The 72,089-nt window shown below is 40.4% G+C and overlaps 1 protein-coding gene across 1 annotated transcript; it reads right to left on the bottom strand.

The window, feature by feature from the left end:
- Positions 1–29,185: 29,185 nt before the first annotated feature.
- Positions 29,186–47,680, bottom strand: LOC111772995 (alcohol dehydrogenase 1-like). Its single transcript, XM_023638592.2, has 9 exons — positions 47,571–47,680; positions 46,453–46,554; positions 39,397–39,535; positions 38,253–38,340; positions 37,916–38,135; positions 37,484–37,744; positions 36,657–36,792; positions 33,502–33,640; positions 29,186–29,945 (listed from the first exon to the last, which is right to left on the bottom strand). Exons 1-9 carry the CDS (start codon positions 47,610–47,612, stop codon positions 29,921–29,923), a joined length of 1,152 nt encoding a protein of 383 aa, XP_023494360.2. The 5' UTR covers positions 47,613–47,680; the 3' UTR covers positions 29,186–29,920.
- Positions 47,681–72,089: the final 24,409 nt, after the last annotated feature.

The following is a 72,089-nucleotide window of genomic DNA, read 5'->3' as shown; positions in this document are numbered from 1 at the left end:
TTTAATTTCTTCACTTGTTATAGGTCTATTTAGACTGTCTATTCCTTCTTGAGTTAGTTTTTGTAGTTTTTGTCTTTCTAGAAATTTATCCATTTCACCTAAGATATCTAACTTGTTGGCATACAATTGCTCATAGCAATTTTTTTTTAATCCTTTTTATTTCTATGAGGATGGCAGTAAAGTCTGTAGTGATTTGAGTCTTATGTCTTGGTCAGTCTAGCTAAAAGTTTGTTAATTTTGTTGATCATTTCAAAAGAACCAGCTTTTGGGGTTTCATCAATTTTCTCCACTATTTTTCTATTTATTTCATTAATTTTAGTTCTAATCTTCACCATTCCTCTCCTTTTGCTTGATTTTGGTGTAGTTTGCTCTTTGGTTTCCAGTGTCTTAAGGTGGAAAGTTTGGTTATTGACTTAAGATTTTTCTTCTTTTTAAACACAGGCCTTTATAGCAATAAATTTTCTTCTAAGCATGGTTTTAGCTACAGCTCATAAGTTTTGATGTGTTGTCTCTTCATTTTCATTCTTCTCTTCTTAGAGTATTTTCTAATCTCCTTTTTCATTTGTCCTTTGACCCATTGATTATTTAGGAGTATGTTCTTTAAAATCTCCATATTTGTCAGTTTCTCAAATTTCTTTCTGTTTTTGATTTTTAATTTCATTCCATTATGTGGTCAGAGATCATACTTTCTATTACTATCCTTTTAAATTTATAGAGGTTTGTTTTATGGCCTAGCATATGGTTTATTGTGGAGAATGTTTCACGTACACTTGAGAAGAATGTATATTTTGCTGTTATTGGGTGGAGTGTTCTTTAGATGCGTGCTAGGTCTGGTTGCTTTATAGACTTGTTCAAGTCTATTTCCTTGCTGACCTTCTGTCTACTTCAATCAAATATTGAAAGTCAGGTATTGAGGTCTCCAACTGTTATTGTTGAATTGTCTACTTGTCCCTTAATTTCTATCCTTTTTTTTTCATGGGCTTTGATGCTCTGTTGTTAGATTCACATGAGTTTTATAATTGTAATATGTTCTTGATGAATCTAGCTTTTAATCATTATTAAATCTTCCACTTTATATCTAGTAACACTTTAAATAGTCTATTTTGTTTAATATTAGTATAGTCTCTCCAGCTATCTTGTGGTCACTGTTTGCATGTTATCTTTTACAAGCCTCTTCTTTCAATGTATTTATGTCTCTGAACACCGTCATGCACCACATGATGACATTTTAGTCAATGATGGACCACATATATGACTGTGGTGCCATAAGATTAGTACCATATAACCTAGGTGTGTAGTAGGTTATACCGCCTAGGTCTGTGTAAGTACACTCTACGATGAACTACAATGGTGAACTTGCCTAATGATGCATTTCTCAGAACGCATCCCCATCATTAAGTGACACACGATTGTATGTAAATGTAGACAGCACATACTTGGATCTTGTTTGTTTATCCAGTGTGACAATTCTCAGAACGCATCCCCATCATTAAGTGACACACGATTGTATGTAAATGTAGACAGCACATACTTGGATCTTGTTTGTTTATCCAGTGTGACAATCCCTGTCTCTTGATTTGGTTGTTTAATCCATTCATATTTACTGTTATTATTGATATAGTTGGGCATACATTTGCCATTTTACTTTTAATTTTCTGTATGTTTCATGTCTTTTTTCTTTCTATTTCTCTTTACTGCTTTCTTTTTTACTAAATCAATGAGTCTAATGTGGAATTTAAATTTCTTTAATGATTTTTCTCACTATATTTTTTGAGTTATTTCCTTAGTGGTTGCTCTAGGCCTTGTATACACATTAACTTATCAGAATCAGCTTCAGATTACTGCTAAGGTAATGCCAGGGAGGTATAGAAACGTTGGTACATTTTAGCTGTATCCCCTTCATCCTTTTTGTCATATTCTTTTTATATATATTGTGTGTATAAATGTTAGAAAACTAATAATACATTGTTATAAATATTATTTTATATAATTTTATGTTTTTTAAAGAAGCTGAGAGGAGTAAGGTGAGCAAGTATATGTTTATAGCTTTTGATATATTAAACTTTTGATTTATTATTTTTGGTTCTCTTTATCTATTCCTGTGATTGAGTTACAAGCTGAAATCTTTTCCTTAGCCCAATACACCTTTGTTCCCGCCCATCTCCTTGGTGCTGTTATTGGCAAAGATACTACATTCTATATATATCACAGACCCAACAACACATTATACACATATTATGTTATGCAATTGCTTTTTAAGTCAGCTAAGAGGAGATAAATAAGCCTTTATAATTTCATAACTACCTAAACACTGCTCTTTTCCCCCCTCCCTGTGGATTCAATTCCTGTCTGGAGTCACTTGCTTTCAGCCTAAAGAACCTCCTTTTGCTTTATCTGTTTACTTTTTAGGTTAGATGGCCTGTTTCCCCCCCCCACCCAGCTCTATTGAGATATAGTTGACATATAATATTGTGTAAGATTAAGATGTACAATGCGATGATTTGATACACATACATATTGTGAAATGTTAACACATCCTTCCACTCACATAATTGTCATTTTTAGTTATTGTTTTTTTTAAATTTTTAAAAAATTTTTTATTTTGTTTAATTTTTTTTTTCGGATGTACATCATATTTCAAATTCTGGATACATTACCTCATGTTCACCACCAGAACACGAATTATAGTGCATCCCCTCACACGTGACCCTCATCACCCCTTTTGCCCTCCCCCTCCCCCCTTCCCCAATGGTAACCACCAGTCCAATCTCCAATGCTATGTTTGTTTTTTTTTTTTGTCATTTTTATCTTCTACTTATGAGTGAGATAGTATGGTATTTGATTTTCTCCCTCTGACTTATTTCACTCAGCATAATACCCTCAAGGTCCATCCATGTTGTCACAAATGGCTGGATTTCATAATTTCTTATGGCTGAGTAGTAGTCCATAGTGTATAAATACCACACCTTCTTTATCCATTTGTCCCATGATGGGCACCTAGTTTGCTTCCAAGTCGTGGCTATTGTGTATAATGCCGCAATGAACATAACGGTGCAAGTATCTTTATGCCTTTGTGTTTTCAAGTTCTTTGGATAAATACCCAGCAGTGGAATAGCTGGATCATATGGTAGATCTATCTTTAATTTTCTGAGGATACTCCAAACTGCTTTCCATAGTGGCTGCACCAATTTGCACTGCCACCAGCAGTGAACAAGTGTTCCCTTCTCTCCACACCCTCTCCAACATTTGTTGTTTCCTGTCTTGTTAATTATAGCCATTCTGACCAGAGTGAGGTGATACCTCATTGCAGTTTTGATTTGCATTTCCCTGATAGCTAATGATGTTGAGCATCTTTTCATATGCCTGTTGGCCATCTGTATTTCTTCTTTGGAGAAATCTCTGTTCAGATCTTTTGCCCATTTTCTAATTGGGTTGTTGGTTTTTTTGTTGTTGAGCTGTATGAGTTCTTTGTATATTTTGGATATTAACCCCTTATCTGATATGTGGGTTGCAAATATCTTCTCCCAATTGTTAGGTTGTCTTTTCATTTTGTTGATCGTTTCCTTTGCTGTGCAGAAACTTTTTAGTTTGATGTAGTCCCATTTGTTCATTTTTTCTTTTGTTTCCCTTGCCCGGTCAGACATGGGACTTGAAAATATGCTGCTCAGACCAATGTCATAGAGCGTACTGCCTATGTTTTCTTCTAGAAGTCTCATGGTTTCGGGTCTTACATTCAAGTCTTTAATCCATTTTGAGTTGATTCTTGTGCATGGTGTAAGGGAATGGTCTACTTTCATTCTTTTGCATGTGGCTGTCCAGTTTTCCCAACACCATTTATTGAAGAGACTCTCCCTTCTCCATCGTATGCTCTTGGCTCCCTTGTCGAATATTAGCTGTCCATAAACGTGTGGGTTTACTTCTGGGCTCTCAATTTTGTTCCATGGATCTGTGTGTCTGTTTTTGTGCCAGTACCATGCTGTTTTGGTTGCTATGGCTTTGTAGTATAATTTGAAATCAGGGAGTGTGATACTTCCAGCTTTGTTCTTTTTTCTCAGGAATCCTTTGGCTATTCGGGGTCTTTTGTTGTTCCATATAAATTTTAGGATTCTTTGTTCTATTTCTGTAAAAAATGTTGTTGGAACTTTGATAGGGATTGCGTTGAATCTATAGATTGCTTTAGGAAGTATGGACATTTTATCAGTGTTAACTCTTCCAATCCAAGAGCACTGGAATATCTTTCCATTTCTTTGTGTCTTCTTCGATTTCTTGCAACAATGTTTTATAGTTTTCGGTGTACAGGTCTTTCACCTCTTTCGTTAAGTTTATTCCTAGGTATTTTATTCTTTTTGTTGCAATTGTAAATGGGATGGTATTCTTAATTTCTCTTTCTGCTACTTCGCTGTTAGTGTATAGAAACGCAACGGATTTTTGTACATTGATTTTGTATCCCACAACTTGACTGTATTCCTTTAATATTTCTAAAAGTTTTTTAGTGGACTCTTTAGGGTTTTCTAGATATAAAATCATGTCATCTGCAAAGAGTGACAGTTTCACTTCTTCTTTTCCAATGTGGATCCCTTTTATTTCTTTTTCTTGCCTGATTGCTCTGGCTAGGACTTCCAATACTATGTTAAATAAGAGTGGTGACAGTGGGCATCCTTGTCTGGTTCCTGTTCTTAGAGGGATAGCTTTCAGTTTTTCTCCATTGAGAATGATATTTGCTGTGGGTTTGTCATATATGGCCTTTATTATGTGGAGGTATTTTCCTTCTATACCCAATTTATTTAGAGTTTTTATCATAAATGGATGCTGTATCTTGTCAAATGCTTTCTCTGCATCTATTGAGATGATAATGAGATTTTTATTCTTCATTTTGTTAATGTGGTGTATCACGTTGATAGATTTGCGGATATTGAACCATCCCTGCATCCCCGGAATGAAACCCACTTGATCATGATGTGTGATCTTTTTAATGTATTGTTGTATTCGATTTGCTAGTATTTTGTTGAGGATTTTTGCATCAATGTTCATCAGTGATATTGGCCTGTAATTTTCTTTTTTTGTGTTGTCCTTGTCTGGTTTTGGTATCAGGATAATGTTTGCTTTGTAGAAGGAGTTAGGAAGCCTCCCCTCCTCTTCACTTTAGTGGAAGAGTTTGAGAAGGATAAGTATTAAGTCTGCTTTGAATGTTTGGTAGAATTCACCAGGGAAGCCATCTGGTCCTGGACTTTTACTTTTGGGGAGGATTTTAATTGCTGTTTTGATCTCCTTACTGGTGATCGGTCTATTCAAATTTTCTACATCTTCTTGGTCCAGTTTTGGAAGGTTGTATGTTTCTAAGAATTTATCCATTTCTTCTAGATTATCCAATTTGTTGGTGTATAGTTTTTCATAATATTCTCTTATTATCTTTTGTATTTCTGAGGTGTCCGTTGTAATCTCTCCTCTTTCGTTTCTGATTTTATTTATTTGAGCCTTCTCTCTTTTTTTCTTGGTGAATGTAGCTAAGGGTTTGTCAATTTTGTTTATCTTTTTGAAGAACCAGCTCTTGGTTTCATTAATTTTTTCTATTTTTTTTTTAGTCTTTATTTCGTTTATTTCTGCTCTGATTTTTATTATTTCCTTCCTTCTGCTGATTTTGGGCTTTGTTTGTTGTTCTTTTTCCAGTACCTTTAGGTGCACTTTTAGATTGTCTATTTGGGATTTTTCTTCTTTGTCGGGGTAGGCCTGAATTGCTATAAACTTCCCTCGTAGAACCGCTTTTGCTGTATCCCACAGATTTTGGCATGTCATGTTTTCATTTTCATTTCTCTCCAGGAATTTTTTTATTTCTTCTTTGATTTCTTCATTGACCCAATCATTGTTCAGTAGCATTTTGTTCAATCTCCACATTTTTGTGGCTTTTCTGGTTTTCTTTCTGTAGTTGATTTCCAGTTTCATACCTTTGTTGTCAGAAAAGATGCATGGTATTATTTCAATCTTCTTAAATTTATTGAGACTTGTTTTGTGGCCTAATATGTGATCAATCCTGGAGAATGTTCCATGGGCATTTGAAAAGAATGTGTATTCTGTGGTTTTTGGATGGAATGTTCTGTATATATCTATGAAGTCCATCTGGCCCAATGTGTCCTTTAAGGCCAGTGTTTCCTTATTGATCTTCTGTTTGGATGATCTATCCATTGGTGTAAGTGGAGTGTTAAAGTTCCCTACTATTATTGTGTTACTGTCTATTTCTCCTCTTATGTCTGTTAATAATTGTTTTATGTATTTAGGTGCTACTACTTTGGGTGCGTAGGTATTTACAAGTGTTATATTTTCTTGTTGGATTGTTCCCTTTATCATTATGTAGTGCCCGTCTTTGTCTCTTATTACTGATTTAAAGTCTATTTTGTCTGATATAAGTATTGCTACCCCTGCTTTCTTTTCTTTGCCATTTGCATGGAATATCGTTTTCCATCCTTTCACTTTCAGTTTGTGAGTGTCTGTAGGTCTGAAGTGTGTCTCTTGTATGCAGCATATACATGGATCTTGTTTTTTTATCCAGTTGGCCACCCTATGGCATTTGATTGGAGCATTTAATCCATTGACATTTAAAGTAGCTATTGATAAATATGTATTTATTGCCATTTTGTCACTTTTTCTTTTTTTTGGGTGTTTTAGTAGCTCTTCTCAGTTCCTTTCTTTTTCTCTTGCTCTCTTCACTTGTGGTTTGATGGCTATCTTTGGTAATATGTTTGATTTACTTTGTCTTACTTTTTTTCCTGCTTGTTATAGGTTTCTGGTTTGTGGTTACCATGAGGATCCTATTTAATACACTATGTATATAACAGTCTATATTGAGTAGATAGACTCTTTAGCTTGACCTCTTTCTAAAAGCTCTACTTTTTCACTCCCCTCCTCCCACGTTATATGTTTTTCACATCATATATAGTCTTTTGTTTAGTGTGTGTATATCCATTACCCTCTTATCATTGAAATAGATAATTTTAGTACATTTGTCTTTTAACCTTCATATTACCTTCATAGGTAGTTGATCTGCTGCCTTTACTATACTTTTACCTTGCAAGTGATTTTATTGCCTGTTTTTTCTTGTTGTTGTTTTGGGTTTTTTTGATAATTTTTTTGTTTTATCTCTATTTGTGGTCATTACTTTCCCACTTAAATAAGTCCCTTCAGCATTTCTTGTAGAACTGGTTTCTTAGTGGTAAACTCCTTTAATTTTTGCTTGCCTGGCAAGCTCTTTATCTTTCCTTCCATTCTGAACGACAGCCTTGATGGATAGAGTATTCTTGGTTGTAGGTTTTTTCCTTTTAGCACTTCAAATATGTCGTGCCATTCTCTTCTCGCCTGTAGGGTCTTGGCTGAGAAGTCTGCTGACAACCTGATGGGCTTCCCTTTATATGTCACTTGTGGCCTTTCTCTTGCTGCTTTTAGGATTCTCTCTTTGTCTTTAAATTTAGACATTTTGATTATAATATGTCTTCCTGTGGGCCTCTTTGGGCCTCTCTTGTTTGGAGCTCTCTGTGCTTCCTGAACTTGGATGTCTGTTTCCTTCCTCAGGTGAGGAAAATTTTCCTCTATTATTTTGACAAATAAATTTTCTGCCTTTTTGTCTCTCTCTTCTCCTTCTGGGACCCCTATAATCTGAATGTTAGCATGCTTGATATTGTCCCAGAGTTCCCTTACACTGTTCTCATTCTGTCTAATTCTTTTTTCCCTTTTCTGTTCTGCTTAGGTGATTTCCTCTAATCTTTCATCTAGCTCGCTGATCCGTTCTTCTGCTTCCTCTACTCTGCTATTGAGTCCCTCTAGTGAATTTCTCATTTCAAGTATTGTATTCTTCATTTCTGATTGGTTCTTTTTTATATCTTCCAGTTCTTTGCTGATGTGCTTACTGTGTTCATCCATTCTTCTCTGCATATCTGTGAGCATCCTCATTATATTTTGTTTGAATTCCTTGTCAAGGAGGTAGCTAGTTTCTGTTTCACTTAGTTCTTTTTCTGGTGTTTTGTAGTGTTCCCTTGCTTGGAAAGTATTCCTTTGCCTCCTCATTATGTCTCTTTCTCTGTGCTATTTTCTTTGTACTAGGTGAGTCAGCTATGTCTCCTGACCTTGGAGAAGTGGCCTTATGTATGAGATGCCTTATGAGGCCCAACAGTGTGCTTCCCTCTCATCACCAGACCATAAGAACCAGGATTGTCCCCTTTGTGGGCTACTTGTGTTCTTCTGCTGTGGCAGGGTTGCTCCCACTGCAGGTACCCAGGGAGTCTGATCTTTCCTTCCCTGGCCAGCTGTTTGTAAATCTGGTTTGGAGGGGCCTCAGCACTGTTGGCCACAAAGTCTATTAGCACACTCTAATTGCAAGTGTCCTCTTAATTGAGTTGGTACCCAGTGTAGCTGGTTGCTAGGCTCAGGGGCGTACAGTTGTGATAGGCTTGAGGCCAACAAGGCTGATGTCAGTTCTCTTAGGAGTGCAGCTGAGTGGGGCTAGCCCTTGGCATGGAGGCACTCAGTTGTTTCAGGCTTTGGAAGGTGGGGCTGATCCTTTTTATGGCTATTTGCAAAGCACAAGTCTTCTGCCCCTGATAAGCCTCACCCCCCTCTGGACCACATACACTGTCAACACAGTCCTGGTCCGTGCACACTTCTCAACCCCCTGGAGTGTACCCCACCACCACACTGCAGAGGCTCCCACCTCTGCCCCAATGCCCCCCACAGTTCACCTGGTCCTCACACAAGCCCTGCCCCACAGAGGCAGACACCCTTGCCTGCCTGTAGATGATCAAGACACTCAGTCAATGCAGGCTGAAAAGTAGCCTGAGGGTTTGCTGTTAGGTGGGGCCAGTCCCTAGGGTGGGTTGCCTGCCCTGGCTGAACTGGATTAAATCTGTGCTCTAGTGGGTGTGGCAGAACCCTCAATGGCCCCCACCAGTGTCCGTATCAGCACGCCTGGACCAGCTCAGAACAATGGCTCCCACCAATGTCTCAGTCTCAGGAGAGGATCCTCCTCTCACCAAGATGCCCCCAGAGCTCACCAGGTGAGTCTTGATTCACCAAAGGACAGTCAGCCTTCTCTCTGGTGATTTTAGGTTGCTGCAATGAGTGAGTTTGTGCGTGGGCCCTTTAAGACCTGGATCTTTTCGACTTTCAGCCGATAGCTTTTCTGGGGTGTCCTTGCTGCAGTTAATAGCCAGCAAAGCCAGATAGTAAGACCCCCATCTCAGTTGGGCCGAGCCCGAAGGATGGTTATAGCAGTATTACACCCGCTCTGGACCTCACTCCTCCAGGGAAGGCTGCGTACCTTAGGTTGGCTCCCGCCTGGCCAGCTGAGAACCTCCGCCTCTCCCAAAGGTGGCTTTTTTCCTCTCTGGCCGAAGTTGCTGCCTCTTCTGCTTTTGGCAGGACTGTCCTTTGTCATGGGGGTTCTTTTTATCCAGTTTTCAGTTTTCAATCCAGGGTGATTCTTTCCAAAATTGTTGTAACCTGGTTGTGTTCGTGGGAGGTGGTGAGTTCAACGTCTGCTCACAGCGTCATCTTGACGAGAACTCTTTTGCTATTGTTTTGATGAGAACATTTCAGATCTACTCTCATAGCAACTTTGATGTATACAATACAGTATTGTTAACTTTAGCGACCGTTTTGTGCGTTAGATCCCAGGAACTAATTTATCTGATAATTGAAAGTTTGTCCCCTTTGACCAACATCTCCCCATTTCCCTTCCCCCTAAGCCCTGGGAGCCATCATATTTATCCTCTGTTTCTATGAATCTGATGTTTTTAGATTCAACATATAAGTGAGATCATACAGTGTTTGCCATTTTCTTTTTGACATTTCATTTAGCATATGCCCTCAAGGTCCATCCATGTTGTAGCAAATGGCAGGATTTCCTTCATTTTTATGGTTGAATAATATTCCATGGCGTGTGCATGCCCGTGTGTGTGCACACACACAAGCACACACCCCATTTTCTTTATTCATCCACGGATGGACAGTTATGTTGTTTCCATGTCTTGGCTATTGTGACTAGTGCTCCAATGAACATAAGAGTGCAGAGATCTCTTTGAGATAGTGGTTTGATTTCTTTTGGATGTATACCCAGAAGTGGGATTCTTGTATCGTAAGGTAGTTCTGTTTTCAATTTTTTTAGGAATCTCCATACTGTTTTCCATAGTGGCTGCACCAATCTACAGTTCCACCAAGAGTACACCAGGGCTCTCTTTGCTCCATGTCCTCACCAGCATTTATTAGCACTTGTCTTTTGATAATAGCCATCCTAAGAGATGTGAGGTGACATCTCTCTTGGATTTTGTTTTGCATTTTGCTGATGATTAGTGATGTTGAGCACCTTTTCAAGTACTTTCTGGTCATTTGTTCGTCTTCTTTGGAAAAATGTCCATCCAGGTCCTTTGGCTCATGTTTAATCAGATTATTTGGGTTTTTTTGCTATTGAGTTATATGAGTTTCTTATATATTCTGGATATTAACCTCTTATCAGACACATGGTTTACAAATATTTTCTCTCATTCTGTAGGTTGCCTTTTCATTTTTTAGACTGTTTCTTTTGCCACATGGACACTTTTTAGTTTGATGTAGTCCCACTTGTTGATTTTTGCTTTGTTGTGTGTGCTTTTGGTGTTAGATCACAAAATTCATTGCTAAGACTGATGTCAAGGAGATTTTCCCCACGTTTTTTTCTAGGGGTTTTATGGTTTCAGGTCTTACATCCAAATTCTTAACCCATTTTGAGTTAATTTTAATGAGTGATGCAAGATACAGGTTCAGTTTCATTCTTTTGCTTGAAATTGCGTGTGAATATCAGTTTTTTCATCATCATTTATTGAAGAGACTATCCTTTCCCCATTGAGTATTCTTGGCACCCTTGTCAAATATTTGTTGGCCGTAGACATTTGGGTTTACTTTTGGACTCTTGATTCTGTTACATTGGTCTATGTATGTTTTTATGCCCATACCATAAAGTAAAAGCATCCTCGTCTTGCTCCTGACCTTAGAGGGAAAACTTTCAACCTTTCACCATTGCGTATGATGGGTTTGTCATATATGGCCTGTATTATTTTGAGCTATGTTCCTTCTATACCTAATTTGTTCAGAGTTTTGATCATTAATGGATGTTGAATTTTGTCAAATGCTTTTACTGCATCTATTGAGATGACTCTACAATTTTTATCATTTATTCTATTAATTTAGTATATCACATTTATTGACTTGCATATGTTGAACCATCCTTGCATCCCAGGGATAATTCCCCCTTCATCATTGTGTATGATCCTTTTAACGACTGTTGAATTCAGTTTACTAGTATTTTACTGAGAATTTTTGCATCTATATTGGTCAGGGATATTGGCCTGTAGTGTTCTTTTCTTGTAGTATTCTTGTTCAGCTTTGGTAACAGGATAATGCTGGCCTCGTAAAATAAGCTTGGGAGTATCCCTTTCTCCTTAAACTTTTGGAAGAGTTGGAGAAGAAATGGTGTTAATTCTTCTCAAATGTTTGGTAGAATTCACCATTGAAGCTATCTGGTGCTGGGCTTTTCCTTATTGGGATATTTTTAATTACTGATTGAATCTCCTTACTTATTATAGGTATTTCCAGATTTTCTATGATTCTGGATAGGTTGTGTGTTTCTAGGAATTTATCTTTTTCTCCTAGGTTGTAGAATTTGTTGGTATATAATTGTTCATAGTAGTCTCTTGTGATGCTTTGCATTTGCGTGATATCAGTTATAATGTTTCTTGTTTCATTGACAGTTTTATTGGAATGCTCTCTCTTTCATTCTTGGTAAGTGTAGCTAAAGGTTTGTCAATTTTGTTTATCTTTTCAACAAACTAACTCTTCGTTTCATTCATCTTTTCTGTTGTTTTTCTATTCTCTATTTCACTGATTTCTGCTCTGATCTTTCTTATCTCCTTCTTTCTGTTGACTTTGGGCTTAGTTTGTTCTTTTTCTAGTTCTTTGAGGTGTGAAGTTAGGTTGTTTATTTGGGAGCTCTCTCTTTTTTAATGTAGGCATTTATTGCTATAAACTTCCCTCTTAACACGGCTTTTGCTGCATCCCGTAAGTTTTGGTATGTTGTATTTCCACTTTCCTTGTTTTCAAGATAGCTTTTTAATTTCCCTTTGGATCCATTTCTGACTCATTGGTTGTTCAGGACTGTGTTGTTTAATTTTCACATATTTGTTAATTTCCACTTTCCCTCCTATTACTGATTTCTAGTTTCCTACCACATTGGTTAAAAAGATACTTGGTATGATTTCAGTATTTTCAAATTTGCTAAGACTTGTTTTGTGACCTAAAATACGATCTTTCTGGGAAAATGTGTTGTGTGCACTTGTAAAGGATAGAATTCTGCTGTTTTTGGAAGGAATGTTCTGTATCTGACTGTTGAGTCCATTTGGTGTAAAGTATAATCCAAGTCTAGTGTTTCCTCAGTGGTTTTCTGTTTGGATGGTCTCTCTATGGTTGAAAGTGAGGTATTTAAGGCCTCTATTATTATTGCATTGTTGTCTATTTCTCCCTTCAGAACTGTTGGTATTTGCTTAATACCCAGGTGCTATGATGTTGGATGGATATTTTCACAATTCTTTTATCCTCTTGATGAATTGACCCCTGTTTCATCATAATGACCTTCTTTGCCTCCTGTTCCAATTTTTGATTTAAATCTATTTTGTCCGATATATATTTTTTTACCCCTACATTTTTATTGGTTTCTATTTGCGTGAAATATCTTTTTCCATCCCTGAACTTTGAGCCTGTGTGTCCTTAAAGCTGAAGTATCTCTTCTAGGCAGCATTTAGTTGAGTCCTCTTTTTTTTTTTTTAATCCATAAAGCCACCCTATGCCTTTTGATTGGGTAATTTAATCCATTTACATTTAGAGTAATTATTGATAAGTAAGGACTTACTACTGCCATCTTGTTAATTGTTTTCTGGCTGTATTGTAGTTCCTTCTTTCCTTTCTTCCTCTCTTGCTGTCGTTTTCTTTTTGGGGGGAACTGATGACTTTCCATAGCAGTATACTTTGATTTCCTTCTCTTTATTTTGCATGTATCTATGATAGGTTTTTGTTTTGTAGTTATTTGAAATATCTCATAGATGTTGCAGTCTATTTTAAGATGATAACAACAACTTCTATTGCAAACAAAAATTCCCCTTATACTCTTCTTCCAACAGTTTTTTCATAACATGGTTTGCCTATTTTATATTGCATATCCATTAAATATTATTATTGCTTTAGCTATTTTTAATGCTTTTGTCCTCTTACCTTAATGCTAGAGTATACTATGCTTTCACGTTACTAATTAGCATCCTTTCATTTCAAGTTTAAGAACTTCTTTCAGAATTTCTTGTAAGGCAAGTCTAGTGGTGCAGAACTTCCTTAGCTTTTGTTTGTTTAGGAAAGTCTTTTACTTTCCTTTATTTCTGAAAGACGACTTTGCTGGGTAAAGTACTCTTCATTGGCAGTCTTTTGCTTTCAGCACATTACTTTTAAAATTTTACCTATTTATTTAAACATTGGCTTACAGCATTATATAAATTTCAGGTGTGCATCATTCTATTTCAGTTTCTCTGTAGACTACGTCATGTTCACCACCCAAAGACTATTTACCATCCGTCACAGTACATGCTTGCCCTGTCTCCCCATTCCCTCTCCTCCCTTCTCCCTTCCCCTCTGAAAACCCAATTTAATTTCTGTATCTGTGTGTTCATTTATTTGTTGTTGTTGTTGATTTTATCTTCCACCTATAAATGAGTTCATACTGTATTTGACTTTTTCTGTCTGACTTTTTTCACTTAGCGTAATACTCTCAAGTTCCATCCATGTTGTCACAAATGGCAAGATTTCATCGTTTTTTTATAGCTGAGTAGTATTTCATTTTGCACATATGCTACATCTTCCTCATCCATTCATCCCTTGATGGGAACCTATGTTGTTTCCAAGTTTTGGGTATTGTGAATTGTGCTGCAATGAACATAGGGGTGCATGTATCTTTACACATTCATGTTTTTGTATTCCTTGGATAAATACCCAGAAGTGGAATATCCGGATCATATGGTAGTTCTCTTCTTAAATTTTTTTGAGCATCTCCATACTGTGTTCCATAGTGGCTGCACCTGTTTGCATTCCCATCAGCCATGTATGAGAGTTCCCTTTCCTCCACATCCCCTCCAACACTTGTTATCTCTTGTTTTGTGAACAATAGTTTTCTGATGTGTGTGAGGTGATAACTCATTGTAGTTTTGATTAGCATTTCCCTAGTAATTAGTGATGTTGAACATGTTTTCATGTGCCTGTTGGCCATCTGTATATCTTCTTTGGAAAAATGTCTGTTCAGATCTTTTGTCCCTGTTTTAATTGGGTTGTTGTTTCTTTGTTGTTGAGATCTACAAGTTTTTGATATATTTTGGATAATAACCCTTATCAGATATGTGGTTTGAAAATAGCTTTTCCCAATTATTAGGTTGTCTTTTCATTTTGTTGATGGTTTCCTTTGATGTGCAGAAGATTTTTAGGTTGATATAGTCACATTTGTTTAGTTTTTCTTTTGTTTTCCTAACATCCTGCTGAGTCTGATGTCAAAGAGCATATTATCTATGTTTTCTTGTAGAAGTTTTATGGTTTCAGGTCTTACATTCAGGTCTTTAATCCATTTCAAGTTAACTTCTGTGTATGGTGTGAGATAATGGTCTACTCTCATTCTTTTTCCTGTGGCTGTTCAGTTTTCCCAACACCATTTACTGAAGAGAGTTTCCATTCTCTATTGCATGTTCTTGGCTCCTTTGTTGAAGATTAGCTGTCCATAGATGTGTGGTTCTATTTCTGGGCTTTCAGTTCTGTTCTATTGATCTGTGTGTCTGTTTTTGAGCCAGAACGATGCTGCTTTGATTACTATAGCTTTGTAGTATGTTTGAAATCAGGCAGTGAGGTATCTCCAGCTTTGTTCTTTTTGCTCAGGATTCCTTTGGCTATTCAGGGTCTTTTGTTGTTCCATATAAAATTTAGGATTCGTTGCTCTATTTCTGTGAAAAATGTTGTTGGAAGTTTGACAGTGGTTGCATTGAATCAGTACATACCTTTAGGTAGCACCAACATTTTAACTTTATCTATTCTTCCAATCCAAGAGCAAGGAGTATCTTTTTATTTGTTTGTGTCTTCTTCAGTTTCTTTCAACATTGTTTGATAGATTTCATGGTACAAGTCTTTCACCTCTTTGGTTAAATTTATTCCTAGCTATTTTATTCCTTTTTTTTTTTTGCAACTGTAAATGGAATTGTATTCTTAATTTCTCTTTCTGCTACTTAGTCATTAGTGTATAGAAATACAACAGATTTTTGCATGTTGTTTTTGTATCCTGCAACTTTATTGTATTTGTTTGTTATTTCTACTAGGTTTTTGGTAGATTTTTAAGGATTCTGTTTATATAAAATCATGTCATCTGCAAATAATGACAATTTTACTTCTTCCTTTCCAATTTGGATCCCTTGTATATCTTTTTCTTGCTTGATTGCTCTGGTTAGGACTTCCAATACTATGTTAAGTAAGAGTGGCAAAAGTGGGCATCCTTGTCTGGTTCCTGTTCTTAGAGGGATAGCTTTCAGTTTTTCACCATTGAATATGCTATTAGCTGCAGGTTTGTCATATATAGCCTTTATTATGTTGAGATACTTTCCTTCTATATCCATTTGATTCAGAGTTTTTATCATAAATGGAAGCTGTATCTTGTCAAATGCTTTCTCTGCATCTATTGAGATGATCATGTGATTTTTGTTCTTCATGTTTTTAATGTGGTGTATCACGTTGATTGATTTGCAGATGTTGAACCATCTCTGTATCCCTGGAATAAATCCCACTTGATCATGCTGTATGATATTTTTAATGTACTGTATTTGATTTGCCAGTATTTTGGTGATGATTTTTGCATCTACACTCATCAGTCGTATTGGCCTATAATTTTCTTTTTCTGTGTTTTTCTTGACTGGTTTTGGTATCAGTTTAATGTTGGCTTTGTAGAATGAGTTAGGAAGTTTCCATTCCTCTTCAATGTTTTGGAAGAGTTTGAGAAGGATAGGTATGAAGTCTTATTTGAATGTTTGGTAGAATTCACTGGGCAAGCCATCTGCCCTGTTCTTTTGGTTTTTGGGGGGAGTTGTTTACTGTTTTGTTCTCCTTACTGGTGATTGGTCTATTCAAATTCTCTGTTTCTTCTTGATTCAGTTTTTGAAAGCTGTATGATCCTAAGAATTTATCCACTTCTCTAAAGTATCCAATGTTTTGGCAGATAGATTTTGTAGTCTTCTTTACAGTCTTTACAGTCCTTTTCATTTCTGAGGTATCTGTTGTAATGTCTCCTCTTTCATTTCGATTTTATTTATCTGAGAATCCTCTCTTTTTTTCTTGGTGAGTTTAGCTAAAGGTTTCTCAATTTTATTTTTCTTTTCAAAGAACCGGATCTTAGTTTCACTGATTTTTTCTATTGTTTTTTAAATCTCTATTTCATGTATTTTCTCTCTGATTTGTTGTTGTTGTTGAGGGAGGCTAACCCTGAACTAACATCAGTGCCAATCTTCCTCCACTTTATATGTGGGTTTCCACAACAGCATGGCTGCCAAGTGGTGTACGTCCATGCGCAGGATCCAAACCCGTGAACCCAAGCCGCTGAAGTGGAGTGTGCTGAACTTTAACAACTATGCCAACGGGCTGGTCTCCCTGCTCTGATTTCTATTATTGCCTTCCTTCTACTAATTTTGGGCTTTGTTTATTCTTATTTTTCTAGTTCCTTTAGTTGTAATGTTAGATGGTTTATTCGAGATTTTTCTTCTTTGTTGAGGTAGGCCAGAGTTGTTGTAAACTTCCTTCTTAGTACAGCTTTTGCTGTATCTTGTTAGCTTTGGCTTGTCGTAGGTTCATTTACGTTTGTCTCTAGGTAACTTTTCATTTCTCCTTTGATTTCTTCATGACCCAATTGTTGTTCAGTAGCATTTTGTTTAATCTCCACATGTTTGTGACTTTTTCAGTTTTCTTCTTGTAGTTGATTTCTATTTCCATATTGTTGTTGTCAGAAAAGCTTCTTGATATTATTTTGATCTTCTTAAGTTTATTGAGACTTCTTTGTGGCCTATTATGTGATCTATCCTGGAGAATGTTCCCTGTGCATTTGAAAAGCATGTGTATTCCGTGGTTTTTGGATGGAACGTTCTGTATATATCTCCTAAGTCAATCTGGTCGATCTGATCTGTTTTGTCATTTAATGCCAATGTTTCCTTATGGCTCTTCTGTTTGGATGATTTATCTGTTGATGTAAGTCCCTTACTATTTTTGTGTTACTGTCTATTTTTCCTTTTATGTCTGTTAATAATTTGTTTATATATTTAGGTGCTCTTATGTTGGGTGCATAGATATTTACAAGTGCTATAACCTCTTGTTGGATTGTTCCCTTTATCATTATGTAGTGTCCTTCTTTGTCTCTTGTTAGAGTGTTTGTTTTAAAGTCTATTTTTTCTGATGTAAGTATTGTTACCCCTGCTTTCATTTCACTGCCATTTGCATGGAGTATCTTCTTCCATTGCTTCGCTTTCAGTTTGTGAGTGTCTTTAGGTCTGCAGTATGTCTCTTGTGTGCAGCATTTATAGGAGTCCTGTTTTTTTAATCCATTCAGCCACTGTATGCCTTGTGATTGGAGCATTTAGTCCATTGCTATTAAGAGTAGCTATTGGTAAGTATGTACTTATTGATATTTTGTTCCTTTTGTCTGGGTGTTTTAGTAGTTCTTCTCTGTTCCTTTTTTCTCTTGTTGTCTTCCCTTGTGATTTGCTTACTTTCTTTAGTATCATGTTTGGATTCCTTTCTCTTAATTTTTTGTGTATTTATTATAGGTTTCTGGTTTGTGATTACCATAAAGTTTACATGTAATAACCTATGTAAATAGCAATCTATATTAAGTTGATGATCTCTTAAGTTTGAGCTCTTACTAAAAGTCCTACTCTTTTACTCCTCTCCTCCCACATTTTATATTTTAAATATCATATTTAAACACTTTTTTGTGTATTTGATCCCTTAACCTCTTATCATGGAAATAGATAATTTTAGTGCTTTTGTGTTTTGATCTTCATTTTAGGTTCATAGGTGGTTGATCAGCTACCTCTCTTGTATATTTGCCTTTACCAGTGATTCTTTTCTTTGATAATTTTCTTATTCTCATTTGTGGTCTCTTCTTTTCCACTTAAATAACTCCCTTTAATATTTCTTGTAACCCTGGTTTATTCGTGCTAAACTCCATTAGTTTTTGCTTGTCTGGAAAACTCTTTATCTCTCCTTCTATTCTGATTGATAACCTTGCTGGGTAGAGTATTCTTGGCTTGGCTGCAGCTTCTTCCCTTTCAAGACTCTAAATACATTGTGCCACTCCTTTCTAGCCTGTAAGCTTTCTGCTGAGAAGTCAGCTGATAGCCTTATGGGGTTTGCTTTGTATGTAACTTGTTGCCTTTCTCTTGCAGCTTTTAGGATTCTCTCTTTATCTTTAATTCTTGACATTTTAAGAATAATGTGACTTGGTGTGGGCCCTTCTGGATTTTTCTTGTTTGGTGCTCTCTTTGCTTCCTGTACCTTGATGTCTGTTTCCTTCCTTAGGTTAGGAAGGTTCTTCAAAGAGGTTCTCTGCCCCTTTATCTCTCTCTTCTCCTCTGGGACACCTATAACATGGATCTTGGTGTGGTTGATGTTAACATGTCCCAGAGGTCCTTTAGACTGTCCTCATTCTTTTAAATTCTTTTTCTTTTATCTGTTCAGCTTGGATGATTTCCTCTACTCTATCATCCAGCTCATTGATCCGTTCTTCTGTGTTATCTACTTTGCTATTGAGTCCCTCTAGTGAATTGTTCATTTACATTATTGTATCTTTCTGTTCAGATTGTTTTCTTTTTATATTTTCCAATTCTTTGTTGAAGTTCTCACTGTGTTCATCTAATCTCCCAAGATCAGTAAGCATCCTTATGAGTATTAGTTTATGCTCTTTATCACTTAGATTGTTCATTTCTCTTTCATTTAGTTTTTTTTAATGAGAATTAGTCATATTTCCTTATTTGGAACATGTTCCTTTGTCTCCACATTTTGCCTATTTCTCTGTGCTTATATCTATGTTTCAGGAAGATCAGCTACATCTCCCAGTTTTGGAGATGTGGCCTTATGTAAGAGATAGCTTATGAGGGCCAGCAATGTGCTTCCCTCTTGTCACCAGTTCCAAATGATCCAGAAGTGTCCCTTGTGTGGGTTACATGTGCCCTTCTATTGTGATGGGATTGCTTTTGCTGCAGGTGCATGAATAGGCTAGGCTGGCTCCCTTGCTGGCTAGTTGTAAGGCTCAGCTGAGTGCAGCTGCTACTGTCACTTTAGTTACCTTATGAGGCAGGATGAATCCCAACACAGCTGGCTGCAAAGTCTAACAGCACACACTTGCTTCTCTTTTTCTGTTAAGTGAGTCAGGCTTGCACTCTGACTTGTCGCTAGGCTCAGGGCCTGACAATAGCTGTAGCCTCTGAAGCTGTGGTAGCCTCTGGCCTGTGAAGCTGTTTCAGTGATCTCAGGAGTGCGGCTTGGTGGATCTTGCCCCCAGCATGGCAGCACACAGTGGTTTCAGGTGTTGGAAGGTGGGACAGATCCCTTATGTGACTGTTTGAGAAAGCCAGCGGTACAAGTCAGCTGCAGCTGACAAGCCCCACTACCCATGGGCTCACACACCCCATCAACGTGGTCCTACCCTGTGTGTATGCCCTGCTCCACTGAGGAGGCCCCATTCAGCCTGCTGCAGAGGTCCCACACACTTGACAATGCAGGCCTGTCCCTTGGGCATACCCTGCCCCACAGAGGTGGGCCCACTCTCCGTGCTGTAGAGGCCTCACATAGCCCATCTACAGGGGCCCACAAATTCCCCATGGGCTTGTGGGTGGGCAGAGCCAGTCCATAGGGCAGGTTTCCTGCCCCAGCTGAGCTGGATTAAACTGGTGCTCTGGTGGGTGAGCAAACTCCCAGACTAACAGGCCCAGGGTAGTAATCCAATGGCATCTGCCAGCATATGTGTCAGCACGCCTCTACTAGGTCACAATAACGGCTGCTGCCAGTGTCTTATTTCCTGCGGGGTTGGTTTCAGCCACCTGTTGCCTCTCTGAGATGCACTCAAAACTTATCAAGTGAGTCTCTTTCACCAAATGACTCTGCATATTTCTTTCTGGTGATTTTCTGTTTCCTTCTAGAATTCTGAGTGAATTTGTGCATGGGCCCTTTAAGGACAGGCTTTTTTTTCTCTTGTGTTTGACAGCTTTTCTGAGGGTATTCCCTGTTGGTTTTAATAGCCAGAAATACCAGACATTATGGCACTTGTGTCAGTTGTGCTGAATTCAGAGGCTGTTTGTTGTGGCATAGCTCTCCACTCAGATACCCTGCTCCCCCAGGGAAAGCTTCATACCTTAACATGGCTCCTGGCCGTGAAACACCATGGCTGGAATGTGGTTTTATCTTTAGCAGAAGGGTGTTTCTGCCTCTTCCAGCTCAGTAGTGTTGTCTTTTGTTGTGGGAGTTCTTTTTATCCAGTTTCCGGTGCTCTCTCAGTGTTAATTTCTCCACAGGTAGTTGTAAATTTACTGTGTCCATGGCAGGGGGAGAGTTCAGAGCCCTCCTATGCCACCATAGCAGGCCATCTTCCCAGCAATCTCCAGCACTTTGAATGTGTCATCCCCCAGTGTCCTGGCCTGTGAGGTTCCTCTTGAGAAATCCAATAATAGACTTAGTTGAGTTCCCTTGTATGAGAGCATTTTCTTCTCTTTCTGCTTTTAAAACTCTCACTTGGTCTTTGACTTTAGACAGCTTGATCATAATGTGCCTTGGAGAAGCTCATTTGGGTTGAAATTGGGGTGTGACTTATTAGCTTCCTGAACTGGGGTGTCCAGATCTCTACTCAGGCTTGAGAGTTCCTAGACAGTATTTCAACTGTAAGCTTTCCGCCCCTTCTTCCTCTCTTCTCTTTCTGGGACATCAATGGCGCATAAATTGTTTCCCTTATTGGTGTCTCATAAGTCCCATAGGTTTTCTTCATGCCTTTTCTTTTTTTCCTGGATAATTTCAAGTGACCTGTCTTTAAGTTATTTCACTGATTCTTTCTTCTGCTTGGTCCAGTCTGCTGTTGAACGTCTCTGTGGAATTCTTCATTTCAGTCATTATATTCTTCTGCTCCAAAATTTGTTTGTTTTTAAAAGTTTCTCTTTCTTTGTTGAACTTCTCACTTTGCTCTTGTATTTTTTTCCTGATTTTGTTAAATTATTTATCTATGTTATTTTCTGACTCCGTCAGCATCTTTGGGAAAATCATTTTGAGGTTTTTGTCAGATAATTCATGTATACTCAATTTTGGGCGATCAGTTACTGGAAGTTCATTGTGTTTCCTTGGGGGTGTTGTATTTCCCTAATTCTTTGTGATTCCTGTAGCCTTACATAAGTGTCTGTGCATTTGAAGAAGCAGTCCCCTCTTTCTGACTTTATGGAATGACTTCAGTAAGAAAAGACTCACCTGTGGGTGGGGCACATTGGAGCATGCTGTGACTCCAGATCTCGTGGTGCAGGGAAGTAAGTGCAGGAGCATATTGTGGCTCTGGGTCCAGGGGTGGTGTGATGTCTCATTGGCTCAGGCTGCTGGAGTACACAATGTTGCCAATGTCTTGGGCCTGGCAAGTGCCGTGGGGGCTGTGATATAGCTGAAAGAGCTATTGGGGTCTTTAGCAGCACCTGTAGGTCCCGTGGCTAGGGACCAGGGCAGGCAATGCTGGTGTTCAGTAGTGTTCTTGTAGACACACTCAGCTGTGGGGGCCACCTTCAGGTGCCTGTGTCATGGGAGGGGCTGTTGCAGAAACGCATAATGTAGTGGTGTGGGCCAGTGCCAGCAGCAAGGGCTGGGACCAACCATGGTTGCACTTATAGCTGTGGGGGACTTCGCTGTTGGCATGTACTCCTCCGGTGCAGGGTTTCACCATAGGCATGTGTGCAGTAGGGGAGGCTGGTGACAGGTGTCAGGCTGGTGTGGTGCAGTTGTACAGGTAGATGGGCCAGCTGTAGGTGAGATCAGTGGTGCAGGCCAGTGACAGAAGTCAAAGTCAGATCCAGGCAGACAAGCAGCTGTAGGGGCCCTGGCTGTTGTGGTGTGCACGCCTGTGCTGTAGGGTCTTGCAATGGGCCCATGGCAGTGGAGGCAGGTGACAGAACTTGATCCAGCAGAGTGCAGGTGCATAGCTGGAGGGCCTAGCTGCAGGGAATCCCAGCAGTACAGGCCCGTGACTGGACATAGGTCCAAATCAAGACCAGAAGCAGCTGTCGAGGCCTTGGCTGTTGGCTTGCATGCACTTGGCTGCAGGGTTGTGCCATAGTATTCACATGGCAGTGGAGGCCTGTGATGGGAGGCAGGTTGGTAGCATGCAGGTGCATGGCTGGAGAGGCTAGCCCTCAGCACATGCACAGCAGTGGGGGCTAGCCATGGGAGTCTAGGCTAGTGTCTTACACTTGCACCGTCACAGAGGCTGGGGCTGGCTGCCAGTGTGGATGCCAGGCTCTGGTAGGGGAGGAAGCAGGACAAGAGTCAGGTGGCTGGGTTCTGCTAATATGAAAATCTGTGGGGCAGAAACTTGTGAAATCTGCAGGTGATCCGTAATGGCTGTGCTGGCTGGGGTTTCTCAGTGGTAAAAGCTGCTGGGATTCTCTGCAGAGCAGGTTACAGGGGACTGTGGGTCGCTCCTGCCACATAGCTGATACTGGTGGTCTCCATACAGCTCAGCTGTGCTGGTCTCTGGGTGGGATCAAACCAAAGCAGGTCCTTTATGCGGTGCCCTGAAAGGCCGTGGATGCTGGTCACTCATCCCACTCTCTGTTTCTCAGAGAGGGGAACTATTTCTGGCTGGGGAGCTTCCTTTTCGTGTTGAGCAGTGCTGGCTTGGGGGATGGAATGATGCAGGCAAAATAAAGCTGCCTTCTTTCACTTTTCGTACGGGTATCCTCATGTTTTCAGTTCCATCATGTCGCTGAAGTTTCTTAAATGGACTTCTGAGTTCTCCCAGAGTGATTTCTGTTTTTGTGGATAGCTGTCTAATTGTTGATCTTAATGGTGGGATAGAGGCGAGGGTCGCCTACTCCGCCACTTTGGTGATATCACCACAACTTCATTTTAGTGTTTCTTGTAAGGCCAGTCTGCTGGCAAGAAATTTTCTGGATATAGGATCCTTGGTTGACAGTTTATTTTTTTAGCTGCTTTACCATATTATGCTATGCCTTTTGGCCTCTACTGTTTCTGATGAGAAGGCAGCTGTTAGCTGCATGGGGCTTTCCTTGTAAGCAAAAAGCCATTTTTCTCTTGCTGCTCTTGAGATTTTCCTCTTCTCTTTGGCTCTCACCATTTTTACTATGATATGTCTATTTGTAGATCTTTGTGTTTATCCTCCTTGCAGTTTCTTTGGCTTCCTGGATGGGCTGATTAATATTCTTCATTAGTCATGTGCCACATAACAACATTTCAGTCAATCATGGACCACACATACGCTGATGGTCTCATACGCTTAGAAGGGTGCTGAAAAATTTCTATCACCTGTGATGTTGCAGCCATCATAAGTTGTAGTGCAATGTGTTCCTCATGTGTTTCTGGTGATGCTGATGTAAATAAACCTACTGTGCTGCCAGATGTAGAAAAGTATAGCACATACAATTATGTACAGTAGAGAATACTTGGTGGTGATAAACGAGTATGTTACTGCTTTATATCTTTACTATATTATACTTTTTATGATTATTTTAGAGTGTACACTTTCTACTTATCAGAAAACGTTTACTGTAAAACAGTATGCCCTATTGTGCTGGCAGCAGTCTCATACATTTCATGTTTTTTTTTTGAAAAAATTGAGGTAATGTTGGTTTATAATGTTATATAACTTTCCAGGTGTGCATTATTATATTTCGACTTCTGTGTAGACTACATTGTGTTCACTACCAAAAGTCTAGTTGGCATCTGTCACCATAAAAATGTCTTCCTTTACCCTTTTTTCTCTCCCTCCAGCCCCTTCCCCTCTGGTAACCACCAATCTATTCTCTATACCTACGTATTTGTTCCTTTTTCTTCCACATGAGTGAGAGCATATGGTATTTGACTTTCTCCATCTGATTTATTTTGCTTAGCATAGTACCTTCAAGCTCCATCCATGTTGTTGCAAATGGAAAGATTTCCTCTTTTTTATGACTGAGTAGTATTCCATTGTGTATATATATACCACCTCTTCTTCATCCATTCTTCTGTTGATGGGCACTTGGGTTGGTTCCAAGTCTTCGTTATTGTCAGTAATGCTCCAGTGAACATTAAAGTGTAGATATCTTTTCAAATTAGTGTTTTCATGTACTCGGATAAATACCCAGAAGTGGAAAAGCTGGATCACATGGTAGTTCTCTTTTTAATATTTTGAAGGATCTCTATACTGTTTTCCATAGTGGCTGCACCAATTTACATTCCCACCAGAAGTGTATGAGGGTTCTCTTTTCTCCACATACTCTATGACACTGGTTGTTTCTTGTCTGTTTAAAAATAGCCCTTCTGACAGGTGGGAGGTGATATCTTATTGTGTGTTTTTTTTTTTTTAAAGATTTTATTTTTCCTTTTTATCCCCAGAGCCCCTCGGTACATAGTTGTATATTCTTCGTTGTGGGTCCTTCTAGTTGTGGCATGTGGGACGCTGCCTCAGCGTAGTTCAATGAGCAGTGCCATGTCCGCGCCCAGGATTCGAACCAACGAAACACTGGGCCGCCTGCAGCGGAGCGCGCGAACTTAACGACTCAGCCACGGGGCCAGCCCCTCATTGTGGTTTTCATTTGCATTTCCCTAATAATTAGTGATGTTGAACATCTTTCCATGTGCCATCTCGTGTTTACCGTGTCTCTTGATGGCATCATTTTCTCTTGTGCTTGATTTAATCTCGAAGACACTGATGCCATTCTGGAAGGATTACAACATCTACGACTCCATCAATTAGCTTGCTTGGGCTTAGGGTGATGTCACCAAGAAGTGTACTAATAGTATCTGGAGGAAGACACTCAAGAGGTTTGTCCATGACTTCCAAGGATTTCCCAAGGATGAAGAGGTTGCAGAAATCTACAAAGCTATGGTTGAGATGGCAAACAACTTTAACCTGGATGTGAATGAGGATGATATTGAGGAACTCCTCGATGTGATTCCTGAGTAATTGACTAATGAGCAGTTATTAGAATTGGAACAGAATGCGTAGGTGAAGAAGAGGCAAGAGAAAAGGAAACTGGAGGGGAAGAAAAAGAAGAACCCTCTGGAAAATTCACACTAAAGAGTTTAGCAGAAGCTTTTGCAGACCTCAACAAGCTCCTTAAAACGTTTGAAAATGTGGATCCCAAAACCAAAAGCTTTCCATTAATAGAGAGGAATGTTCAAGGTGCATTATCTTCTTTCAAGCAAATCTAAGAGGAAAAAAGACAAATCAAGCAAACCGCCATGGACATGTTTCTGAAAAGCGTGATGCCTCCTCCAGAAGAGCCTCCAGGCAGGTCCTTCAGGAGGTGTTCCAGAAGAAGGCATTGTCACGTAGAGGATGACGGCTCCATGCGTGTTATTGCCTTTGAAGAACTTCCAGGGGGACAAGATGTGGTGGTGGAGGACAGTGGTATTGATGATCCTGACCTTGCATAGGCCTAGGCTAATGTGTCTTAGTTTTTAACAAAAACGTTTAAAAAGCAAAAATAAAAAAATTTCAAAAGTAGAAAAAAGCTTATAGAATTAGGATACAAAGAAAAACATTTTTGTATCGCTGTAGATTGATATGATGCTCTATGCCGTATGTTTGGTAATTTTTCAGCCTTTATTGCTTAAAATATTTTTTCCTGCTTCTTACCTTACCTCTCCTTTTGGCACTCTGTTACACATATGTTGTTCTATTTAATGGTGTCCCACGTTTCTCTGAGGCTCTGTCCGTTGTTCCTTATTCCCTTTTATTCTCTCTTGGTCAAGTTGCATAATGTATGGATCTGTCTTTATATTGGCTGATTCTTTCTTCTGCCAGTTCAAGTTCATTGTTGAGCCCCTCTCAAGAAACTTTTTTCCAGTTTTTGTACTTTTTAACCCCAGAACTTCCATTTGGTCCTCCTCCTCCTTCTTCTCTTTAAATAACTTCCATCTTTTCAATGATTTCTCTATTGATGAGACATCATCATCACGTCTTCCTTTAATTCTTTAGTCATGCTTTCCTTTAGTTCTCTGAAAACACGTATAATGGCATTTTAAAGGCTGGTAAATCTGACACCTGGTCATGCTCACAGGCAGTTTCTTTTGCTTGCTTTTTCTCTGGTATATGGATCAGAATGCGTGTTTCTTTCATTTCTTGTGAGTTTTCTCATTTGTAACTCGACATTTTAGATAATATATTGTAGCAATATATATTATTGAGAGACCACAAGGTAGGGTTGAAATGGCCAGCCGTGTTGGTCCAGTGGTTAAGATTTAGGACTCTCACCACCATGGCCCAGGTTCACTTCCTGTCAGGAAACCACACCACCCACCTGTTGGTTGTCATCCTGTGGTGGCTGTGTTGCTGTGATGCTGAAAGCTATGCCACCAGTATTTCAAATACTACCAGGGTGGACAGGTTTCTGTGGAGCTTCCAGACCCAGACAGACTAGGAAGAAGGACCTGGCCACCCACTTCCAAAAAAATTGGTGGTGAAAACCCTATGAATGAATAGCAGAGCATCGTCTAATACAGGCCCAGGAGATGAGAGGATGGTGCAAGAAGCCTGGGCAGGGTCCTGCTCTCTTGTCCCCAGGGTCACTAAGGAGTTGATGGCACTAGCCAAAACAAGGGTTGAAATTCCCGGATCTTTCCTTTGCCTTCTTTGACAGCACCTGGTGGGTGGGTGGGGGTCTGGGGCCTCTTTACAGTCTGAAGGTGGATACCTAAGCTCCCTGCTGAGACTTTGCCTCACGGGTGTGGCTGGGGCCACGGTTCTCCATGGCGTTTGGTGGGGTTAGAGCGGTTATTGTCTAAGAGATCTGTGTCCTGCCAGGCTGCCCCTCCCTAACTCTCTGGCTCGAGAGATGAGGCTTTGGTTGGGGCCTCTTCTCATCTGCGCCCGTGGGCGTTTCAAGGTTTCTGGCTTCTTCAGCTCCAAGTCTGGGATACGTGAGGCATAAGGAGGACCCAAGGAGCTCACACCCATATGCTGCCTCGGATCTCAGGTCTCTACCTTTCTGCCTTCTTCTCTCCAGCTTTCTGAGTCTTCTTAGGTTTGTTTTATGTATGACGTCCAGGATTTTTTATTGTACTTAATGCAAGGACTAATGAACATGTCTATTCCGTCTTCCCATGGTGGAAGTCCTCTATGAAACCATCTTTAAAAATTCAATGTGTCATCATCAATGAAAGATATTATTCTTTTGATGCTTGAATTGTCCTAAATTTGACCAGTGGGAGCAACATTCTGCTGGCTCCTAGTCGTCTTGCCATGGTCTTCTTGGTCTGTGAGCATTTCAGCCACAACAATTCTGCCAGGCTCCCTTTGTACCTGTATCTGTTTTACGGCCAAACACTTGATTTAAAACAAACTTGATATATTTACTTACTTATATTATCATTTAATATTATAATTATTAAATATTAAAGATCATATTATCCATGTTACTACTAACAATAAACCTGCTTATTAGAGTCTAACATTTATTTGCAGTTCTCTTTTGTACTAGGGAGTTTAATCCATTCACGTTATTTTGAATGCTGATGTTTTTAGAAGTCTTGATATATTTCCTTACTTTCTTTTCATTCTGCCTTTTCTACCCCTTTTCATTTTGTCCTTTCATGACTTGTTTTGAATTGATTGAACTTCTGATTCACAATCTCAAAATATATTTTTAGTCAGGTGACCTAGAATGTGACCTACTTAGAACCATTACAATAAAATTTCCTGGCTTGGGGTTTCCACCTACCAATCAGTTAGAATAAATTCCAATTGAATTCATCTGAGGGCACATATATTTTTGAGGCAGGAACCAGCCTAAGGAGACAGGGTCATCTGCAAGACCCTGGCCTCACAAGATAAGGCCCCTAACCCATCTGCAAGCTGGGGGAATCAGATGGAGGCCACCAAGATCCACATTCTGCAGCCTCGGGACTTTCCTGCCCAACACATGAGCCCGAGCACCCAGGAGTCCCCTGAAGGCGACCCTAGCCCCATGAGCATAGTAGAGGTCACACCCAGGGAGGGAGAGCTGGCCTGCTAATGATGCATGCGACGCAGGAGGTGGCATGTCGAACAACAGCGCAGACACAAGCACAATCCCACCTCTACATGCTGTGACAAGGCACTCCTGCCCAGCCTTTGCCTAATAAAAGCCCCACAATCCTGCTCCCTAAGGACCGGGTCACCTGCCCTGTTCCTTTCCACACAGGCCCCCTTGTGCCTCGCTTGTGCAGAAGCCAATAAACTTTTACTTGTCTACTCCCGTTTGTTGTGTCTCTTGATTTCTATCCTGGGGGACAAGAACCCAGGGCGCGGGAACATTTTCACAAAATATGATACGAGAATTTTCCCTTTCTAAGGCTATTAAAAAAAAATAGTCCCTGTTGTTTCCTTTTGCCATGGGTGGAATATTTACTAACCCCTCTGGTTTATTTGAGGACATAGCCCTTGGAAGATGTGGGGTGTGCATGAGTTTCCATTCCAGCTCCCCACATTGAGCCAGCGCCAAGGCTGCATGTTCCTTGCTTTGCCCTTATTACCCCACCTCACAGGTTCTTGGATCAGTAAAAGCCATGAGGTCAGATGCAACTTCACTGCTCATTGCTAATTTGCCTTCCTGCTCCCCTGGAGCACCGCCCCCCCCCCCCTTTTAGGTCAAACATGGATTTGAGGGGATGTTTGTTGCATATTATTTTACATTTCTTGGGATTTCCTACCAGGAATGTCTTTCATATAATCTAGCCAATGATATAGCCAAAGTGTAGAGCCAACAATCAATTCTTTATAATTTTTGTGACTCTGCTATCATTAAAGAATTTGAGTGGCAATTTTTTGCCTGAGTCCTGCCAGCTACCCTCTGTTTATCCCATGGTTCTGCTTGATGGAATTGACACAGCAAAACCGCAGCCATTTGGCACCAAATTTCATTCGTAATCAGTGGCCAGATTTAACTATTCAATCACAGGCTGGGGAAATGGAGTAGAGAAAGGGAATGACCAATGGCTCAGCTCCGTCCCCAAAACTGCAGGCCCACCACCTGAGAACAGCATATTGAGAAGAAATGGAAAGATTTGTTTTTGTTTGAGAAAGGCAGGTAAGATTGAGTGCCATGGAGTTTTACCACTTTTGAAGCATAGTTATCAACCCTTCCATCGTCCAGCTAGGAAAATATGGCCCAATGTATGTCAAGCTCACACTCAAAGAGTTAGTTACCTTTCTTCCCACTACTTGCCCATGAAGGCAGACTATGGGTAGAAGTTCTTTCCATAACAGGACAACTCAGCCACGTGTAGAACACTGGAGAAGGATTCCATACTGAAAATAGGCTTTCAAAAATTACAAGCTGTCCGTTGAGGCTTCTTCATAATATAACAACTATGAAGTGAAATCAGATCATTAGCATGGATAGAAAACCCTTTTCATCACTAATTCTTCATTGTTCTCTTCAAGCGTTTGGCTGAAATGTAAGCATCAGTTTCCAAGTAGTTTATTTTATTATACTTGTTCCATTTCTAAAATTCCAGAAGGGCCCTCTTTCCAATCTTGGGTTCGACATGTTGCAAATTAGTCATCAAAGTGTTGAAAAAGGCAGAAAAGAACGCTCCTATGCATGTTCATGCTCCATTTTTACTATCTGGGATCTCAAAACGAGAGGACGCAGCGGATGCTGAAACACAAGAAATCAAACATGGAAATGACTGACTTGCTTGCATAAATAGGGGTAGGACAAAATAATCACAGTGTGAGTATTTTAAAAGACAAATTGTCTACCCATGCCCATTTGTTATCTCTACATTTATCTCCCTGTTTCCCCCACAGACACCAGAGAACGTCTCCTGAATCAAGCTCGTGGGTAACTGGCAACCTGGGGTCTGATTTGGGTAAGGGAGGCAAACATAAGGGAATACAGCTTGTGAGCCCTGAGCAGCCATCTCATTTGGGTCCACAGTTAGAGTCCCCTCACTCCATGACTTCTAATCGCCCTTCCTCGGGCCATGAGCTGTGCTGGTGGGAAAGGGGGACTCCCCTAGCCTCTCTCTGTTTTCTCGTGGTGAGTGGCTGCCTGGGGACCATCCCAGTATTTGACTTCAAATGGCGTTTTCCTAGTTTTGTTCCTCATCTGCTGTGATGCTACACCTGCACTTTCAATAGCTGTGAAAGAGTTCTCTGTTAGGAAGAATAATAGGCATTGCACATTGTACATTGACAGCCTCCCCAGATGTGCGCAGTATTCTAATTCCTCTGCTCTGAACGCGTTTGTGTTAGGGCCCTTGGCTCATTAATTCTTGTTCTTATTTATTCATTCATTCAACAAAATTGTGTTACTTCGCAACTCCCATGTTTCAGGTATTGTGCTTGATGCTGGGGTAGTGATGGTGAATGTGATATTCAAAAAACCCACAGTCTAATGTTGCAAGCAAATCACTAATCAGATAGGTACATTACAGTGTTGGCCATGTCATAACGGGGGAAGCAGCAGGTGCAATGGGAGCAGAGAGGAAATATATGTCACCCCGATTTCAGGGAGCTCGGAGGCCTTGCTAAACTGTGATTTGGACCATGGCTGAGAGCTAAGGAACGTGGAGTGTGGAGGGGGTGGGCTTTGGGCACAGATGGGTTCCGGGACAAGGAAATAGGTGTGCGCAGGCTCAGAGACAAGGGAGCCTGTGCCATCCTTTGAGGGGCAGGGACTGGGGGAAGACTGGAGGAAGCTCAGTGTGGTTGACGGATTGTGTGCAAGGGTGCAATGACAAGACGTGAGAGGAGCATGGAAGATGTAGAGAAAGAGCAGTAAGAGTGCAGGAGAATTTGCTCAGCTGGACACTGGCGATGTGATCCTGGTGGTCACTGCACTGCATGGCCCTGGGTCTTGATTTTCTTCCTCATAAAGCGAAGGTGACAGGCAAATGACCTCAGAGGTCACAACTGCTCCTACCCTATAAAAGGTAAGTTCAACAGGTCCCTCTGCAGAAAGGTGTCTACAAATGGCCCCTGCTGGTGGGCGGGGAGGGTTAATAATCATCCAGCCCAGGGATCTTTGTGTAAAACCCAGAGGCTTGGTCTGCATTTTTTTCCTCAGGAAAGACTATCTCAGGTTCATTGCCCCCTGTTATGTTCTATTACCACATACACTGTAAATATTACAAAGGCTCAAGTTAATATATTTACCATTGGTGCCAAAGCCTAATGTTCCCAAATCATCGATAATTATTGAGCCAATTCCAATAAAATAAATATAAAGAGAAGTAACATTGCCTGATGGTCCAAGTCAGCAAGATTGCTTGAGGACTTTGTGTATAAGCTGGAGCAAACTGCCTTCTTTCAGGGTCAAGTTGTGAAATTGGTTTCAAGATAAGGAAGATGATGATTGTAAATTAAGATCTGGGGTTTATTTGCAGTCTCCACCTGTTAGTCATAGTTAACGTGAAGGGCAGAAATGGCAGCTTTTCTGATCTTTTGACGTGCTTGTGCACTCTGCAAAAGTGGCCATCCGATAAATAAATGCTAGCTCGCCATCCAGTTAGCACCCGTGCCTATCTCATCTCCTCAGGAAATTAGATCCACCTTTTGCATTTTCCCCCACAATTTTGGTGACCTTGGTCTTTAATTTTTTTGAGAATACTAAGTTAAAAATGCTTGACAATCTATGTGTTCTCCAGCTTTCAGTTTAGATTTTCTCACATACACCATTGTATGAAACACTGTGTGAACTTCATGCTGCAAATGGAGAACAATCCTGCAATTTTGCTAAACCCTCAGCATGCTTTTCCTTTTCCTATGAAGGTGAAGCTTCTAGTCCACTGTCAGTAATGTGGGGACTGTCTCTTGTTTTTCCAGGGCTAGTGGTCAACAGATTTCAATACTCTCTCGCTATAAATCTGCTTGGGTCACAGCGCTCTAGAACCCATAATCCTACTCTCCTCAGCTCCGAACTCCAAATACATAGAAGCACAGCTGTCATCACAGAGCTGCAAAGCAGCTTCAAGGTCAAACAACCCAACATGTGTGTTTTTCAGGTGGTTTGGAACTCGACTGATTTCACTCAGTCTACTCAGCGCACGTCAATAACTTCAACCAAGGTGCTGTTGATTCCTGTCAGTCCCTACTGGGTGGGACCTCATAGCAATGTCGCAGAGGGAGGCCCAGGAAAGGCAAGATAATATCCTAGGGAAACTCAGTGTTCTTTAGATTCAGCCTCCTCGCACTCTTACTTGTTTCCACAGAAACCATTCTGCGATCAGGACTTTACATTCACTGCCCTCTGGAAACACAATTGGGTCCTTGCAGACTGGATGGTTTGCTGCTCACTACAGGCAAGTTTTGTTCTGTCTTCTATGGGCTCTTGTACACTGTTCCCAATTCTACGGCGCCTGTTCCCCAGACATCAGGTCGCAGCTCTATCAGCTCCCAGGCCCAGCTCAGGGGTGGCCCCTCCGAGGCTTCCCCACCTCCCAGTGAGAAAGGAGCTCTCCAGGCCTTGCAGGCGGAGTCTGGGCTCTTCTGACCAGACATCATAGTCAGCCCTAAATTGGGGTTACCTATGTATGCAGTGCCTTACTCTCCAGTCCAGGACCACGAGTGACCTGAAGACAGTGTTTACATTCAATTCTGTTTCTGCAGTGAGACCAGCACAGTGTTGCCATTAGTCACTTAATGAATGTTTGGTGACTAGAAATACTTGTGAAATATCCAATGGTAAGCTGTTGATTGAAAATAAAAAGCAGCACAAATTGTATCTTGTAAATAAATAAATAATTTTCTGGTGGAAGTTAGCTCATTTCAAAGTTGTATTAGTCATCCCAGGTTGCTAATTAAGTTGTAATTTAATTTTTTGGTCATAAGCAAAAAACGAAAATTTTATTATAATGTATTTTTGTACTACTCTTTCTTTATTGGTCTTTCCTTTTTATTTTCACATTTGATCTTAATAGTGGTCTCTCAAGAGAGGAGACAGCATTATCCCCATTTTATAGATGAGGACAGTGACCTGGGCAAAGGTAGCCATTTTAGGTCACACACTGACTGAATAAAGGGCTGAGGGCTCCTCACAACTGACTTAAAGCTCTTTTGTTGTCTTTCTCTGAACTGTTTCCCACAACCACCCTCTTTTGACTTGGTCTGAAAACTCATTCTTCATAAGATTTTGGATGTAAGAGTCACACATCTCAGATATCTCACACAGATACATCTTACACACACACCCCACCCACACAAATACTCACCATTTTCCACCTTGGAGCAATTCAAATGCCTCATTGATCCTTTCAAAAGGCAACTTATGTGTTATGAGTGGGTCTATGTTGATTTTTTTTTGCAGGTAGTCAGTCACCAGTTTGGGAATGGAGTCTCTGGTTTTATACTCTGTAGGAGGAAAGGTCAACAATAATGAGAACTGAAAAAATCAAAACTAACGAAAGAATCAAAGGCACTATTTAGGTATAAAACTGGCAAAAGCATTCATGGGCGAGAGTAAACTATTTACCTCTTGACCCTTTTCCTGATCATCAGAGCAAGGGAACTGGTTCCATGGCAGAACCCAGATCCCGCTCAGGAGTGCTGAGATTACCTAGTATCGCGGAGGAGCCTCTGTAGGCTGCAGTGGACTGTGGAGTGGACCCAGCGCTGTCGTGATCACGGACCGACAGCTGCAGCTTTCCATTGCCTTCAGACACTGATGATTTCCTATAACCGCTTATCCTCCATCTGGCTTGATTTGAGTTACCACGTTCTCCCTCCACCTGAGGCTCTAGATAGATCTTCAGAAACCTAGCACTTCAAACTCAGAGATAGGTATCTCTACCTCTTTAGCAGTGTTTTGGAGAGTAAGTGCAGCACAATAGTTGCTGAAGATGCTGGTGGCAAGCTGCCTGGATCCCACTGACGATTTGATCACCGTGAGCAAGGCAGACACAGGCCTTATTTCCCCCATGTCTCTAACTCTGAGGGGACTGAGCTTTAGAGAGGTTAAGTATTTATCACTGATTGTATTTCTTGTGTCTTTCATTTTCTGTAGTTTATGATGCTTTGGTATCTCAGGCCTTGTGGACCTGGGGAGGGACTGGCCCTCCCAGGGCTAGCTAAGTTCTGGACATAGCAAACAGCTTGCTTCAGTGCGCCTTTGATATGCAAACCAACAAATCCCCATCACCCTCCTTTTCTCAGGCACCAACAGTCTGGGACACTATCTCCTGCCCTAAATCACCGCAGGTCAGTTCCCCAACAACTGGGGGCCAACCCTACAGCCCAGACCCTGCTGAAGCTCGCTTGGCTTGCCTAGCCTGCCTTGGCTGTTCCTTTTCAGGAAAACCACAGCAAAGTCTCTGGCCCATGTTTTCTCCTAGCTCTTTCTGCCCCCCGACTGACCCTGGGTCTTCCCCATTTGGTCCTGCATGGCGTGGCATGCCCCCTCCACCTGGGAACTATGATTAATAAACTCTCCTTTCAAGGCAGTTGTCTCTGGGTCTGTCATTTTACAAAATCTGATAAATCAAATCCTGAGTATATTTTAAAACACCGATGCACACCCAGAATGTGGCAAAGCTGAAGCTAGAACCCAGGTCTTTATATTCCCAGCAGACTTCTGTTTCTATAACGTGATGTTCTTTATAAATGCCATGTAAAATTGCATTTAAGGCTATTATGAAATCTTAAGATATGGTAAGAAAAGAAGTTTGAATTGCGTTTTAAAGAGATGGTACTCTTTATCAGAGCCCTGGCTACAAATATTTTAGGTTGCCTAATAGTACAATTCATAGTAAAAGACCTGGGTATTACGTCATTGGTATGCAGGATTTTGAGTAACATAAAATCTTTTCTGCAAGGAAGTGAATGAGAGGGAAAAACCATCACAGATTTTTCCATCCAGAATGAGAGTTTTGTTAAGGGTGATTTTCCTCAGTCTGTTTGCATATAGTGAGGGAGGAAGGAGACATGACAGACGCACGATGAAGAGTATTAGAAAATGTGAATAAATTCCTCCATCGAAGCCAAGGATGGCTGGCACTGAGCAGAAATATCAGTGTCAATTACGCTTACTCATTCCAAGCAGCAGCCTAAGCACCTTGAAATAGTTCAATTTTTAAATTGAGCTTTTATTCAAATTGGAAAATTCAGACATCTAGATTTTCTAGAAAAAAAGAAAAATTTATAATGGGAGGTTGGTCCAGGGCAAAATTTTCTCTAGTATTTGACATCCATGCACTAATCTGATTTTATTTACATTCGGTCAACTCATGCAAAGCGGCACCAGTGAAGAAAGGAAGGAGCACCCAGATATTTTAAACCAGCAAAAAATCCTCCAGTACCATTTGCAATACACGTGCCTTCCTCCTCATCTTTTGTCTGGGCCAATAAACTGCTCTTAATCGTTGTTGTTACTGCTAGAACTCAATGTTAATTTTGTGGCTAATATGTGTCAGTTTATTTTTCCAGGGCTTTACTTGCATTTTCTCGTTTAGCTCACAGTATATTAAATAAGAAAGGAACTATTATCTACCCTATTTTTCAGATGATGGGATGGTGATTAACAAGTTTAAATAACTTGCTAAGGTCGCACATCTAGTAAGTGATCTAACAGCAAAACTCATGTTTTTAAGCTCCATGCCCCCCTCAAATTAATGTGATCTGAGCATTCTAGCAAAAGTCAACTGTGCTGTCTAATAGAGTGGCTATTTAGATAAATACTTTAAATAAATTTAAAATATTTGAGTATTTAAATTTAAATTAATTAAAATTAAATCTAATTAAAAAGTCAGTTTTCCAGTTGCACTAGGCATACGTCAGGTGTTCAATAGCTACATATGGCTTATGGCTACTGAGCTGGATAACACAGCTATAGAACATTTTCATCATCACAGAAAATTCTCTTGGACAGTGCTGATCTGGAAGCATACTGAGAGTGGGTTGAGGTGTGGTGAGAGAAGAATTTGGGGGTGTGGTTTGGGAAAGAGAGATTCAAATAGCAGACCACATTAGAGTGGTCTGTTTTGTTCTTAGATAGCAAATTAGTCTGATTGTTAAGGCGAGAATTGAGGGTCAATACAGTGAGAACTTCTTCCAGTCCTATCTTGTGCTGGGGAATGACCCAGGGATGTGAGATGACTCCTCACCAATTATGAAGATCCAGTTGCCAGCGAGCACCCTGAAATGTGGCTCTTCTGCATCTTACTAACAATGGCAAAATATTAGTCTATTTTTGGTCGCACAGGTAGTAAACACCTATAGGGAAGGTAAAGGTGTGCTTTTGTGTTTCACACATTGTCTTCTATTTCCTTTCACAGATGACTGTTTTTCCTAGCTTTTCCCCACTCCATTTCTTGCCAAACAGAATGCAGGTGGTCGGGTTTCTGGCAGAGGCCATGTGGAATCAAAGACCTACTTCCCAGAATGCCGCCTTTCAGGGTTCTCCCAGCGAGAATCAGCATTGGGTCAAAGGAGAGTTGTGACTCGGAAGGTGCTGCTCCAATAATCACGCACACCCCGTAGCTCAGATGGCAGGACTCCAGAGACGCGACCTAATTTCAGAAAGAGACTGAGGAGAATCTCAGCACCCCAAATCACACTTCTTCTGACTCACAAGCTTAAAACATACTTTTATGGGTAGCTACATGGGAGAAATAACATGGAATAGCATAGTATGCGATATCCCCCTGTGAGATCTTAGGCAAGCTGCTTTAACTTAATGACAACTGAGATTTTCAATATTGAAAATGAGGATTAGTACTTATTTCATAAAATGATGTGAAGATTAAATGCGAAAAAGTATGTAAATACTTCCGCACAGTACAAGGCATGTAAGATGTGCTCAAAAATACCAGTTAAGTTGTGGCCCAGATGGCACAGTGGTTAAATTTGCACATTCCACTTTGGTGGCCCGGGGTTCGCTGGTTTGGATCCCGGGTTTGGATCCCGGGTGTGAATTCGTTACCACTTGGCAAGCCATGCTGTGGTAGGCGTCACAGATATAAAGTAGAGGAAGATGGGCATGGATGGTAGCTCAGGGTCAGTCTTCCTCAGCAAAAAGAGGAGGATTGCAAGCTGTTAGCTCAGGGCTTATCTTTCTCAAAAAAGTAAAAATGAAATAAATAAATAAATAAATAAAGACCAGTTAAAATGACAATAATTTTGTGTCTTCATGAAGTTAATTTAAGGTGTCCCCACATGTTGACAGGCAGCTCCCCTTCACCGTGCCCCAAGCCCACATACCATGGTATCGATGAGTCCCACGGCCTCAAAGGCAAAGTCGACACCAAAGCCCGTCATTTCCACCACCACCTGCTGGACGGGCTTCTTGAGCTTCTGAGGGTTGAGACAGTCAGTGACGCCCAGCGCTCTTGCCCGGGGAAATTTCTCCTCATTGATGTCAACCCCGATGATCCTAGAGGCACCAGAGGCTTTGCAGGCCATGACGACGGCCGAGCCGATTCCTCCAAGTCCAAAGACCACACAGGTGGAGCCGGGGGTGACCTGCAAATCCACAACATAAACTTCCATGAGTCGTCCAGAGCTGATGCTCCTGTGTTAATAGGAAGGAAAAAGGCCACTTTGTTTCCTCTCTGACGGGAGAAGCTCTCTGACCACATGGCTCCCAGAATGTGGATAGAGCCACAGAAAAACAGCACGAGAGTGCATGCCCACCTTTGCGGTGTTGAACACAGCTCCAAAGCCTGTAGGCACCTCACAGCTCATGATACAGACTTTATCCATAGGAGCAGCAGCATCGATTTTCCCCACTGAAATCTCATGCACAACAGTGTATTCAGTGAACGTGCTGGTGCCACTAAGGTGATAAATCTTCTTTCCTCTGCAGGTGAATCTGCTGGTTCCATCTAACATTAATCCAGTTGGAGAAAGAACACTATTTCACAGATACAGAAAGTGACAAGAAGAGAAATACAGGATTTTAGCTCCCAGTCAATACCTGTACCAGTGAAACCAAATTGGGTGAAAGGAGGTCAAAGAAAGTGCAACTAACTTTTCTTTCAAGCACAAGTTGCCCTTGGGGTGTAAGCAGGAGCTGCATTCTCTGCACTCCGGAAGAGGGAACATTAAGACTTTGTCTCCTGAGGAAAGAAGAACAAAGAAAGTGATGACCAGCTTGGGTGTAGGGATGGAGTGCAAGAAACACCATATTTATTGACAGGACCTTGTTTGTAGTAGGTGTTAGCAATTCGCTCTAATGATAGTTCCTATCTTTGGAAGTTAATCATCATTTCACTTTGGAATGGAAACAAATCCATTTTAATGCAAGTGCATCTTCAAAATACAAAATAATAGAGAGCTCAGTCGGAGAATGAGAGCAATATCTGTGGCATGAGGCTTGTCTATATTGGCTAGTGTTCTATGCCAGGAGCCTAGCAGTGTTTCACCTGACACGTGCTTAATAAACATTTGTTGAAAAAATGAATTAATACCCTAGTGTTAGTGGGAGAATTAATACTCATGATAAGATATTATATCATTGATTAAGAGCCCCGAATTTGAGGTAAGGAAGCCTGTGTTTTAATCCTAGCTTTCCATTAAGTAGTTAAACCAGCTGAATAGGAATTAATTTGCCAGTTTCTATTTTCTCATACATAAATGGGCATAAAATATCTATGACATATGTTTGTTGTTAGAATAATGTGTGATCTTGTAAAGCATCTTGCAAAGTGTTTGAAACATGAATTATATCCAATGTGGAAGACATAACTACAAATTCTGGAGGAAACTTTATTATAGATGATGCCTACTTCAGACAATTTAAATGGTTAGTACGTGTGTTTGTGACTAGCGTGCGTGGGTGTGCGTGTGCGTATGTGTGGAAGAAACGCTCTTAACCGTACATACTTTTAATCTCAGGATATTCCAATATATTGTATAGATTTGCAATGTTTAGTTCTATTTGGGAAAGGTAGACTAGAAGATTCTTTTTCTGTGAGTCCTTTCAGTCAAACACAAAACTGGAAGCTTCTGCATCTTAGTCTACCTCATTTTTTATATCTGGTGTGTGACTGCATTTACAGTTTTTTGTCTATGTGTGATGAGTTTGGCGATCTTTGTGGTGGTTTTGGGGAAATGTTAGGAGTGAGTTAGGAAAGAATTTACTGGGTTGGTACAGATCTTGGCCAGCGACCTACCTGCTTTCACGCTAGTTACACCGTCTCCAGTACTCTCAACGATTCCAGCTCCCTCATGGCCCAAAATCATAGGAAAAGGAACTCTGAGTTTGCCTTCTAGGATGTGCAGATCTGTACCACAGAGCCCAGAAGACAGAATCTGAAAGGTGATTAAATGATTGGAGATAAATGCCCTGTCATAAATTAGATCTTTCTGACGAACGCAGTATTTCCAAGTCTGGAGGCAGAGCATGTTCTTGAAGGCCTGGGCTATAAATTCAACACGTTATTGATTGTGCCCATGTAGTACAGCTGTTTCAGAAAAAGGACCAAAACACATAGTTTGCCTCTGTCTTTATAATTTTCCCTAGGTCTCTTTAACATCACAAACAGCAGTGAAGCATCCTCTAGCTTTTAGCCAAGGAGAGCTGTGTGTTCTGTGGGATGTGATAAGGCAAACAACTCAAACTTTATGGTCTGTTTTGATACCTGTTCTTAAATATAGGGAACCCCTGGGTAACGCCAAACTCATGCTTCTCCCCCTGCATCGCCCCTGCTTCCCTGCACCCCCAAAAGAAGAAGCCAAAACAGAAGTGTTTTCAGGTCTAGTTCCCTGTCCTTATCCTGGCACACTAGTTCATGACTTCCAGCTAATATCCCAAAGGACAGGAGGGGAGGCCCTTTCTTGGAAGACTGTGCCTTGGTTCACAGTTTTCTTTCTTTTTCTTGCTTATGACTGGTTTCCTTCCCTAGGGATTCCAGCAGAAAATGTCAGTCAGCTTTCCTCCATGCGAGGAGATTCCACAACTGAATGGAGCTGGTGGCAAATCGCACGTTATTCTTACGTCCACACCGTTCACTTGGCACATGTTTAAAGCACTAACGAGTTCCGTCTAGATATTTTCCTTACTATGTTTTTTCCCGCTCAGCATACATCGATCCTTGGAGCTCTGATACTTTTTCCAGTCCGATTGTTCAGTAGAACGCTGACTTACTTCTTTTATTCCTTTCTGATCTTTGGAGGTGGAAGACATGTATGTGTATGTCTTCCTGATCTGTTTCCTCAAGTTTTTGGTCAGAATAGCTGTCCTGGGCAGCTCATGTCTCTCCACCTTGGTTCTGACCATAGGAAATCTCAGACTGATCACATGTCCAGGTTATTGGTATTCGATCCTTTATCCAGTTCTCTGAGCCAATATAGCTGTCCAGTAACAGTTGCTGGTTCCACCTCCCCTAACTAAAATCATCCTCCTCTCTACCCTTTTTGTTTTGCAAACTGTTTTAGGCTGTTCTCCCATCTTTTGTACTCTGAATGATCTTCATGTTCTGTTCTTTTCCTATTTCAATTAACTAGTTTAAAAAATTAACACTGGGTACCTCATTTGTAAAATTAGAACAATCGTACTTAACTTGTAAGATTGTCGTCAAGTATAAGTTAAAAGTTATACACAGGTAGTTCAGCTTCCTGCATGGCGAGGTAGGCTCTTTCAGATTTGACTCCCCACTAAGGACATGTAGAAAAGCTGGGCGCAACATAGAAAAAAGAACACTAGCAATGGATAAATAAAAATCATGTATCGACTGATAGGACGCAACGATAAAACTTCAGTGACACCCTTGCCAGAAGTCATTACCTGGTCTACCTGGGAAATAGCAAACCAGCTGAACAGAGGGACGTTCTACAGAATCTATGCTCTATAATCTTCAACAGTGTCAGGGCCATGATAACCAAGGACAGATCGAGGAATGGCTCTAGATTGGAGACTCAACTGATATGAAAACTAAATGCAATGTGGGATGTTAAGCTGGGTCCTTTATGAAAGTGGAGGTTATTCGGTCAATTGGCAAAACTTGAATTGAGTCTATGATAACATATTCGTAATATATCAATGTTAAGTTTCTAATTTTACTGGTTTATTTTGATGGTGTATAATTATGTGGGAAAATTTTCTTATTTTCTTGAATTACACAAGAAGTAGGGGTTCTTAACCAGGGATTCTCAATGAGATATGGAATTCAGCAAGAGATCATAATCAAAAAGAAAACCTCATAAAGCTTTTTAGACTTGAATGCTGTATGACGGACAGTGATTAAGCAGCCCCATTAACAGTTCCTTAGGGGGTCAGTCAGTGCCACAAAGCAGTGTGTATAAAGCTGGTGTTCTTTGGGCTGAGCTTATACTCAGAATTTAATGAGAGGTGGGGGGAGGGGCATTGATAATTGATAAGCACTGCATTGCATGGAGAGGACGACAATTGGCTGACGATGTCAACTCTCCTCTTGCTATTATCTCCTAAATCCTCCCATTCTGTGCTGCTGATTAACTTTGAAAAATGAACAAATTCGACTGCTACACTCCATTGCAAAACATGGATTCTGTATTTTAGAAGGGAATTATACAGTGAAATCTCCCGTTGAGCATGATGCCCTTCCATTTTATTCTTTATCTGAACACGGCTGACAATCCATTGTGGCAATTTCTGAAGGTGAGGTTTGAGATGGAAGAGGAAGATTCGAGGCCTAATTCTGCTGACAATTTTGGTAAGGTTTGTGATGAAGAATTACAATAATCTGAGTAATTTCATTGCAATAGTGCAAAATGCCCAGGATAGTCAAGGAAAGTTGAAGAACAAACTATGGGACTAATTCTGTAAGATACCAAGACATTATAAATCTATCATAATAAGACCATTTAGTTTTGGTGCAAGGATAGAAAAAATAGACCAATAGATCAATGGAGCAGAATAAAACACATGAAAGAGATCCAAACATGCTGGGTCACTTGATTTATGACAAAGAGGGCACTGCAGTGCAGTGAGATGAGCAGACTTTTCAAATGATGCAGGTCAATTTGATGGGTAAGTAGAAAGAAGATGACACCAAGACCTCTGCCTCACAACAAACACAATACAATCACTCCTGGGTGATTTAAATTTATAAATCTCAATGTGAAATGAAAACTAGTTAAGATTCTAGACAAAAGCAAGGAAATGATCTTCAAGACTTTGGGGCAGGCAATGATTTCTTAATTGGGACACGAGCAACACTAGCCATTAGGGAAAAGCTGTATCAATGGGCTGCTGTAAAATTAGGAAATTCCTTTCATAAATATAAGCCAGTAAGAGAGTGGAAAAGCAAGCCACAGATTGGAAGAAGGTATTTGTAACACTTACAATCAACTGAATGGGTTGTATGCAGAATATATATGTTAAAAAACAACAAATCAATAAGAAAAAGGCGACAACTTGTTAGAAAACAAATAGGCAAGTGACATCATCTGCTTCACAACGAAGCACATCCAAATGGCCAAATAGCATATGAAAGGTGCTCAAACTCATTAGTTATCAGGCAAATGCAAATTTAAATCATAATGCAATATCACTACACTCCCAGTAGAAAAACTAAGATAAAATGACTGATAATATCAAATGTCAGATGCGTACAAACTAGAAGACTTGCATTGCTGGCAGGAAGGTCATTTTATGTATTTTTATCAGTTATGGACCAATTCTCCGTAGCGTGTTGGGCACCAGATCTTGGTAGCAGACAGGCTAATACACGCCATGATAAGCATGAGAAAGGTGAGAAGAAACGTGCCATCTGTCTGTCTCCCTCACTATTGTGACATGGTCACAAGATGACAGGGCTGATTGAAGAAAGAAATAGCTCCTCTTTCTAAACATTTTAATTCTTGCAGAACATATTACTACTTTGTTAGTTAGTTTAGGCGATGCCCAGTCTGTTACAAAGTTTAAAGAAAAGCATATTGCCTCCCTATATCTAACACAAATAAAGTGAAAAGGAAATAAAATTCCTTAAATGCTGCTACTGAGAACTTTTCATAACATTACACAGAAAGTGTTCTAGCCAAGGTCAATGGTAAAAACTTTTTCAAACCTGACTCTGGCAGAAAGTGACATTTTCCACCAAAGTGTGTTTAAAATGGATCGGTCATTGTCAATGACCGTGAAAGATGCCAAGGAGACGAGAGAAACAAAGAGCTCAGACGCGAGAGAGTACGAAATGATTTACCCCTGCTAGAGGGGTAAAGCAGGCAGCCAGGTTTCTGTGGCATGTATTAGATGGAAATAAATTTTTCTATGGGTAACAACTGACTGTGGACCAGTTCATAAAATGTCACATTTTCAGCAAGTGCCAAGTGAAAGACTGCAAATGTGGTATGAGGAATAACGAAGGTTTGGAATCAAGAGGGGACATCCCAGTGCAGATGGTACTGGGGTCATGATCGGACACGATATAGTGCAGTTCTTTGGAACTTGAAAGAAGCATCTCAGCTGAGCATCCCCGCTAACAACATTTAGCCATGATGTTGAAAGGTGGCAGTGAACTAGCGTCTAATTGGAGATTCTTATAGCTCATGTATTTGTTGTCAACCACGTAGCCACAGTTTTAAAATTTCAGCCTGTGGGTTCAGTTATGACCAACGAGTGGGCTGTCAAGTGTATTTGACATCTGAAGTGGATATTTTTAAATATTCCTTCATCCACTAAAAGTTTGAGCTTTGATCCTTTGGTTATATTCAGATATAATAATGTTTTATAATATCATAATGTTTTATGTCAATTTTTTTCAGTAACTAAATGAATTTTAATAAAAGTGGAGCATCTACAAAAGGTTGAATTTAGGCTGTTATTAAATCCTACCACTGATGGATATTTTATTATCTGGATTTGTGCTTTAGTTTAAAAACAAATAATAATTTAAAAAAGAAGAAGAAAGGTTAATTTTAAGGATATCTTTAACTTAGATTCAGTGAAATATTTCATGTATGAAGTAAAATTTGCACTTAACAAGCAAAATTATTACACTCTGCAATTCAGCCTGAAGGACTTCCTTGAATATTTCTTGTACGTCAAGTCTGCTCGCAGCATATCATCTCCGTCTTTTAAAATCTGGGAATGTACTTCACCTTCCCTTTGATAGTTTTGCTGGAGCTTTGGCTGGTAGTTTTTTCCCTTAAGCACTTTGACTGTGTCACCCCAGTGCCCTCGGGACTGCATTGTTTCCAATGTTCATTGTTAGTCTTATTGGGGTTTCCTTGTATGTGACGTGTCATTTTTCTCTCTCTCATTTCAAGATTTTCTCTTTGCTTTTGTCTTTGAATGTAGACTTTCACTATGATGCGGCTGGGTGTTCATCTCTGTTCATTCTACTTGGAATTCATGAGGGTCTTAGATATGTAGATTGATGTTTTTCAGCACATTTCGGAATGTTTTCAGCAACTGTCTCTTTCAATATTTTTTTCTGCCTCTTTTTCTCTCTTCTCCTTCTGGGACACCCACTATGCATCTGTGGACATGCTTGGTGGATTTCCACAGGTCTGTGAGGGTCTGTTTAGTTTTCATCACTCATTTTACTTTTGCTCTTCAGGTTGTGTAATCTCTAATGATCTGTCTTCAAGTTTGCGGATTACTTCTTCTGCCAGTAGATTATTTCAAATCTACTCCAGTGAGTACCTCCAGTACATTTTTCATTTCATTGATTAAACCTTTCCACTCCATGTTTTTCAATTTCTGTTTCTTTATTGATATTCTCTTTTTCGCTGAGTCATAGCCATCATGCTTTCTTTTAACTATTTCAGTATGGTTTTCTTTAGTTCGTTGAACATATTTACAATAGCTGATTTGAAGGCTTTGCTAAATCCAATCTCTGGTGCCCCTCAAAGGTCATTTTGATTGTCTGCTGTCTTTCTTGTTTAAAGGTCACACTGTCCTGTTTCTTTATAGGTTGTAATCTTTTGTTCAAAGCTGGATATTTTAGGAATAGATTGTAGCGTCTCTGGATTCTGATTAGTCTCCCCTCCATCCAATCTTCCCTCTGGGACTTGTTGATGCCACTGTTCTCGTTAGTCCATTTAGTGGCTCATGTAGGCTAATTCTGTGAAGTCCATGCCCCTCTCCCCTACTCTCCACCAAGGTAGTATCTCTGACGTCATGCTCAGGTTACCAGTTTTTTCCATTGGTGTGTTTTTAAATAAAATAAAACACAGAAGTTGTCCTTGGATCAACGTGGCTTCAAGCCTGCTAGTGCCTGATCCATGGTTGTGCTCAAGCCCCTGAAGCTAGCAAGGCTTTTATTCTTTGTTGATGTGTCTGTGTGTATCTTGGGGAATGCCTTCAATCTGCCCCAGGTTCAGGCAGTGACTCGAGTTCTCAAGTGCCTACTCTGGTTGCTCCTAAGGCATGCTCACCGCCTCTGGGAACCCCAGGGACAGAAGTGATCTTGGCACGGCTCCTTTTAACTGTCTCTTTCCCTGGTTCTCTCTGCTCAACTTGCTGCTACTAGTTTCCTGGAGCTTTAGGCCTTGTCTTATTTGATTTTCACTAAGATCTCTATTGTTTTTGACATTGCCTTAAGTCATGACTTCCTCCACACTGTCTTCCAAATAAAGTCAGCCCTCTCAGCAGAGCTGCAGCTATCTATGGTCCTCCTTTCTTGCCTTTCTCCCTGATTGGAACTTCTACACTGTCACATCACAGTTGTGGGAGAGGATGGTGGCTGGCTTGCTTCTTCTCGAGTGACAATTTTGCCCTATGAGTGGGCAAATGGTAGCCTGAGTTCTTCTCATCTTGCCCTTCCCAGTGTGGAACCTACCAGGGAGGGCTGGCAAGGAAGGGGGCGATCTGGGCTCCAGTATTCGAGGTCAGTCCTGTGGAGTAGAGCCTCTATGGGTGGGGGCTGGGGGTGGGGAGGGAGCCCTGTCTTCTCAGCCATGGCCACTGGGAATAGAGTGCCTGCTCTATCAGATAGCTGCATATCAGAATAACTTTATAATTGTGAAAAAAACAAGAAGTTTATGGGTTGATAATTTCCTCTGTGGATTTTTGAAGTGTTTAAAAACAACAGTGTATCTAAAACATTTAATATTTCAGTCTTTAGACATATTTGTGCCACTTCAACAAAATGAAATGATCTCACTATTATATATGGTAATATCGATCTAAGTATAAAGTAGAAGGAATCTTAATTATCTTTAAGTAGAAAATGCCATTTGTAAAATTATTGTAAACACACGTATCCACATCCACACCTACTAAAAGTCTCATTTATATTTACCTTAATTCGAACCTCTCCAGCCTTTGGTGGGTCCACTTCGACCTCTTCAATGGACAGGGGAGCATTTGCTGTCCAGGCAATGGCTGCCCAGCATGTGATAACCTGTTAAAAATATAATAAAAAGATGAAGTGGGCTTATTGCTATTAAATAAAATTGGGTGACATACACGGTTAAATTCACTTCTACTATGCTGACTGGTTGCTCTGATGATCTCACTTTGAAATGCAGATGATCTCCTTCATTCCTTGAAAGCAGTCACGCACACAGACACATATATATCTGAATGAGAATATAAAATGTTGTAATAGGAAATCAGTGATATCCATCTGTAGAGAAATGTATATATGTAGCTCTCTACATAGCTCATGTCATCTATGAGATAGATAGATAGTCAGCCTTGGTTTAAAAAGTTGTTTTATGCCAGGCATGTGATGCACTTTATTCTTAGAGGATTTCTTTTCTGCATTCCAAATGGCACAAGATGTTAATGTTGGCCAAATGATCTATGGAGCAAAGTTCAGTTTATAGAGCCAAAATTTATGCATTATAATTTCTAATATTAATCGTTTATTTAAAATGGAGAAGATTAGAATTCATCACACAAAGAAAATTATACCAAAAGATGGATGTTACCTTGGATATAGGACAAAAGAAACAATATTAATTTTGCTCCTTTAGTCAAATTCATTCTTAGAGAATATCATGTGGAACATTTTATCATACCTGGGTACGTAGTTTCTGTGTCTTATAACTCTTGTTCATTTATTGCATTTTTGTTTTTAAATCTCTATGCAGTTCAAGTTTAGATATTCATTGACTGATTTTTTCCTATATTAATAGGTGGCTGCCTTTGGAGGATGATTTTAACTTTGTAGGAGAATATTTTTACTTTACAGAAAGATGGATTGTTTCTTTAAACAACAATAGTTCTTATTTTATCACAGTTGTGATCTTATTTCCTAAACCCTGACTTACAAATTACCAGGAATATTTCCATTGCATAAAGCATGGTACACATATTCCCATGGCAACTTCAACACGGCCTTGGATAATAAAGTCTTACCTGCTAAGATCATAGAAAGGACTACACTTCAGAAAAGAGCAAACAGTGACTTACTTTGCCAGCCATTTCCGTGGAGAGTTGAGCTTGCTCCATCATTCCCTCTGGCCGCTGCAGACGTGACAGCTCCTCTGCCTCTTCTCACCCGTTCAGACTAAGTACCACAGTATTCTCACACCCAGAGTGACTCACAGCTGCCACACACCAATCAGGGAGGGAGGGAGGAGGAGAAGGGAGGGGAGAAAGGAAAACTGAAGGAGAGAGGGAGAAGGAAGATGGGAGATGTGAGGTGGCAAGAGGAAGCATGAGGATGAGAACAATTTGAAGAGAAAGGAAGGAGGATTATTGAAAGAAAAAGGAAAGTCAATGGGAGTTTTAGAAAGTAAAATAAAACACATGAAGTAAAATTGTCAACCTCTCCTATAATCTATATGGCGCTTTATGGTTTGTGATGTCTAAGTTCATAATCTCATCTTATCCTTAACCCAACCTCTAGGCTAATTGTTCACATCAACCCTTTATAAATGAGGAGACTGACTTTCATAAACATTAATTTTAGCTAGAGCTCAAATGAGATTTCTGATTTCAAATGTCATGATTTGGGGGGAAGAATAATGAAGAGAGATTTAAAAAATGATGAGAAGAGAGAAAAATTTAGAAAGAATGATGAAGATTGGTGAAAGGTAGCAGAAAAGGAATGGGCATAAAAGAAGGAACAAAATTAGAGAGATAGTTTAGAAAGGAATTGTCCTAGGCAGGCCAGAACCTACCTCAAACTGCTTTATGCAACACTGGATATTTAGAGGCTCAGGTAACCCAATAATCCACGTTATCTGGTTTGAGGAACAGAAGCATCTGGAACAAGCTTTCTCAACCTTGGCACTCAGTTTTTAAATATACATATACTGGTTGCTTACTTTTTCTCAGGTATTCATTGTGTTGACAGAAACAGTGGTGAGTGAAAATGGTGTCAACAAGAGACTTTCTCTCTTTCTCTGGTTGAAACTTGCCTTGATGTTGGCTTTATCTTAAAAGTCATCTATTTTATCTCATTTTTCCATTTACCATTTTATCTTTCTGTCTCAGTATTTTTATTTTAAACTTTCATTCTCTCCCTTCCTTTCCCTTTAAGCTTACTCTTTTTCTTTTTAAAGGAACAATTTTAAACACTTAAATAAGGCTTTATATTTTTTGGAAATTATACATGATCATTGCATCAAAAAACCAATTCATATAGTACCATTATAAAGGTAAGAATTAGCTGAAACTTCACAATACTAGCATAGGCACTATTGACTTTTGAGTGAGAATTTTTTTCAGAACATTTTCTATCTATCTATCTATCTATCATCTATCTATCCCCTGTCTATTTATCATCTGCCCATCTATCATCATCTCATCTCTCTCTCTATCTAATCTATCTCATGAATCTATCTAGATATGTATATATGAAAAAGATATATAGCCTTACATAAATGGGATTATACTTAAATCAGGGTTCCTCAAAATGTGGTTTGGCAAGACCAGCCTGAGAGCACCCAGGGTTACTGGGATCTGCCTCAGGCTAATGAACAGAATCCCCAGGTCTCAGGTTTTAGATAGCCCACCTTCAACTTCCCATTTAAACCTTATCACTTCCTTTTTTGTGTTTTTTGTTTTTTGGAGGAAGATTAGCCCTGAGCTAACATCTGCTGCCAATCCTTTTCTTTTTGCTCAGGAAGATTGGCCTTGAGCTAACATCAGTGCCCATCTTCCTCTATTTATATGTGGGACACCTGCCACAGCATCGCTTGGTAAGTGGTGCATAGGTCCACACCTGGGATCCCAACCGGTGAACCCCGGGCCTCCGAAGTGGAGCATTCGAACTTAACTGCTGCGCCCTCGGACAAGCCCCATCACTTTCTGTTTTATTAAAAAATATAGTACATTTTTTATTGAGTAATACAAGTGCATAACAAACACTAAAATAGAACAGAAGGGCTTAAAATGAAAAAACAATTTATCACTCAAAACTTCGCTAAACAGAGGCACACACCCTTAAAATTTCCTGTTTTCAAGCTCTTCTGGTAGTTATTCTGTAGAATGAAATAATATGTGTATACTTATTTGACTTATCAATTTTACACAAAATATATTAATATATTGTGAAAGACACAGCCAACTCTCCCTTTCTTCTTCTTTATAGCTTTTCATCATTATATTATTTTTAGTTCTATTGCTTACGTTTCAATTTTAGATTGACATGATCTGTAAGGTTACTAGTATTTAGTCCTTTCATTTTTTTATTAACATCCCAAGGTAGGAGAAACCATATTTTTCAAGAAAAAACAGTCATATGAGTGAAAAATGAAAGGACATGATAGGAAATAAGAAGAAATTGGGAGAGTAATGTGAAGATCAGATGCAAGTAGGGACCAAACAGGTCAGGGGTAGGTTCCGCCATCACCGCTCATTTGCTAGCTCTGGAGACACAATGCGATGTCATCCTCAGAGGCAGAAGTGTAAAATTTTGTCAGGATAGTACAAATTAGATTTATGACTTCTTTCACATACTATTTGAAAATTACGGTTCTATGCCAATTTCTAACAGGTAGACTAGCTAATGGAAAATCTCTTGACTCCTCAGAGAAACGTTTCATAACATATTTTGTGGCTTACATAATTTACAACAATTTTCATAAAAATGCAGCAAGCTGAACACTTACTTCACTTTTCCAAAACCCTATTTCCTTTGAAAACTATGATGATTTGAACTTTCCTTATGATGCTAAACATTTCATTATTCAGGTTTTCTCACCTCTCATTTTACTTTGATTGGTTTTGTTCAATCCAGATGGGAGGTGAGATGGACCTTCGGGCCAGATTAAGTCTTTGTTTACTCTACTTGAGAAACAAAAATAATAGCATCCTAGTGTCTCTCTCATTTTGTCTTTTATTCACTAACTTCTTTATTGTGTGCATTAGTATATGCCACACCTTGGCTTGGAGAATTAAAAGGAGAATTGAGAATACACTGGAGAATAAAAAGGTTAATAAGAAAGTCACAATGGCTACTCACCATGGACCTTTTGCCAGGTTTTTATCTGAGGACTTGAGCCAATATATGTATGACTTCATACAATATACCCAAGGGATGTGGGCCATGCAAACCTGTGACCCAGGAGCTGCCTGTCTGAAGGTTTCCTCCTCTGTGTAAGTAGGAGGTTGCACCAGATGCTCTATGAGGAATCGGATCTTATTTTACTATGCGTTTTACCGAATCTAGTGCAAATGTAAGTACTCATGGATTGAGTCACCTGATACTTTTCCCCCCCGAGTTCCTTCATTAAATAGAACAAAGCTGGCAGAACATCCTGATTGAAGCCATTATCCCTTTTTCTTGTAACTTCAAGTCCTGTCATTCCCTGTATTGGTGACGTTTTTAATCTTTTGATCAAACCCTGTTAGTAGTTTCCTTTCAGCTCGTCCCTCCTTGCCTTGACAAATATTTACCGAGCACCTACTCTCCTCCTGCATGTGTGAGCCACACGTAGAGCTGATGGAAGAGTTTCAAGCAGAGAAAACCGTTGCAAAAACTTGAGGTGTTGATGCACTTGGTACATTAGAGGAATTCAGAGAACGTGTCCTAGAGAGCTTGCAGAAAGAGCAAGGAAGAGCATGGTGGGAAGTGAGGTCACCAAGATAGGAAGTTCTTTGGTGCAAGCACCAGCCTGACACCTTGGAGGCATCCCAGGGCATCAGTCCCCACACCATGAGACTTTAGATTGCATACTTCCCGAACTTCATCTAGGGACTTGTGTTTATGGACTCCTGAGTCTTCTCACGCTAATAAATACTTCGTGTCTTTCCTCATTTGCTTTCATCTCTCATTGCAAGGTGAGCAGTAATAATACCCGAGTATTCCTCTTGGATTTTGTTTGATCAACCCTTCATTTTGTTCCAGTAGGTTGCCTATGTTTTATATATATATTGCCTAACATTGCATATAAAGTTGCAAATTACATTTCACAAAAGTCTTGATAATTAAGAAAGTTGAGATCATAGGACTGGGGAGGTAGACACAGACTCAAATGGTGTAGGAAGACACTATAAAGCATTTCTATATCGTTAGCACTCCATAGTCAAGTCGGGGCAGGTCTTATTCTCTAGATGTTTTAATAGCGTTACAAAAAGTGTAGAGAGAAATGAGGTTGCAGGACAAAGAATTGCCAGCCTTACCCATTCACTCACCACAGGCAATTTAAAGGCAAAATCACTGTACTTTTTTATTTTTATTTTTTATTTTTTTAAAGATTAGCACCTGGGCTAACAACTGTTGACAATCTTTTTTTTTCCTTCTTCCGGCTTTATTTCCCCAAACCCTGCCTGTACACAGTTGTATATCTTAGTTGCAGGTCCTTCTAGTTGTGGGATGTGGGACACCGCCTCAACGTGGCCTGATGAGAGGTGCCATGTCCACGCCCAGGATCCAAACCCTGGGCCACCACAGCGGAGCGCGCGAACTTAACCACTTGGCCACGGAGCCGGCCCCAAGGCAAAATCACTTTAAAGAAAAGTCCTCTTGGCCTGAACAGGCAGTTTCTACCTGTAGGGTTGTGGATAGAGAGGTCAGTTCTGTAGTCTGTTTAAGGCTGCCAGAGTCAGCTTTCAATTATATTAGCTCCTTGAACAGAAACTTTGTTTCAAAGCAACATCAGTTAGCCACCACGGAAGTTATTTAGTCTTGAAGTTACAGATGCAATTTCATTTAATGAGAATTGCCAGTTGATTCCCAAAATTGAGTTTGCTGTATTACTAGAAGAGTCCTCTGCCCACTGACTTTCACAGCTAAGAAGTGGACTTTTCCCTGATAACTTACTCTGTCAGTTTTAATTTTAACATTGAAAACTTCAGTAGACATACTCAGAAAATTAATTCATGATGGAAGAAAGAACATGCTGTAACTATTGATGCTATTTGAGGAAGTAAGAAGTTGGGACCAGCACAAAACCACTCTGGATGCTCATGTTATGGTTTTCTCAATGAGGCAACAGACATCCTTTTGATTCGGCCACCCGACTTCTCACTTATTAACCTGTACCTCTTCTACTTCCTTTCCTTTCCCTTTGCTCTTCTTTTCAGTCAGGCAGGCTCAGGATCTCAGTGTCCCTTCAAACTCCTCCCTTTCTGCTGCTTCTTGTATCATCTCATCTGTTTCCAGGCTGCTTGTTCTACTTTTGCGACGATTTCTCCTGCCTTCCTCTTGTCTGCACTTCAATGCCTCTACCCTAGTTCATGCTTTCTCCCTTCGACTACTATAATAGACTGATAATTGGGCTCCTCGTTATCAGCCCCTCCTCACTCCAGTTATCCATCTCTCTGTCATCAGTTTAATTTTCTCCAGGAACCTGTTCAGTTATGTCATCCTACTGTGAGCCTCCCCGCCCTGCTCCCCCAACGGTCTCACATCAAAAGGGGAACTCCTTCAAGGGACTGCCATTGAATGCACTTACTTATTCATTCTATTTTGCCTTTTGCTCTTTAAAAATATGCAATACTCGGTATATCCCCAAAGATACACATAAAGAATACTACAGTGAACTATCAAGTATCCACTACCTGGATTAAGAAATAAGACATTACCAGATACAGTTGAGCTCCTCTCTGATTTCACCCCTCTCTTTCCCACAGGGGTAATCACCATAGTGAACTTGGTAGTCATTATTCACATTTGTATTCTTGGACCCAAGCTAAGAAGAATTCTTTTTTTTGTTTTGTTTTGAGGAAGATTAGCCTTGAGCTAACTACTGCCCATCCTCCTCTTTTTGCTGAGGAAGACTGGCCCTCAGCTAAGATCCGTGCCCATCTTCCTCTACTTTATACTTGGGATGCCTACCACAGCATGGCTTGCCAAGAGGTGCCATGTCAGCACCTGGGATCCAAACCGGTGAACCCCAGGCCGCTGAGAAGCAGAATGTGCGAACTTAACTGCTGCGCCACCAGGCCGGCCCCAGAAGAATTCATTTAATCCCAATATACACCTAAGCAGCTTTAAGCAAAGTCTTCACTAGAGTCCCATGAGGATGGAAGTATCATTAGCTCAATTAGGAAAAGCCCAAGAGACAGGTCAGTTAGATCATCCACTAAATGTGAAGCAAAGACCAAATCTTCACATGCTTGACTCAAAGTTCCGTTTTTGATAAAGTCTCCCTCGGTTTCTCTCTGATGAGTTCTGCCCTTTTAGCAAAGGATCTCTTTTTTGCCTACATATCATTTCTGCAGACAGTATCCTTGTAAATTCTCAATCTCCAGCATAGCACGACTCCTTGAGGAGACCAGCCGGCCATTTGGTGGCAAGTCTCTTTCATCCCGGAAGTTGGGTCTCTTTCATCCTAGAAGCGGCAATGATTTGTTATCCCAGGGATAGATACCTAATTCCAGGTATGGGTTTGGCTGTCCAGCCTACAGATCCTCAGCCTGAAACACTATCTGGGACCTTAAGGAATATCTGACCCACAGGTGTGAATTCCACACAACATCGTCTCCGGCCAGGGGACTCCCTTCCCAGTATTGGAGGTAGAGGAGTAGGCCCATGACTTTGAGAACCACTTCTTGTATTATGGACCACCCAATCCAGAGGCAGCTGGCCTCAGAGAGTGCTGGAATGGCCTGCTGTGGGCATAGATGAAGCAGCAGCTTGGAGGCAATATTCTGCAGGAATGAGGTGCCGTTCTTCATGATATAGTGTATGCATGAAATCAGAAACCTCCAAATGGTGCTCTGACTTCAATACAAAGTCTACCTGGGGCCAGGAACCAAGAGGCAGAAGCATTTACCATGACTTTTAATGGCCCACTAGGGGCATTGTGCTTCCCATTTCAACAGTTCTGGGTTCCTACAGGGTTGGAGGTCCGGGCTTCCAAAGGGGGCATGCTTTTATCAGCAGAAACAGCAAGAGTCACCATGAACCATAAGCTCTGCTTGTTACCAGGGCACTTTAGATTCCTGTGTTTAGGGACCAGCAGGCATGAAAAGGGGTCACTGCACTGCCAAGGGGAGCTGATTTTGATCAGCAGGAGGATGTAGGGCTACTGTTTTGTTTCCCATTGGTATATCAAGCTATATTTACTGCGCCCCTAGAAAGGCCACTGTGGGTCCACTAGTGGATAAAATGGACAAGGCCCTTGTCTTCACGGAGCCTACATTCTGGAGGGGAGACAAACAATTGGTTGGTGATTGTGGCTTATACACGACCAGACTCAGGCCAGAAGGACCTCTGGACTCAGGGAGCAAGGGAAACAGTAGGGCACCCCTGAGCGGGTGAAGGCTGGCAGGTCATTTGCTGCTTCTACATGGACTGTTGATTGATAAGCCAAGAACAACTTTGCGACTTTTTTTTTTTTTTTTAAAGATTTTATTTTTTCCTTTTTCTCCCCAAAGCCCCCCGGTACATAGTTGTGTATTCTTCGTCGTGGGTTCTTCTAGCTGTGGCATGTGGGACGCTGCCTCAGCGTGGTCTGATGAGCAGTGCCATGTCCACGCCCAGGATTCGAACCAACGAAACACTGGGCCACCTGCAGTGGAGCGCGCGAACTTAACCACTCGGCCACGGGGCCAGCCCCACAACTTTGCGACTTTTCAAGCCTGCTTTTAGCTTTTCCTCTAATGGAGATGGAGCAGAATTTTGAATCCCATGGTCATCTACCCATATATTAACCCTCATCTGTCAGTCAAATTATTCTGATCCCCAAAAGTATTTTTCTAGAGAGATGCTTTCATCTTTAAAGATTTGTCTTCTTTTGTCATAAAAGACTACTTGAAAGAATTTTCTGGAAGCTGTCTTATCTTCTTCAGTCTTCATTCTGCATGTACTCTGTGTCTGGTCCTCTGCTAGGCCCCAGGAATATATGGTCACCTTGATGAACAAGGCCCTTGCTCAACAGAAGCTTATATTTTAAAGGAGAGACAGAGAGAGAGGGAGAGAACAAGTTAAAAAGCAGATAAATGCATAATTTCATATACAGGTAAGTGCTATGACACAGGGTACTGAGGTGGCCTTGAGGGTGAAGTTTGGATCGGAGGTGGGGGAAAGCTTCTTTGGAAAGATGACACTTGAACTGAGACCCTAACTCCCAGAAGGAGGCAGCTTTGCAAAGTTTTAGGGGAAAGGATACTAGGCAGAAAGTTACCCCTTCTTGATGGGTTACTTCAGTTTTCTACTTCTTGAGTCAATTTTAAGTAATCTATATTTTCTCTGAAAATCAATTATTCATCAAGAGTTTCAAACATACTCACATAAAAATGTGCATAGCATTTTCTTATAATGAAAAGAAAATGTCCATCTTTGGTAGTTTTCTTTCCTCACTCTTAATCCTGTGTATTTGGTTTTCTCTCTTTCTTTTGATTTGTTTTGCTAATATTTGCTGAGGATGATGTTGGCCCTGGTGAAAATGGCTTTTCGGCCCTTCTAAAAGGAGCAAACTGGCTTGAAATCTGTCCATGCGATCTGTATCGATATTTCACAGAGTCAGGCCTGAGGCTCTGGTAATTTGTGCCAGCTCCCTTCCCGTCATTTCAACCCAGGTCTTGCCAGTTTTGTCTGTGCTATTATGTAGGGCTCTTTTTCCATAATGGAGGCAGGGAAGAGCATGTGTGGCACTCATGCGATCCCCTCGAACATCTCATGCTATTCGATTGTCCGATTGTAACTGTGAATGGACACACGCAGTGATCTTGGCTCAGGAAGGCTACGATTTCCAAGTGCTCAGAGCCCTCAGGAAGAAAGATTTGGGTCCGACACTAGGGAGCTGACTACAACTTACTGAGTTCATGCCTGAGAGTGAAAGAAATTTAGAATGGACAGGGAAGGTGGGCACAGTGAGTGGCAGTGGCAGTTCTCAGATGAACTGCAGCAATGGGAATTCTAGTCATCCAATTAGTGTCTCTCTTCTTAGTTTCTCCTTGGGAACAAAGGCATGGGAACCATATTGGAGCTGCTCCCGATCATGCAAGGAGAAATGGACGTGTGTGGTGCAAGGGGCAGACTGTGGTAGCCATGGAGGTGCACTGTCAGATCTCCTTCAGAGATCCTGCTGTAGGGAGCATAGTAGATGGAAGCCCCTGGTTGCCATCCCCACAAATGCTGACACTCTACTTCCTGCTAGACGCACCCAGAGATTCCTTTAATACACTGGTTAGCAAATTGCAGCTCACAGGTCAAATCTTGCCTGCTACCTGTTTCTGCAAATGAAGTTTCATTGGAATTCAGCCACGCGATCCATTTATGTATTGCCTATGGCTGCTTTAGTGGTACAATGGCAGACCTGGGTAATTGTGACAGAGCCCATAGGGCATTCAAAGCCCAACATCCTTACTATTTGCCTGTATTAGTTTCCTAGGGCTACTGTAACAACGTGCCACAAACTGTGGGGCTTAAAACACAGAAATGTATTGTCTCACAGTTCTGGAAGCTGGAAGGCCAAAATCAAGATGTCAGGAGGCCGTGCTCCCTCTGAAAACTGTAGGGGAATTCCTTCCTTGGCTCTTCCTAGCTTCCAGTGGTTGCTGGCAACCTTTGGCCCCCATAGCATCCTAGGTGTCTTGGCTTGTAGCTGCTGAACTCTAGTCTCTGCCTTCATCAATACACGCATCCTCTGCCTTCACATGGCTGTCTTGTTAAAAGGACACCACTCATATAGAATGAGGGGTCCACTCTACTACAGTGTGACCTCATCTCAACTTAACTAATCCAACCCCATATCCAAGCAAGGTCACATACTGAGATACCATGTTTTAGGATCTCAGCATAGTACTTTCCCAGGGGGACACAGTTCAATCTATAACACTGGTTCTTTAGGAGAAAGACTAGTGCCAACCCCTGCTGTAAATGGAAACTTTTTGCTGGGGATGTGGCATTGGCATGCCCAAGATTTTCATGAAACCACACTGTGGTTTAAGGTTCTTCCCACTCAGTCCTTCCCTCCCCCTCTTCTCTAACTGGTGTTAGGTCAGCACTGCATTCCCGAGGCCCTTTCTGCCTACTCCTGCTCCTTTCCACTTTGTCCTTCACGAGTGTGTCACCAATCAAAATCTAATCCTGTCTCAATAGCTATTCTCGGAAGATCCAAAACGACAAATTCTCTAAGATTTTCAAACAAAGTTGAGGCTTTGAGGAGATCAGTGAACACTGCTCTCCACAATTTCCAGCTCAGGTTAATTCAAAGTCTTTATTGGTTCTGTCCAAAGGCAACCTATGGGTTAGAAGTGAGTTTATGTTGACTCTTTTTGCATGTAGTCAGGTATCGCTTTGATGATACAGTCAATGGTTTTAACAGTCTTTGAAAGAAAAAAGCAAACAGTAACACACGGCGAAGAAAGTAGACCCATCAAAAAGATAATAAAATGTGCCATATTATGTATTAAATTGGTGCAGAATCGTTAATGAGAGATGAGGGAGACATTCTACTTTTAATGGGAGTAGGACAGTCTGACTCCATTTTTGATGTTTGACTGCTATCTGCTTTTAAGCCCTCACTCACCCCATCCCCTTCTTCCCCACGTCTGATCAAAATTATAAGAAATCCTGCACACTCTCTCCTTTGGTATTGGAAAGTTCAAACCACACATCCTGGCTTGCCTTCACCCTGAGCCACCCATTAACCACCATAAAGGTCAAAGCCAGTCACCCCACCTTGTTCTCTCAAGCCATTTTTGAACCTGCTTGAGAGCATGCCCTGCTCTCCCCAGGAAGCCTCATTATGTGAGTCATGAAACTTTTCGTGCCCTCTTGGTATATGTGTGGCATCATCAATCCACATTTGAACAGATTTTGGGTGTGAGGTTGATCCCATCTCAGTGGGGTGTGTGATAACAATTGATGCAGCAAGCAATGTGTCTCCGTGATGACCACCACTGCTGGAGGTATTTTCTCACTTTGGATTGCTAATTGGCTCTGCTGCCAGCTGGTGAGCTTGTACTTGGAGCTGATGTTTGCTTGCTATTCTGCTCTGTGAGCTGTGTTGCAGGCTGCTGGCTGGCTACTACTTTGAGTTATGCTGCCTAGCGCTGCACTGGCTGAGTCCTATGGAGCTTCTGTTGTAGATTTATGTATTTTATTTCTTTTTTTATTGAGTTAATGATAGGTTACAATCTTGTGTGATTTCAGTTGTACATTAATGTTTGTCATTCGTGTTGTAGGTGCACCACTTCACACTTTGTGCCCACCTCCCACCCCACCTTTCCCCTGGTAGCCACTAATCTGTTCTCTTTGTCCACGTTTTTAAATTCCTCATATGAGTGGAGGCATACAGAGATTATCCTTCTCTAACTGGCTTATTTCACTCAACATAATTCCCTCAAGGTCCATCCATGTTGTTGCAAATGGGATGATTTTGTTCTGTTTTGCAGCTGAGTAGTATTCCATTGTATATATACACCACAACTTCTTTATCCATTCATCTGTTGATGGGCACTTAGGTTGCTTCCATGTCTTGGCTATTGTAAATAATGCTGCGATGAACATTGGGGTGCATAGGGCTTTTGGAATTGCTGACTTCAAGCTCTTTGGATAGATACCCAGTAGTGGAATGGCTGGATCGTATGGTAGTTCTATTTTTAATCTTTTGAGGAATCTCCATACTGTTTTCCATAGTGGCTGCACCAGTTTGCATTCCCACCGGCAGTGTTTGAGGGTTTCATTCTCTCCACAACCTCTCCAACATTTGTTACTATTAGATTTAGGTATTTTTGTCATTCTAATGGGTGAAGGTGATATCTTAGTATAGTTTTGGTTTGCATTTCCCTGATGATCAGCGATGATGAGCATCTTTTCATGTGCCTATTGGCCGTCCGTATATCTTCTTTGGAGAAATGTCTGTTCATGTCTCCAGCCCATTTTTTGATCAGGTTGTTTGACTTTTTGTTGTTGAGTTGTGTGAGTTCTTTATATATTATGGATATTAAGCCTTTGTCAGATATAGGACTTGCAAATATTTTCTCCCAGTTAGTGGGTTGTTTTTTTGTTTCAATCTTGTTTTCATTTGCCTTGAAGGAGCTCTTTAGTCTGATGAAGTCCCATTTGTTTATTCTTTCTATTGTTTCCCTTCTCTGAGAAGACATGGTGTCGGAAAATATCCTTTTAATACTGATGTCAAAGAGTGTACTGCCTACGTTTTCTTCTAGAAGCCTTATGGTTTCAGGTCTCACCTTTAGGTCTTTGATCCATTTTGAGTTTATTTTGGTGAATGGTGAAAAAGAATGGTCAATTTTCATTCTTTTACATGTGGCTTTCCAGTTTTCCCAGCGCCATTTGTTGAAAAGACTTTCTTTTCTCCATTGTATGCCCTCAGCTCCTTTGTCGAAGATAAGCTGTCCATAGATGTGTGCTTTTATTTCTGGGCTTTCAATTCTGCTCCATTGATCTGTGCACCTGTTTTTGTACCAGTACCACGTTGTTTTGATTACTGTAGCTTTGTAGTAAGTTTAGAAGTCAGGGATTTTGATGCCTCCCATTTTGTTCTTTATTCTCAGGATTGCTTTAGCAATTCGGGGTCTTTTGTTGCCCCATATAAATTTTAGGATTCTTTGTTCTAATTCTGTAAAGAATTTCATTGCAATTCTGATTGGGATGGCGTTGACTCTGTAGATTTCTTTAGGTAGAACAGACATTTTAACTATGTTTATTCTTCCAATCCATGTACATGGAATGTCTTTCCATCTCCCTATGTCGTCATCCAGTTCTCTCAGAAAGGCCTTGTAATTTTCATTACATAGGTCCTTCACTTCCTTACTTAAATTTACCCCTAGGTATTTTATTCTTTTTGTAGCGATTGTGAATGTTCTTGAGTTCTTTTTCTTTTAGTTCGTTATTAGAATATAGAAATGCTACTGATTTATGCAAATTGATTTTATACCCTGCAACTTTGCTGTAGTTGTTGATTACTTCTAAGAGTTTTCCAATGGGTTCTTTGGGGTTTTCTATATATAAGATCAGGTTGTCTGCAAACAGCGAGAGTTTCTCTTCTTCCCTCCCTATTTGGATTCCTTTTATTCCTTTTTCTTGCCTCATTGCTCTGGCCAGGACCTCCAGTACGATGTTAAATAAGAGTGGTGATAGAGGGCATCCTTGTCTCGTTCCTGTTTTCAGGGGGATGGCGCTAAGTTTTTGCCCATTGAGTATGATGTTGGCTGTGGTTTTGTCATATATGGCCTTTATTATGTTGAGGTAGTTTCCTTCTATGCCCATTTTGTTCAGAGTTTTTATCATAAATGGCTGTTGTATCTTGTCAAATGCTTTCTCTGCATCTATTGAGATGATCATGTGGTTTTTATTCCTCAGTTTGTTGATGTGGTGTATCACGTTGATTGATTTGCAGATGTTGAACCATCCCTGTGTCCCAGGTATGAAGTCCGCTTGATCATGATGTATGATCCTTTTGATGAATTGCTGAATTCTGGTTGCCAAAATTTTGTTGAGAATTTTTGCATCTATGTTCATCAGTGTTATTGGCCTGTAGTTCTCTTTTTTCGTGGTGTCCTTGTCAGGCTTTGGTATCAGCGTGATGTTGGCCTCACAGAATGTGTTAGGAAGTGTTCCATCCTCCCTAATTTTTTGGAATAGCTTGAAAAGGAGAGGTATTAAATCCTCTCTGAAAGTTTGGTAGAATTCCCCAGGAAAGCCATCTGGTCCTGGGGTTTTATTCTTTGGGATGTTTTTGATTGCTGTTTCAATCTCTTTCCTTGTGATTGGTCTGTTCAAATTGTCTGCTTCTTCTTGAGTGAGCTTTGGGAGATTGTAGGAGTCCAAGAATTTATCCATTTCCTCTAGGTTGTCCATTCTGTTAGCATAGAGTTTTTCGTAGTATTCCCTTATAATCCGTTGTATTTCTGTGGAGTCTGTTGTTGTTTCTCCTCTTTCATTTCTGATTTTGTTTATTTGAGTTTTCTCCCTTTTTTTCTTTGTAAGTCTGGCTAAGGGTTTGTCAATTTTATTTATCTTCTCAAAGAACCAGCTCTTTGTTTCATTGATCCTTTCTACCACCTTTTTCATTTCAATAGTATTTATTTCTGCTCTGATTTTTATTATTTCTCTCCTTCTGCTGACTTTGGGCTTTATTTGTTCTTATTTCTCTAGTTCAGTTAGGCATAGTTTAAGATTCCTTATTTGGGATTTTTCTTGTTTGTTAAGATGTGCCTGTATTGCGATGAATTTTCCCGTTAATACAGATTTTGCTGTATCCCATATGAGTTGGTATGGCATGTTATCATTTTCATTTGTTTCCAGGTATTTTTTTGATTTCTTCTTTAATTTCTTCAAGGTTACATTGCTTGTTCAGTAGTGTACTGTTTAGTCTCCACATCTTTGTGCCTTTCTCAGCTTTTTTCTTGTAATTAATTTCTAGCCTTATAGCATTATGATCGGAGAAGATGCTTGTTATTATTTCAATTTTTTTAAATTTGTAGAGGCTTGCCTTGTTTCCCAACATATGGTCTATCCTTGAGAATGTTCCATGTGCACTTGAGAAGAATGTGCATTCTGCTTTTTTCGGATGAAGTGATCTATATATGTCTATTAAGTCCAGTTGTTTTAGTTTTTTGTTTAGCTCCACTATTTCCTTGTTGATATTCTGTCTGGATGATCTGTCAATTGATGTGAGTGGGTTGTTGAGGTCCCCTACTATTATTGTGTTGTTTTTAACATCTTCCTTTAGGTCTGTTAATTGTTGCTTTATGAACCTTGGTGCTCCTATGTTGGGTGCATAGATTTTTATAAGCATTATTTCTTCTTGATGAAGTGTCCCTTTGAGCATTATATATTGTCCCTCTGTGTCTCTCTTTACCTGTCATATTTTGAAATCCTCTTTGTCTGATATAATAATTGCAACACCTGCTTTTTTTTCCTTGCTATTAGCTTGAAGTATTGTCCTCCACCCCTTCACTCTGAGCCTGTGTTTGTCCTTGGGGCTAAGGTGTGTTTCCTGGAGGCAACAAATTGTTGGATCTTGTTCTTTAATCCATTTTGCCACTCTGTGTCTTTTTATTGGAGAGTTCAATCCATTTACATTGAGAGTGATTATTGATGCATGTGGACTTAAATCTGTCAACTGTTGCTCATTATCCAGCTCTCCTGCTTTTCTCTTCCTGTGTACTTTATCCTACCCATTTGATACTGCAATTTCTAATGGTGGGTTTCTTAGATTTTTCCTTATTTATGTTTTGTGGCTCTGTTCTGTTTTTTAGTTTAGTGGCTCCCCTGAAGTTTGTATTTAGAATCTCGTGTATAATATAGTCTATTCTCTGGTGGTCTCTTACTTACTTGGTCTAGACTAATTTAGTCCCTTTGCTCTTCCCCTCCTAAATTATTATTGTCATTTCTTATTCCAACTTGTGTTATGAGTTTGTGGTTAGACTGATAAGATCGTCTTTGCTTTGGTAGTTTCCTTACCTTTATCCTGATGCTATAGTGGAATATTTGCTGTCCTGTTCTGGTTCTATTTATCTACTCCCTACTCTGTGGTTTGTGACCCCTTTCCCCCTTTTTTCTTTTTCTGGTATGAGAGCCTTCTTGAGGATTTCTTGTAATGGAGGACTTTTGGTTACAAATTCCCTAAACTTTTGTTTGTCTGGAAAAGATTGAGTTTCTCCTTCATATCTGAAGAGTATTCTTGCTGGATAGAGTATTCTTGGCTGAAGATTTTTATCTTTTAAAGCTTTGAATATGTCACCCCATTCTCTCCTAGCTTGTAAGGTTTCTGCAGAGAAATCTGCTGAAAGTCTGATAGGAGTTCCTTTGTAGGTTATTCTCTTTTGTCTTGCAGCCCTGAGTATTCTTTCCTTGTCATTCATTTTTGCCATTTGTGCTACTATATGCCTTGCAGTAGGTCTTTTTACACTGACAAACCTAGGAGATCTGAAAGCTTCCTCTGCACACATTTCTCCCTCAATCCCTAGATTTGGGAAGTTCTCTTCTATAATTTCATTAAGCACACTTCTTGCTCCATTTTCCTTTTCCACATTCTCGGGAATTCCTATGATTCTTAAATTCTTTCTCCTCGTTGAATCTGCTATCTCTCTAATACTCTCCTCATTCTTTTTAATCCTTAGTTCTCTTTCTTCCTCTGTATGGAGCCATTCAGCCTGTCTATCTTCGATTATGCTAATTTGCTCTTCTATGGAGTCTACCTGGGCATTCATGGAATCTGTATTCTGTTTTATCTGGTGCATTGTGTTTTTCATCTCTAGTAATTCTGTTTGATTCTTCTTTATAATTTCAATATCTTTTGTGAAGTAACTCCCGAACTTGGCTTGTTTCTCTTTCTCTCTACCTCATTGAGTTTTTTGATTATAGCTGCTCTGAACTCATTTTCACTTAGTTTACCTATTTCCAAGTCCTCAGGACTTAATTCTGTGTTTTTATTGTTTTCCTTCTGGGCTGGGGCTTTTATAAATTGCTGGATGGTAGAGGAGTGCTTTTTCTCGTGGTGGTAGAATGCGGTTGCAGTTACAGCCTGTCGCCACTAGATGGGTGTCAAGAGCCGCACGTTCTGAGCTTTCTGCCTTCGGGCAAGATGGCGGTGCCCAGTGCGGTTTGCCGGCGCAGGGGCGGTTTCTCTTGCGCACCGATCTGGATTCGATCAGTTCTGTTCTCTGGTCTCCCGGGGCCCTGGGTTTATGGGGTCCCCACCACAGAAGCTTCCCCCATCAGTGGGTTTCCACTGTACCGGCGGCGGGAGTCCTAGACAATGCCCTGGTCGCACAGCCCCTCCCCCGCTCCTCCCCGGACCCACATGGCGATCCTGCTTTCTAGGGGAGGGAGCCAGCTTCTCTCCTACCCCGTTCCAGCTACTCCGTGGCAGGCAGCAGGGGCTTCATTCTCTGTCTTTTGATACTGTAGGTCTCTGAGTCCTGGCGTTAGGTTCATTAGCTAAAATCAACATTTTTTTTCAGTCCTTTGTTGTACTTTGGAGGAGAGAGAATCCCGGGTCAGCTCACCCTGCCATTTTGCTCCTCTGTTATAGATTTAACAGCCCTAAATCAGAAGTGTGGATAGCTTGCGTCTGGGGAGAAGAGTTTGGAATTGAGATTCCAGCATAACCCATGGCTGATGCTGAGGTGACTTGCTCTGTGGCTATGATTGTGTGCCTCAGCCAGGTGTTGGTGCCATTCTACAGAGAACTCGGGAGAAGAATTGATACTCTGTTCAATATACAGGCCCATTGGGTGGTTGCTTACACGGAGGAAGAGCAGTTACCATATGGTGTGCTGAGGTCCTCATTCCCAAAAGCAGATTACTAACCAGCACCCTACAAAATGCTGTGCTGCTGCTGCTGTTCATGCTTTCATCACTGGCAAGGATCGTGTTTCTCAGCTTTATGGGGAATTAAACCCATGGCCCAGCCAAGTTGTGAAATCAAACCCAACTACAGCCAGGAGGTCCTTAACCCCTATCAAACAGCCATTGCTATGGGAGAGGCTCCCAATTCTGACAATACTGACTTGAGACTCTCTGGAGGAAGAAATCTACAAATATAAATGGGGTCCATGGAGAGGACTCCCTTAAGGAATAGCCAGTAACTACCACAAAAGACAGCCATAATTTGACCCAATCAGAAGTCCAAAATTACTGAAAGCTTGATACACAGAAAAACGAAGTTCTTGTGCCCCTGTAATGTAGGTCTAAATTAACATCTGCTGAGATGCACCAATTGGCAAACTTTCATGGATTTAATCAATACTAGGGCTCAAGGTATAGTTATACCTGGGGATCCCACCACATTTAAACAAGGTACCCTATACATGGAGATCCCACTAAATTTAAAGAAAACACCCTTTATACTCTTAGGGGAGTTACCAAATATGAAATAGAGGAAAATTAGGTATTCCTTGCCCTAACCATCAGAATTATTGCCTTGCTTAAGTCTTCCATGGTCATATAACATTCTTTCAGTAAAATATCTCCTAGTGGGCATGCATACTCTGGCCCAAAAAGTAATAAATTAAATTAAATTAAACCTCTGGCAATTACAGTTTGCTTGACAAAATAACCTTTCAGCCCTAGTTAAAATAGTTTACATGGCACAAAATAAATTAGAACAGGGCTTTTAAGGATTGAAACCCATTATATAAGACCTATTTAAAGACGAGATGTTATCCCCTTTTGTTCCTCCATTTTACAGGCCATTTTGACTTGTTTCCAAACTTGACAAGAAGCAATGGCTGCACGTGGTGGATTTCTACAACTAGAATGTTGTGGGCATACCCACTAAGGCCTCTATACCAACATTATTGAAATTCATGACTATGTGCACTCAGCACCCGGAAAATATTTTGGTATGATGGATTTGGCGAATACATTCTGTTCAGTGCGTATTTCAACCACCTCTATGGTGAGAGTGGGCATCCTTGTCTTCTTCCTGTTCTTATGGGGATAGCTTTCAGTTTTTCACCATTGAGTATGATGTTACTTGTGAATTTGTCATATATGGTCTTTATTATGTTGAGGTGCTTTACTTCTATACCCATTTTATTGAGGGTTTTTATCATAAATGGATGCTGAATCTTGTCAAATTCTTTCTCTGCATCTATTGACATGATTATGTGATTTTTATTCCTCACTTTGTTAGTGTAGTGTATCATATTGATTGATTTGCAGATGTTGAAGCATCCGTGCCTCCCTGGAATAAATCCCACTTGACTGTTGTGTACAATACTTTTAATGTATTGTTGTATTCTATCTGGTAATATTTTGTCAAGGATTTTTGCATCTATGTTCCTTAGCAATATTGGCCTGTAATTTTTTATTTTTGTGCTGTTCTTCTCTGGTTGGTATCAGGGTAATGTTGGCCTCATAAAATGAGTTAGGAAGCATCCCCTTCTCTTCAATGTTCCGGAAGAGTTTGAGAAGAATAGGTATTAAATATTCTTTGAATGTATGGTAGAATTTACCAGAGAAGCTGTCTGGTCCCCGACTTTTGCTTTTTGGGAAGTTTTTGATTACTGTTGCAATTTTGTTACTGGTGATTGGTCTACTCAGATTCTCTACTCCTTCCTGATTGAGTTTCGGGAAGTTATACAATTCTAATAATTTTTCCATTCACTTGTAGGTTATCCAATTTGTTGACATATAGCTTTTCATAGTATTCTCTTATAATCCTTTGTATTTCTCTGGTATTCATTGTAATTTCTCCTCTTTCATTTCTGTTTTTATTTATTTGAGCATTCCCTCTTTATCTCTTAGTGAGTCTAGCTAAAGATCTGTCAATTTTGATTATCTTTTCAAAGAACCAGTTCTTGGTTTCATTGATGTTTTCTAAAATCTTTTTATTCTCTGATTTATTTATTTCCACTCTGATTTTTATTGTTTCCTTCCTTCTACTGACTTTGGGCTCCATCTGTTCTTCTTTTTCTAATTCCTGTAGGTATAATGTTAGATTGTTTATTTGAGATTTTTCTTGTTTCTTGAAGTAGGCCTTTATTGCTATAAATATCCCTCTCAGTATCACTTTTGCTGCATCTCATAGATTTTGGCCTGTTGTGTTTTTTTATTATCATTTGTCTCCAGGTATATTTTGATTTTTCCTTTGATTTCTTCATTGATTCAGTAGTTGTTCAGTAGCGTGTTGTTTAGTCTCCACATATTTGTGACCTTTCCAGCTTTCTTCTTGTAGCTGAATTTAGTTTCATACCATTGTAGTAAAAAAACAAAAAATGTTTGATATGATTTCAGTCTTCTTAAATCTATTCAGGCTTGCCTTGTTTCCCCACATATGGTGTATTTTGAGAATGTTCCATGTGCAGTTGAGAAGAATGTGTATTCTGCTGCTTTTAGACAGAATATTCTATATATCAAGTCCATCTGGTCTAATGTTTCATTTAAGGTGGTGTTTCCTTGTTGACTTTTTGTCTGGATGGTCTATCCAATGATGTAAGTATGGTATTAAAGTCCCCTACTATTATTGCGTTTCTGTCAATGTCTCCCTTTAGGTCTGCTAAAACTTGCTTTATATACTTTGGTGCTCCTATGTTAGGTGCATATATATTAATGAATGTTATGTCTTCTTGATGGATTGTCCCCTTTATCATTATACGATGTCCATCTTCATCTCTTCTTCTCTTTTTTGTCTTGCAGTCTACTTTGTCTGATATGAGTATGGCAACATCTGCTTTCTTTTGGTTGCCACATGCTTGGAGTATCGTTTTTCATCCTTTTACTCTGAGCCTATGTTTGTCTTTAAAGCTGAGATGGGTCTACTGGAGGCAGCATATTCTTGGGTCTTATTTTTTAACCCACCCAGCCACTCTGTATTTTTCTTTTTGTTGAGGAAGATTGGCCCTGAGCTAACATCTGTTCCCAATCTTCCTCTTTTTGCTTGAGGAAGATTATTGCTGAGCTAACATCTGTGCCATTCTTCCTCCGTTTTGCATGTGGGATGCCTCCACAGCATGGCTTGATGAGTGATGTGTAGTTCTGCACTCAGGATCTGAACCCTAGAACACTGGGGCACCAAAGTGGAGCATGGAACATAACCACTGTACCATCGGGCCAGCCCGCTGCTCTGTGATTTTTGATTGATGAATTCAACTCATTTACATTTTGAATGATTATTGATGTATGAGGTCTTAATACAGTCATTTTATCTTTGTTTTCTGGTGGCTGTATATTTTCATCATTTCTTTTTACTTGTCTTTCTGTCTATCATTTTGGTTTGGTGATTTTCTGTCATGTGTTTCTCAGGTTCCTCTTTTTTATGTTTTCGACTCTGCTCTGAGTGTTTGTTTTTTGTGGCTACCATGAGGTTTGTATAAAAGATCTCCTAGATGTGATAGTCCTTTTCCTGCTGAGAGCGTCCATCTCTATTTGCCTATGCAGGTTCCATCCTTTTCCTCTTCCCCTTCTTCGTTCATGCTGTCACAAATTATCCCTTTTTGTACTGTGTTTGTTACCAAATTGAAGCGGCTATAGTTATTTCTAATGCTTTCTTTCCCCTTGGCTTTATGTTATAATTAAGTGTTTGCTAACCTATTCTGATACAGAGGAGCAATTTTCTGATTCCGTCTATCCACTTATCACCTTGCTCAAAGCTTTGTCTTTTCCTTTCAGGTAAGAGGGCTTCTTTCAACATTTCTGTAATGCAGGTCTAGTGGCAATGAACTCTCTCAGCTTTTATTGGTCTGGGAAAGCCTTTCCTGGTCCTTCATAGCTGAAAGATAATTTTGCTGAATAGAGCATTCTTGGCTGACAGTGTTTACCTTTCCATATTTTGAATATATCATTCCACTCTCTCCTGCCTTGTAGAGATTTTGTTGAGAACTCTGCTGACAGCCCGATGGGGGTTCCATTGTAGGTTATTGGTTATTTTTTCCCTAGCTGTCTTTGGCATTCTTTCTTCATTATTGACTTTTGACAGCCTTATTATCTTGTGTTGTGGAGAAGGTCTTCTTGCATTGAGATAAAGGAGTGTTCTATTAGCTTTGCATACTTGTATATCTAGTTTTTTCCCCAGGTTTAAGAAGTTCTCAGCTATTATTTCTTTAAATAAGCTCTCTGCTCCCTTCTCTGTCTTTTCTGCAGGAATACCCATTATCCTTATGTTGCCCATTCTAATGGAGTCAGATAATTCTCATAGAATTTCTACATTTTTAAAAAATCTTAGTTTTCTATCCTCTTCTACCTGCTTCATTTCTGAGTTTCTATTTTTGTGCCTGGTTAATTCTCTATTCTCTATGGTTATTCTCTATGCTCCATTTCCAATGCTTTCAAATGCATTCTTCATCTCATTTGTTGAGTTCTTCAGTTTCAGAATTTCTGTTTCATTCTTTTCTAGAGTCTCAGACTTTGGTAAGGTATTCCTTTTAATCATTGATTTTATTCCTGACTTCATTGAATTGGCTTTCTGAGTTTTCTTGTAGTTCATTGAGTTTCTTCATGACAGCTATTTTGAATTCTTTATCAGTTAGATCACAGACTTCATGACTTTATGTTTGGTTTCTGGAGAATTGTTGTTTTCTTTTTGTGATGCCATGTTACTGTGGCTTTTTGTGGTGCTTACTGAGTTATTCCTCTAGTGGTGCAATGTCATATTTAGGTAGAGCTTTGTTTGTTTTGAGTCAAACTTTTTAATTGTTGGAGATGAGAGACATTTCTTTTGTTTTTCAGTAGAGAGTGCTATAGTACTAGTTTTTAGTTTCTGTTACCTGAGCTGCTTTTGACTGTATTTTATGATCGGCACTTTCCACCCTCAACTGCCTCTATTTCAGATGTTTGGGGTGCTCGCATTGTCTCTGCCTGCTCCTCTGGGGCACACTGATGCCTTGCTCTTGCTGGTGTCACTGTGGTTGCCCACTTTCCCTTTGGGAGTATGAGGAGCGCTGACACTGATGTGGATTAAGGCTGCCCCAGCTAGAGAAGCCCAAGGTGACCTGGCCTACATGCCAAACTATATGACCCAGTGGACTTTTTTTTATGGTATGAATTAGGACTGCCCCAGGGAGAGAAGCCCGGGGCATCCTCACCTGCATGCCGATCTATATGGCCAGATTGGTATCTAAAGTTATATGACCGCACAATAACCAGACCCCATCTGCACTGAAAGCATTTAATGACTTTTTACATCATCTTTTTCTCTTTTTTTCCAGTAAAAATAAGTCACGTACCCATGCCTTATAAAATTAGCCGTAACCCTCAACTCAGGGCAGCAGCAGGAGCTCTGCCTGCCCATGGGTCCTGTCCCCATGCTATTCCACACTATTCTCTAAATAAAAGAGCACTACTGCCAGATCTTGAGAGTCTAAGAAATCTTTCTTTCGACTCCTCGGCTCACCGACCCCGCATCAACACCTCTGCTGCATCTGGGATCACATGGGTCAGGAACTCTGCTGTGTGACAGCGGGAAGGGGAGTGTCAGCGGAGAACTGCATTTGTGCGGCATTGCTTCTGCTGTTGCCTGTTACCCTGTGGCTGCAGGCACTGCTGCAGATGGGATGTTGGAGTCCCGTGTATGCCTCTGTTCCTGCTCACAGGCTCCGAGCTATGGCCTGTGGCCCAGGAACTTGCAGCTCTGTCTCTGCTGCTTCTCCTCTCCCCATGGCCACAGGTGCCACATGGCTTGCTGGCTGGAGTCACACACATGCCTTTGCTGCTGCCCACTGGGTTCTCTGGGGCTTGGGTCTGCTGGCTCAGTTACCACAGCTCGGGGTCCAGAGTCCTTGGCACTGCCTCTGCTGATCCCCTGTTTAGCCTCCTCTATGTGCTTCAATTCACCCACCTTCCTATGTATTGACGTATGGATTGCTCTGGCATTCTGGCATTTTGGGCAATGTGGCCTTTGTTGGGTTATGGATGTTTTACTTGTTGTAGATTGAAGGGGAGACAAAGGGATCCTCTCACGCTGCCATGATGATGACTAAGCATCATTATTTCTTTTAACAAGACTTCTGCCACTTTCTCTCTCTCTCTCCTTCTTTGGGAGGCCCATACTACAAACATTATTTCACTTGATGGTGTCCCATGATTCATGTAAACTTTCTTCACTTTTTTTCATTTCTTTTCTCTGACTGAATAATTTCCAATGAACTGCGTCTGAGTTCAGATTCTTTTGTCTGTTTGATTGAGTTTGCTGTTGATGCTTCGTATTGCATTTTTCATTTCATTCATTGTATTCTTCACCTCCTGAATATCTGTTTGGTTCTCTTTTTATGATTTCTATCATTTTGTTGAAACTCTCATTTTGCTTATATATCATTTTCCTGATTTTATTGAATTGTCTCTATCTGTGTTCCCTTGTAGCTTGTTAAGCTTCCCTCAAACCATTATTTTAAGTTATTTGTCAGGGAATTTATATATCCCCACTTCTGTGAGGTTTGTTACTGGAAAACTATTGTGTTCTTTTGGTGGTGTCGTTTCCTTGATTTTTTGTGTTCCCTGAGGTCTTGTGTTACTGTCTTCACATTTGAAGAAGCAGTCACCGCTTTCAGTTTCTACCGACTGACTTTGGGGGCAGATGCTTTCCTCTGTTATTCCAGCCAGGGATTCTGAGGCTTTCTCAGACCTTTCTATCGAGGTGCCTGCTCCACTTTTCCTGTTCTCTCTTGGGACAAGGGAATTCTTAAGATTGTTTGCCTTCTCTCATTCTTGCAAAGCCAAGCCGGGTGTTGAGAGCCTCCCCTTGTTTTCCTAGGATGGTGCCCTGAAAAGCTTATGTTTGTGAGCCTTCTCTCCATCTTACAGAGTTTGGCAAGCTTTCTGTACTTGCTCATTAATTGTCCGCAAATGCTTTCTCTTGCTGGCCACGGCTGGGGGAGAAGAAGTAGGGTGTGGGACAGGTGCTTGGGGTGTTTGGTGTGCCTGTGGACCTGTTGGAGGTCTGCAAGCAAGGCATCCCTAGCAGCCTGTGGTCAGGCTTCCTGATTGAGCCCATGAACTGGTTAGTAGAAAGAACCACAAGGTGCTTAGTACAGTCCATTTGATAAGTCCTGAGCCCTGGCTGCTGTGCTTCCAGCCTCTCCCAGCCCCTTGCTTTGCAGATTACTTCAGTAATCTGGGTTAAATGAGAAAGAAGTGGATGTCTGGGAAAGTGTCCCACATGGCTGGGGAAGCTTGGT

This window comes from Equus caballus, chromosome 3, assembly GCF_041296265.1.
Source record: "Equus caballus isolate H_3958 breed thoroughbred chromosome 3, TB-T2T, whole genome shotgun sequence".
In the NCBI taxonomy this organism is placed as follows: Eukaryota; Metazoa; Chordata; class Mammalia; order Perissodactyla; family Equidae; genus Equus; species Equus caballus.
The sequence above is the reverse complement of the archived record's forward strand: the minus strand, read 5'-3'. Positions and strand labels throughout refer to the sequence as shown.

What these genes read in the sequence shown, in the direction of transcription:
- LOC111772995 (XM_023638592.2), bottom strand. Translation starts at nt 47,612, where the DNA reads ATGATGGAGCAAGCTCAACTCTCCACGGAAATGGCTGGCAAA. An exon ending in GAAAGGCGGCATTCTGGGAA is followed by an intron (nt 33,641 to 36,656) that starts GTAGGTCTTTGA and finishes TTCCTCCTACAG; the next exon opens with AGTATAAAACCAGAGACTCC. An exon ending in TTGCTCCAAGGTGGAAAATG is followed by an intron (nt 29,946 to 33,501) that starts GTGAGTATTTGT and finishes CTTGTGTTTCAG; the next exon opens with CATCCGCTGCGTCCTCTCGT.